The following is a 72,089-nucleotide window of genomic DNA, read 5'->3' on the forward strand; positions in this document are numbered from 1 at the left end:
AGTTTCAGGGGTGAAAACACAGAAAACATGCAAGATATATAATAATTCAATCATAGCATGCTAACCCTATAGAAGTTGGCTTAGAGAAGAAAATATTTGCCTACTGACTTAGGTACAGACCCAATAGCTAATTAGAATATGGTCACTGAGTCTCACGCAATGGATTCTCAATGCCGTATTAGCCGACTCCAAATGCTAATGGGGGCATGATATGGCAAGTGTCTTGGGAGAGTTACTATCTCTCTTGCACAAAGATTATCCCCCTTTCAGAGGTGAACTGGGTAGCTTCTATCTTATAATTCTTAGTCAAGAATTTCCTTTGAAGTTACCCCTTGAAGTCATGCAAGCATGATTGAGGCCTATAGCCTGACAAAGTACCGAAACAAGTTGTAGTCATGTAAATGTGATTGAGACCATGAGGCCCTACAAAATGCTCGATATGAGAGATCTCAAAGAGAAAAATCAAATAATCCCATCCTCTAAGACTTTAATCACCAGAGGCCTATTTATTATAGTGAGTTGGAATGCTCAGGTTCAGCTATACTCACTTGGGTCGTTCTCACAGGGTGATTACTTTTTCCCACTATGACAGGGCTGCTAAAGGTACACAAATCTCAAAACTTATAAAAAATCTTCGAGGCTCTAGATTTCTAATTGTCTATGAAAAATAAGAGCATACTATCCTACCTCTCAGATTTTTCTGAAAACATAAAAGACATATTTTTTCTTTAACTAGATAGCAATTTAAGTGCCTAAAAATTAATTTAAAGAATACACGATGTTTGGTTAATTCTCTTTAGGCAACCTGCAAAACTGACGCATCATTAGTCATGTTGTTTTTTTATTTTTTGATAGGCGTATGTTTGATTGATAAATTATTTGTCAAGTGGACCTGCAAACATTAAAAGCCCAAAATTAGTTGCCAAAATAACATAAAAAAAATCATCAAAAGAAAATTCTAGCATGCAAACTATTTTGGTTGACAATTTTGATAGTACTTCACTCTGTCATTTATAAATTTTAAATAAGAGCTAATTAAGAAAATATCTTTGGTGGAAATGTGGCCAACTTGATCTTATAGAACATATTAAAATTTTGTTTAGATCCAACAGTTCAATAAAAAGTTATGCCCTCTGAACAGAGACCGTTTTTGACTGTCACAAAAGAATAAGTAAAATGATAGTACTACACTCTGTCATTCCTAACTTTCAAACCAAACTTATTAGGAAAATCTCTTTGGTGAAACTGTAGAAAACATGGTTTTCAACAACATATCAAAAATTGGTTGAGATCCAACGGTTCAATAAAAAGTTATTCCTTCCAAACAGAGACCATTTTTGACTGTCACAGAAGAACAAGCAAAAAGAAAGATTTTTATTTGCAAATTTAACACATGTTTATTATTTATAAAAAATAAACATTAAATTTGTTCAAGAAACATTAGAAATCTTGTAGTCGTGGCTTTGAGCCCCACGGTGGGTGCCAAAAATGTGGTGCGTGAAAAGTGGACCTGTATCTGTATCTGGAATACACAACACTTCAATTAAGTCATTAGATGCATGGTTAGTAAAGCAATAATCAATGAATAATAAACCATTACAAAATGACCCATTGCCTTCTAGTAGATGTGAGTTTAGATTTCTCTCAGATTGCTAAGCTATCCACTGACTAGAAAACAACTAAATGAAGGATATTTAAATCTATATGATCAAGAATATGAGCTAAATGGATGTAAGATTAATCTAACATGATTTGAGAAATATATGAATATTTAAGCTAAATGATTTAAGCAATATGAAATAACTAATATGCAATATCTCAATGCAAATTCTCAATGAACCTAGAGCAAAAATAGCATAATAACAATATATTCTCCAGGATTTTTGAATGAGAGATGAGAGCCTGAATTTATAGAAAATTCAGAAAGAAACCAACGACTGAGATCAAATGATGATGAGCGGTCAAGATTTTCCAAGAGGAAGCACAGTCCAGGTGAATTGATGTGATTGGATGCTTTTCTCAGTTTTAAAGGAAATTGAACTAAAATTAAGATAAAATCAAGAAAAAACTGATTTATTCTCTATTTCATTCAATTTTAATATTTAATTGTTTTAATTGCTTTCTTTGAGAATATTTATCAATTTTTAATTTGTTTTTTTCAAGATTATCTTCAATTGATTTCTTTTCTCAAATTTTAATTCTTTTGATGTCAATTAATTCCTTTTTTGATTTGTTTCCTTTTTTGAAGATTTATGGCAATTTTTATTTATTTTTTAAATTAATTCCTCTTTTTTGATTATTTAATGGCAAATTGATTTATTTAATTAAATATGCAAAAGATATCTAATTAAAATAAATAAGATAATTGTTTTAAATGATTTATTTCGAATGATCAGTTAATTAAATAAATATTTAATTAATATTAGTTGATTAATTTTGCCATGTGACATTTAATGATTAAAGAAATTGGTTGTGTGCTCAAGATTTATTTAATTGCCTTTGGTTAGGACCTTGGTGATGTTATCGAGATTAGGGGTTCATGGTTTAGATGACCATTTTTAGGATATTACAATGATCAAAATAGGTAACTAGGTCATCCTTTACTGATCTTCTACATGCTTCCTTCACATGCTTCAATTACCGAAACACACACCTCAATTACTGAATCAAAACAAGGGTCTACCGGACCCATAAGCACAAATTCCAAACATAATAGCTTCCAAGTACAAGATACAGACGCCATATATTCTAGACACATAGGATCCATACATCCTAATGCAATACAAACATTTGGATGGAAATTCAACTAACACAACTGATATAGGAACTAGATACAAACCATGATAAGCAAAACACAAGATTCTAAAGAAGGGGATCTTTTGAAAATAACTCCAGTAGGTTATACATACTTAGTTGCTTAGTAAATGTCACTTCTTTGTTTACTGTCTATTCATCATAACTACTCTACTCAATATGCTACACTCAGTTCAATTGGATCACTGGGTTTGACATTACTGACAATAATTACAACATTCACACAAATATATCAATCTCCCCCTTTGTCATTGATGGAAAAACATCTCAAAAAGAATAATCTCGAAAACATGTTTGCATGTATATCTGCATATACATCTCTCTTACTCATATGACTCATATCTCACCACTTCTCCATTTAATCTTTCTCCCCATTTCTTCATTTACCTTTCTCCCCAATTCTTCATTTACCTTTCTCCCCCTTTGACATCAAGGGAAAATAGTTCTTTTAATGAAAAAGGAAAAAAATGCATTAAATCAACAAAAAGAATGTCAAAAAGTTATATCAAAAATAAATTCCTTAACTGCTCTTCTGAAAACCCTTCTTATATTTCCTTTTAAGCTCAAAAAGGAGAACCTTTCAAGAATGCACAGCTAGTTTGATGCTAATAGATAAAGTTTGGCTTTCAACCAACACATCAATAGCATGAGATAAACTATATGGAGTAGTGATGAAAATAGGGCAGACAATTGAGGGAGGGGGTGAATCAATTATCACCAAATTTTACAGTAACTTACTTTAATCTCTGATATGATAATTAATAGTGAAAGCATAAATCAACAACACAACATGAACACACATAACACCAAGATTTTTGACATGGAAAACCCGTTTAAGGGAAAAAACATCGTGGGAACCAACCCACAATATGATGATACCCTGTTAGAAGTATATGAAATATTGCAATGGGGAATGCATGTGCATTTAGGCACACTGCCTAGAGCTCACTGCTCAAAAACAACAAAGGGCTACAACCCTAGAAAGACTCATTGTCTTACAGACACATTCGGATTACATTCGGAAGATCATGAACTGAGAAAATACCATCTCCTCATGCCTAGTTATAGTTCTGGTTAAGCACATATAACTTCTTATTCTCACACTTCTACTCTGCCTTTGAAAGATCAATACATTATTCACACATACACTCATCCATGGCATCACACACTCAATTACAAAGATATTACATTTATTTATACATGATATCAACCTTGGATCAATATCATCAAGATTGGCTCAACACATATCACCTAATTACATAAATATGACCATACATGCTACAATATCACATGTGGACCAAAATAATGTCATCTAAGACATAGCATGGACCTAAATCACCACCTTGAATATGAAACACCTCCAAGAATTATATCTTGGACATTTGCAACATGCTACAATCATCATGTAGGCCAAGAACATGAAGAACACCATTGGATCAAGGAAAATCATCAATAACACACTCACCAAGCAATGCAGACCACCAATAGGAAAATAAAACAATCTAGAAACATCCACAATCATCATGAATTACCACAACAATATCCACACAACCTCAAATTACTAGAATCATCGTTATCATCATACCAAACTTCAAGAACATTAACTGAACTGAATGTTAACCTAGAAAAATCACTTGTGAAGCTCCAAACCATGAACTACTTGAATTTAGGACACACATCAATGTCCCAAATATAATCTCTCAATTCACACAACAAGATATTACAATGTAGAGCAATGCATATCAAAATACTAAACACCTGCAATACTGAACAACAGAAAAACTAGCCTCAACATAGATACTAATAGCTCACTCAAATCTTCATGGGGACCTTTGGTACTTGCACTGAATCAACTAGAGATATCACTCTAAAAATCCTTTAATCCGCAAACACTAATCATCAATATACATCATGAACCAACTAACTGAACTTCACTGCATCACTGCACCCGCCAGAGAAAATATATTGACATCAATGACAACACATTTCTCAAGCACACAAAGATATCTCATAAGCACATATTTTTAACACACATTCAAAAATATCCAACAATCTCCCCCTTTTGATATTGAAGACAACATTTCATGTGAAAAACAATCAATGTCAAAGAAAAGGAAAATCTCTACCCCCAAATCTCTTATCTCTTATAATACTCTCTCCCCCTAAACTCTACATAGTTTTTCACATGACTCTCTCTCCCTCTTTGAAATCAATGAAAAAGGTACATATTTGCAAACATAGAATCTCACAAATATGAACATCTGACTACTCCCCCTGAGTAGCAGCCTCCACTCATCAATCTGGATCATAAGATATGACTATGAAATGCATCGAACTAATGCATACTAATGCACCTTAGTTCTAATCAGGAGGGGAAATCACTTCTAACTTCTCCTTGAGGTACTCAAAAGTATCCTCAAGTAAAGGCTTTGTGAAAATATCTATAATCTGGTCATTTGTGGATACATATTCCAACCTGATTTCTTTCTCATTTACCTTCTCTCTCAAAAAATGAAACTTGATAGACATATGCTTAGTCTTTGAATGCAACACCGGATTCTTATAAATGCTAATAGCACTTGAATTATCATGGTAAATAGAAATAGTCTCATCATAGGCAATTCTAATATCCTTCAACATATGCTTCATCTAAACAACCTGAGTACAATTGTTAGCAACAATAATATATTCTACCTCTAAATAGTAGATAAAGAAATGGAATGTTGCTTCTTACTCAACCATGAAACCAATCTCTTACCCAAGAAAAATTCACCATCACTAATACTCTCCTGGTCATCAATATCTCCTACCCATTTAGCATTACTAAAGGCACTCAAAGTAAAATCATTATTCTTAGGATACCATAAACCAAAATCAGCAATTCCTTTCATATATCTAAAAATTCTTTTAACAACAACATGAGATTCCTTAGGATCAGCTTGAAATATAACAACAAGACAAACAACATTCATGATATCTGGTCAAGTCTGAGTCAAATATAGCAATCCACCAATCATAGATCCATATCTGGTCTGATTTTCTTTAGGGGAATCATCATCCTTAGTCAATTGACATCTGGTCACCATAGGATTTCCAACTGGCTTTGAATCTTCTAATCCAAACTTCTTCAACAATTATTTCACATACTTTGACTCAGATATGAAGATACCTTTATATAACTGAGTAATTTGCAATCCTAGAAAGAATTTCATCTAACCAATCATAGACATCTCAAATTCATTCTGCATTTCATCAGCAAACTTCTTGCACAAACTATCATTCCCTCCAAAAATAATATCATCAACAAAAACTTCAACAATCAAAATGTTATCATTATCAATCTTAAAATACAGATTACTATCAAAAATGCCTTTGTTGAATCCTAGCTTCACCGGATACTTATCCAATCTCGCATACCAAACCCTAGGGTCTTGCTTCAATCCATACAAAGCTTTGTTCAGTCGGCACACCATATCCTTTTCATCAGTCAATTGCAATACATCTAGTTGCTCTATGTGTACTTCTTCTTCTAATTTGCCATTAAGAAAGGCTAACTTGACATCCATCTGATATACCTTGAAATCCCTATAAGTAGCATAAGAAAGAAATAATCTAACACCTTCAATTCTTTCCATCGAAGCAAAAGTCTCCTCAAAATCAATTCCTTCCATCTGAGAATATCCTTTACAAACAAGTATTTCTTTATTCCTAACAACTTCACCTTCCTTATTAAATTTATTTCGGAAGACCCATTTAGTTCCAATTAAATTTTTGTCTTTTGGTCTGGGTACCATAATCCATGTATTATTCTTTTCAATCAGATTCAATTCTTCTTCCATCTCTCTCATCCAATGTTCATCTTTACATGCTTCACTCACATCCTTAGGTTCAATAATAGAAATCAAACAATACTCAACTTGATCTTATGCAATTCTTCTCCTAGTCTAAACATCTATATTTTTATCTCCTGTAATCTGATTTTCTGAATGATTTAATCTTACATACGTCCAAGTCTTATCATTTTCTTGAATTTCAGAGTCTTGACCTTTTTCTTCAGCAGTTGCACTAGCTCTTTCACCTTGACTTTTTGAGTTCACCGAAACAATATGAACTTGGTTCTGGATTTGAACTTTCTTTCCTTTATCATAACTATCATTCTGATCATCTGAATCATATCTAGAGGATTTGAGCTGATACTCATTACCTTCATCAACTTTGACATTATCACTCTCAACTATCTTTCTCAATCTCTTATTATAGGACCGATAGGCCTTTCTTTTAGTAGAATAACCAAGAAATGTTCCTTCATCACATCTAGCATCAAACTTCCCTAAATCTTCATCCCTTTTGATATAACATTTACTTCCAAAATTTTTGAAATATCTTACAGTAGGAGTATGACTAAACCATAACTCATAAGGAGTCTTACTAGTATCTCTTTTGATATGCACCCAGTTAAGAGTGTAAATAGTAGTATTCACAGCTTCTATCCAATAAACATGTGGAACATTTCCTTCAATCATCATTGTCATATCAGCTTCCTAAATGGTTCTATTATTCCTTTCCACTACTCCATTTTGCTAAGGGGTTCTTGGAGCAAATAACTGTCTCTGTATCCCATGCTCTTCACAAAATGTATTGAACTTACTGGAGATGAATTATCCACCTCTGTCAGATCTCAAACACTTTATCTTCAATCCCATCTCTATCTCAACCATAGATTTGAAAATCTTGAACTTCTCCAATGCTTCATACTTTTCCCTTAAGAAAGTAACCCACATCATCCTTGAATAATCATCAATCAACAACATGAAATATCTGTCTCCTTACAAAATTATAACTCTAGAGGAATCACACAAATCAATATGGACAAGAACCAATAGTCCATTAGAAAAATGCTTCTTACTTTTGAAAGAAACTCTGGTTTACTTCCCTGATTGACATTCTTTGCATATAGATTCATTAGGCTTCATCAATTTATAAAGATCTCTTACTACCTAAGTAGAACTTATCTTAATCATGCTATCAAAATTCACATGACACATCCTTCTATGCCATAACCAACTATCATCAATCTGAGAAATCAAACAACTTTTACCAGCAGCATTCAAGTGAAAGATATCACCTTTTGTCTTTGTACCGGATGCAATTTCATTTTTGGAGGTACTCAAGATTCTACACTTCTCATTATTGAATTGAAGATCATATCCCTTGTCAACCATCTATCCAACACTCAAAAGATTATGCTTTAGGCCTTCTACATATAAGACATCATCAATATTGTGCTTACCATCAAGAGAAATAGAACCTCTACCATTAGTTATACCAAGTTTGTTATCACCAAACCTAACAACACCACCATCATACTTTTCCAAGCTCACAAAATATTTATTATCACTTGTCATATGATGAGAGCATATCTACTATCAATCACCCATTCATAGTTCTCTTCAACTTGTGCAGCCGAAGCTCCTTCCTCATTAATGCAACTAGTAGAATTAGTAGGTATTGGATTATCTTTCTTGATAGCTATAAACACCAATTCATTATCACTTGAATTTCCTTTATCAGATTCATCATATGTCACACCTTCATCAACAAGATAATAACATAACTCTTTCCAGACATCTTGAAGCAAAATGTCCTATCTTACTGCATGAAAAATATTTAAGAGGCAACTTTCCTTCATTGTTACTGTCTCTCTTAGGTAATCTCCTAGAAATCAATGCTTCAAGATCCCCAAGCTCTCACTCTTCTTATTCAATTTCCTTCATCTCTTTCTCATATCTTGATATCATCCTTGAAGAACTTTCACTCGGATCAAATGTTTGCTTCTCCCTTCCAGAAATAGTGGCTTTGAATGCAAATTCTACCTTAGGAAGACAACTACAAAATTCACTCAGTTCAAAGGTTGTTAGCTTTCTAATCAACATATCTTTGGTCATATCAGTCATGGTCTGAATCTCCTCAATAGTATCAACTTTATGTTTGTAGGATGTAGGTAAGGATCTAAGCACTTTAGTAACTATCTCTGATTCTTCCAAATTTCCACTGGCACATTTGATATTGCACACAAGTTCACTCACCTTTTGCATAAAATAAGTAATGTTCTCATCTTCACCTATTCTCAACATCTCATACTCTCCTTTTAGGATTTTGAACTTAGCAATCTTCACAAAGTTGTCTCCTTCATATAGGTTTTCCAACTTCTTCCAAATCTCATGAGCAGTCTGCAATTCCATCACATTTGTCATTTTAGAATCAGTCAAAATGCTCAACAATGCTTCTTTAGCCCTGATATTATATTCAACTTCCTTAATCTCATCTAGAGTTGAAGGACCATTTGCAGGAATAGTATATTTGTCTCTTGTAACTTTCCAATAATCTTCACCAGTGCATTTCAAATGATACTCCATCTAATTCTTCCAAAGATAATAATTAGTTCCATCAAATCTTGGACTCTCCTTCTTGTAAGTCACCATCCTGGATTACCTCAAGCTATTAAACATCTCTGGACGAACCCACTCTGATACCAATTGAGAGGGGGGGTGAATCAGTTGTCACCAAATTTTATAGCAACTTACTTTAATATCTGATATGATAATTAACAATGAAAGAATAAATCAACAACACAACATGAACACACATAACACCAATATTTTTGATGTGGAAAACCTGGTTAAGGGAAAAAAAATGGTGGGAACCTACCCACAATATGATGATACCCTATTAGAAGTATATGAAATATTGCAATGGGGAATGCACATGCATTCAAGCACACTACCTAGAGCTCACTGCTAAAAAACAAAAAAGGACTACAACCCTTGAAAGACTCACTATCTTACAAACACATTCAGATCTTACACTCGAAAGATCATGAACTGAGAAAATAACATCTCCTCATGCCTGGATACAACTCCAGTGAAGCACATATAACTTCTTCTTTTCACACTTCTTTTCCGCCTCCAAAATATCAATACATTATTCACACATACACTCATCCATGGCATCGTACACTCAATTACAAATATATTACATTTATTTATACATGACATCAACCTTGGATCAATATCATCAAGGTTGGCTCAACACATATTACCTAATTACAAAATTATGACCATACACGCTACAATATCATGTGGAAAAAAAAAATGTCGACTAAGATATAGCATGGACCTAAATTACCACCTCAAATATGAAACACCTCCAGTAATTATCTCGGACATCCGCAACACGCTACAATCATCATGTTGGCCAAGAACACCACCGGAGCAAGGAAAATCATCAATAACGTGCTCACTAATCAAGGTGGACCACCAACACAAATAGCACATAATCTAGAAACATCCAAAAGCATCATGAATTACCACAATAACATCCCTACCAACTTAAATTACTAGAATCATCGTTATCATCATACCGAACTTCAAGAACATTAACTAAATTGACTGTCAACTTGCAAAAATTACTTGTGGAGCTCCAAACCATGAACCACTTGAATTGAGGACACACATCAATATCCTAAACATAATCTCTATCTCTACACATCATGATATTATAATGCAGAGGAATGCATATCAAAATCCTGAACACCAACAATACTAAACAACAAGAAAAATTGGCCTCAACACAAATTCTCATAACACTCAAATCTTCATGCAGACCTCTAACACTTTCACTAAATCAACTAGAGATATCACTCTACAAACCCTTTAATCCAGACACTGATCATCAATATATAGCATGTAGCGCCCACCAATAAACCCCAAGGAAACTTACTACAACTAGGTCCAAAAGAGTGGAATAAATTTTGTTTTGTTTACTAATAAGGTTACATCTACTCAAACTAGACACTAAGTTAATGTTTTAGTTTAATGGTTTGAATACAATGGTAATTGTTTATTTGTTTCTCCCTATATAATATTACTGACGCAGGTGGAGACATTACAAGGTTTCAACGTTTCCCCAAGGTATTGATGTCACTACTAATTCCTACGTCATTATGGTTTATGGTCAGTCTATTTAGTTCACCATTATCATATTTGTTCATTCCTATGATTCTAATGATTTATCCTTATCATGGAGCATGTCTATAAATTCATGTATGCAATTTAACCTATATCGTATGATTCATATAATATGCTACTATTTCTGTCCATTATTCAATGCATCTACCAAGGCATGCTCATTAACCTACATATGCAATTCTACATGCTCATAATGACATTTACGCAACATTAGTTTTATGGCAGGCATAACACAATTGTATAGATTCTCATTTAGCATCTAATGATGTTTATTTACTAAGCTCCATAATATTTTTCAGCATTAGTGTTGATCTAGTTTTCAAGCATCTAACTACATTCTCATGAATCTTGTATTTCACATGCTTTACCAATGAAAGTATAAGCTCTTCATTTAATGCCATTGTTCATGTGATTGGTCTCATAAATATGTACAATCATCTTCTTAGTTTACTTCCATATTCATATAAAAATATTGGAAGTGCAATCATTAATTCAATCTATTGCTAAGAAATATCATGAAAAGGAGTAATAACATCCATTTTTCATTATATCCACATATCTACTATTTAGCATTTTACTACCACATAAAGAATAGTATTGCTGATTTAACTAATTCACAAGATACATTTCAATCCCAATTACTAACCTATCACATAAGTTAAGCATGACAATTCATTCATGTTCTATAAGTTTAAATTAAAGAAATATGAATGATTAACAATTAATAAGACACTACTATCAAAGGTATATCATTTTCTTCTTTCTTTCTGCTTACATTCGATTAACTTATACCATTACCTCTATTTAAATGTACCATCTAAAGTAACTCATGAATACTTATAGGTTGTTTTACATAGTATTGCAATCGTGAGTATTCACTCACTTCTTATACAACATTTTTAGATTATTACATGCTTTGATTTTATTCACCATAAGATGTACAAAACATGAATCTGCTCCAAGGTTCAAGTCAACATGGAGAAAGACTCCAAGTCCACGTACGAAGACGGCACCAAAGAAGAGGGAAAAAACCCAATGGCAAAAATTTCCAACCACCCAACCAATGTGGAAGCTACAAGGAACCACCCCCCAAGCTAGGAGATTAAAAGAATACAAAAATAAGCAAGGACTCACATGTATGAGGGAGTGTCATCACACACCAGCCAAGAACAAGGCACTAGCCTATGGCATGCAGAGCCATCTCAACCTTGAGAGAGAGACCAAGGGAGATTAGCTTACCATCTCCAAGGTCTTCCCATGCTCAACCTAAAACAACCTCCCTAGGATTGAGTCATGAGGCACTGATGAGTTTTTATCTAACTACCCATACCCATTCATTAATTAGTTATCACTTGTTTATAATATGGTAAACTTCTTTATGCCCAAAAGGTCTAGACTTCACGCATCCTTACAAGGAACCTCATGAAAGTCTATCTCTCATGACCCCCAAGTGTCATAGAGGAGCCCACTCCCTCTACATGGATCCGAAAACAATAAAATAAGAGGTTCTTACATAAGTAAAAATCTAAAACAAGCACCAACCATGTCATATCATGACACACACACATACCCCAAGGATTAAACAACAATACATGTGAAAACACGAGCCTCTTAACTAAAGAAATACTACTAACTCATGATACTACTGCTCTTAAACATTTCAAAATCACGAGGTCTTCACACTCGCTACCACAAAATCAGCAGTGAGGTTATCTTCTCCCCATGGCAACATCATCACAAAGGCATGTCAAATGGGGAAGTAAATCTCATGAAATGCAAATAAAAGCAAAACTCACATTAACCATTGGTCAAAAAGAAAATGACACAAATGGCCTTGGAATGCAAAACACAAACTTAAAAGATTCTAATTGGGAAAGGTGGACTCAATGTTCAATCCACATTTACAATGTCATACACATGTGTATAAGTATAAGTTGTACGATATCTATTATGAATTAATATTATCCAATACATAACAACAATAACAATAAAGCCATCAAATTAACGGTGTGTTACAATAATACTGTTATTAATGTCAATCAAATAACTCTAGTTTATTGGACTTATCCGATTATTTTAATGTACAAATGATTTTGTCCAATTAAAATCATTAAATTAATATATATATATATATATATATATATATATATATATATATATATATATATATATATATATATATATATATATTATATTTCTGTAGTTTCCTAAAACCAAATTAAATAAGATAATTTACATTTTAAATAAAACAAATTTAAAAATTAAATAAAATATAATTAAAAATTCACAATTTAGATTTAGCTAAAACTAAATAAAATTTATTTAAATTAAAATAAAATGAAATATATTTATTTTAAAAAATTTTGTTTTATGTATTTAACATGCATTTTTTTTTCTTATTCTTTTATGAGAGTCAAATACCATCCCAGAAGAAAGGGAATAATGTGTAATTGCACTGTTGGATCGTTATGAAATTTGGATAAGTTGTTTTAAACCCAATTATCGACATTCTCATAGAACGATGTTCGTAATATTGTCTGGTGTGAAATTTATTAGCAACAGAGTGTTGATCTAGGAAAAAACAACAGTGTGGACAGCAAGTTTGCAAGTTTGATTCAATTTTTTTTCTAATCCATACTTTTGATTAAAATTCTATTTTATGTCATGCAATCTCAGAGCACAAATAACAGCAGAATTGGGAAAAGAAATGGGGTTTCAACATCAACCCAAACTGGAGAAATAGAGTCCCAATTCCAAAATTTTCTCAGCTAGGAGGAGCAGCAAAGGTTTGGTAAATTTTAGTTTTAAAATAAGAAAGTTTATTGTTGTTTTCTTTCAGATCAACAAGAAATTTCTTTTCCCAAATTGAGAATTTAAATGAAAGTAATACCTAGCAAATAAAAAATAACAACAACAAATCTTGCAACCAATCCTATGGAAAAGAAAATCAGATTTTTTAACCCATTGATTGCAATCAAAATTGGACATTTAAAGGGGAAGAAGCAGAGATTTTTCTCCCTAAATTTCATCTTCAACTCATAAGGAAAAGAGAGAACAAGGGAGAAATAAAACCCTACCTCTTATTGGAGACAATTGGTGAGGAGAGAAGTTGGGTAGCAACAATTCACCACGCAAATTTCTACAGCTCTCCAAATCTCCCCCAATTTCCTAGCAATCATTCTCCTTCCAAAACCACCAAAAATTTTCGAAGACAAGTGTAGAGACTGAATAATCCCCCAAATAAAAACCCTATCTCTCTTTTTTCAAGAGAGAATGAAAATATAATAGAATATTGAAAATTGTTTTATCTCATTTTTATGGGATATATATATATATATATATATATATATATATATATATATATATATATACATATATATATATATATATATATATATATACATATGTATATGTCTATATATGTATGTATATGTCTATATATGTATGTATATGTTTATATGTATGTATATATATACATATGTATACATATGTATATATATGTATATACATATGTATATACATACATACATATATACATACATATATACATACATATATACATATACATACATATATATATACATATACATATACATATATATACATATACATATATATACATATATATATATATACATATATATATATATACATATATATATATACATATATATATATACATATATATATACATATATATATATATATATATACATGTATATATATATGTATATATATATATATATATGTATATATATACTGATTTAGAATCAGACAACTAATTTTCATTACATAATTGACTCCTCAATTTTCCAATTGGATAAAGTCAAATCCAATATTAAATAAATAATGTAATTAAGTAATCAAGGCACATGAATAATTAAAAATTAAAATCACTAAATGACGATAAAGTCAATATGCGAAAATAAGAAATAATTAAAAATCGCTAAATTTTATTAATTTTAGGATCACAAAATTACTAATGAGGTCATATCTAGTATCAGACAAACACTCAACACAGTCAAACAAATGTCAGAATTTAAATACAATAAATAATATTAAATCAGTCACTTCTCAAGCAACTTAAATAAAATAACAGAATGATCAACCAACCATGCCACATATACTCACAAGCCATGACAACGATGGTGACATGGCGAACTTGCCAAGAGTGATAACAAGGACTTGACACCAAACCTAGACCTAGTGTGCAGTAAGGGAACCAACGACATCTCTGAACCACATATTGCCATTGGGAAGAGGCACGCTCTCACCTGTCAAGCCAGGGGAGCTCGCACCCAGTTGTCCAAGAGGAATGAATGCCTTAGTACCTACAACCCTGCAACCACAAAACGATACATTTGCATATATATATATGTGTGTGTGTGTGTGTGTGTGTGTGTGTGTGTGTGTGTGTACATACATAACAAGGAAGTGGAGGAATGTCCCAACAACACATCCTACTCAAAATGACTGATGTGACATTGATTCCCCCATGCATACAATCCAACAATAGTCTACAATGAACAATTTCATCTTACATAAATAAAAAATAGGGTTAGTATGTCCATCTCATCATAAGCAATAATTAGTAAAATCTATCTATCCACACATCGACAAGACACAAATACATGTAGCAATGAAACATCATCATGATATCTAATCACATAAAATAGTAACGAAGCATGAGCACCAATCTATAGTATCCAAAACCATGAAACTTACAATATCTATTGATGATCATCAATGAAGCACATCTAAAAGCCAAAATACATCTATGCGTCATGTGAATCCAACAAGTCTACAAAATCCATCACAAAATAAATGTCTAATTGAGTCTATAAAAATGGAATAAGAGTATGCTCAAGTGTGGGCATTACATTCTCCCCCCCTTTGCTTTGGCTTACTCGTGGAAGCCTGAGAACAAGTAGGGGTACAACTCTCTCATCTGACCTGCATCCTCCCAAGTGGATGATGTCTCATCATTTGGGTCCCATTGGACCCTTACTCACTCTATCCCCAATCCTCTGAGGGACATCTCTCTGCGTTGAAGAATGTGCACAGGCTCTAAAGAAAGTTGTCCATCCTCAACCGGTAAGGCATTCCAATGAAGAACATAAGATATGTCAGGATGGTATAATCTCAAAACTGATACATGAAATACATCATGGATGTGGAACAAGCTAGGCAGAAATGTAAGGTGATAAGCTATAGGACCAATCCTCTCCAAAAACCTCAAATGGTCCCATAAATCAAGGTGCCAACTTAGAGCCTTTTCCATAACGGATCAGAATCTTTCGTGGGCGAACTTGCAAGAATACCCTGTCACTAACTAAGAACTGTCTATCTACCCTATGTGCATTTGCATATTTCTTCTGCCTATCCTATGCAACTGTCATATGCTCTTTAATACAAACAACATGCTCCTCCATATCCTATAGCATCTCTGAACCAATATGCACCCTATCCTCTAATCTGTCCCAACTAAGGGGACTGTGACAAGGTCTCCCATATAAAGCTTGGTAGGGGGAAATGCCAATGGAGCTATGGTACCCATTATTATAAGAAAACTCCACTAAGTATAGGAAATCCTCCCATTTGGACTGCTGATTCATAACATACATCCTCAACATATCCTCTAAAATCTGATTCACCCGCTCTGTTTGACCATCCATCTCTGGATGATATGTTGTGCTGTAATTCAACTCATCCCCATGTCATGCAACAAAGCTGTCCAAAATGCTAAAGTAAAAACAAGATCCTTGTCTAATATGATCTTACATGGGATACCATTAGCCTGACTACATCTCTGACAAAAATTTGTGCAACTATGGATGTTGTGTATGAGGATCTAATTGGTGAAAAATATGCAACCTTGGTCAACCGGTCATCAGTGACCATAATGTCATCATGTCTATGAGATGAAATAGGCAATCTAACTACAAAATACATGGAAATGATGTCCCATTTCCACTCCAGAACTGTATGAGACTGCAAAAATCCTGTCAAATGTCGATGCTCTACCTTAACCCGCTGACACTCAAGACAACATGCAACAAAATAAGCTATATCTCTCTTCATACTTGCCTTAAAATAAAGTTGTCTCAAGTCTGCATGCATCTTCTTGACACCAAGATGTGCCAAGTAAGGTGCACGATGAGCCTCTATCATGATCAACTTCCGAAGTCCATCGATGGTGGAATATAGATGCATCCCAAATACCTCAAAATAACATCTTTATCCACTGAATAACCTATTTACCTTCTCTCCAAGGCTCTACCCGATGCTAACTCTGAACTAACCTCCCGGTACCATGCATCTGCAGGTAATGTGGTAAGTATGCTTCTCCTCAAATCCACCTCCAAAGTCATTGCTAATATCTCATGTCTCCTACGGCTCAATGCATCTACCACTACATTCTCCTTACCCTATATGAACTTCACCTCAAACTCATACTCACACAAGAACTCTATCCAACGTCTCGGTCTGGCATTCAAATTCGGCTGCGTGAATATGTACCGCAAACTACAGTGATCCGTGTGCAGCTCAAACTGATGCCCTGACAGATAATGTCTCCAACGAACCAATACATGAACTACTGTCACTAATTCGAGAGTGTGAGTGGGGTATTTCAACTCATGATCCTTGACTTTTTGTGACTCATAAGCTATCACTCTGCCATTCAGCATCAATACTGCTCCTAATCCCTCTAGTGAAGCATCAGTATAAACCACAAAATCACCCAATGGATCTGGAACTGAAAGTATCAGTGCACTATTTAACTTCTCCTTGAGAGTCCTGAAGGTTCTCTCATAGCGATCTGACTAGATAAAATTTTTCCCTTTCCTCTGAAGGGAAGTAATCGGGTGAGCAATCCGTGAAAAATATTGCACAAATCTACGGTAATAACCAGCCAATCCCATTAAGTTGTGCACCTCACTCATATTAGTGGTTGCTAGCCAATCTATTATCACCTGAATCTTTGAGGGATCGATTGCGATACCCTCTCCTGAAATAACAAGGCCTAAGTATCCAACCTTTGTCTGGAAAAAGTCACACTTCGCCAAATTGGCATATAGTTGATTCCCCCTAAGACACTGCAAGACCTGTCTAACATGATCCTCATGCTCCTCCACTAATCTGGAATAAATCAAAATATCATCCAAGAAGACTAGTACAAACCATTCCAAATAGGTCTTGAACACACCATTCATTAAGCTCATGAAAATTGATGGTGCATTCATAAGACCAAATGGCACAACTGTAAACTCATAAAGTCCATATCTGGTACGAAATGTTGTATGGTGTATATATGCCTCATGGATCCTCAAATGGTGATATTCGAACTTGAGGTTAATTTTAGAAAAGAACTTTGCATCCTTAATCTGATCAAATAAATCATCTATATGAGGCAAAGGATACTGGTTCTTCACCCTAACCTTATTCAGTTGTCTATAGTCAATGCACAATCTAAGAGAGCCATCCTTCTTCACAAACAACATCAGCCAACCCCATGGGGATACACTAGGATGGATAAACCCCTTTTCCAACAACTCCTGAAGCTGCACTCTCAACTCGCCCAAATTTTGGGTGATCATCCTATAAGGAGCCCTAGAGATAGGCTCAGCTCCTAGCACTAGATCAATTTTGAAATCTATGTCTCGCTGTGGGAGCATACTTGGAATATCACTAGGGAAAACATCTACAAACTCTTGAAGGATAGGATGTTGCTATAAAAACTCCTTTGTACTAACCTCCTCATCTATATCCCTCAACCTGACTACAAATAACTGACAACCCATCCATGCACACCTCTTCATCTACATGGTGGAAATCATGTGAAGAGAAATAGGTCTCTGAATGCCTACAATCTCCACACTCCTTCCGCTATCATCTACACACTGCACCCTCTTACTCTTGCAATCTACTTATGCCTGATGTGATCGCAACCAATCCATACCAAGAACTACGTCATAAGATCCCTAGGGCATGATAAGCAAATCCACTGAGGTATGAAGGTCTCCCAAAACTAGAGGACAACTAAGCACAAGGGAATCCACCACTACCTTGGACCTCGTAGCTAGCTCTACCTACCACCTATAGTCCTTCTTTGTCATAGCAAGCCCGCATCTCTTTACCAAATAAGGGGTAATAAAATATTCTGAAGCTCTTGAATCAAAGAAAATAGAGCAAGGAATACCACCTATCACACCTAATGTTTCAACCATGGTGGCGTGGTGCTCAGCCTGGTGGTTATCAACCGCGCGAGCACTCTGTGACTCCTACTTGAATCTCCCACAATAGGCTCTGTTGGAGCTTCTCTTTGCTGAGCTGAAGTCAGTGATGTGCACTGAGGATAATGAATAGCTATATGGCCCTTCTATCCACAAGAAAAACATCCTCTCCTATCCCGAACTCTACTCCCGGAAGTAGCACTCGAGTGCCAGAAACTGCCTATGCTAGAGGTTGGCTATGAACTCTAAGTTGGTTGTGTAGGAGCAGGTCTCCTATAACGTTGTTGACGGTTGTGGCTCCTATCAGCCAAGAATCTAGTCCCTCTCGCAAAAATCTGACCCTGTGTCTACTTTTTCTTGAATCGCTGGCTACTACGAAAATAGGAAGGGTGGCTTTTGGCCACATCTGTAGAATCATATAACAAAAACAAATCTTGCAACCAATCCTATGGAAAACAATATCATATTTTTTAACCCATTGATTGCAATCAAAACTAGACATTTAAAGGTGAAGAAGCAGATATTTTTCTCCCTAAATTTCATCTTTAGCTCATAAGGAAAAGAGAGAACAAGGGAGAAATAAAAACCTACCTCTTATATGAGACAATTGGTGAGGAGAGAAGTTGGGTAGAAACCATTCACCACACAAATTTCTACAACTCTCCAAATCTCCTCCAATTTCCCAGCAATCATCCTCCTTCCAAAACCACCAAAATTTCCCAAAGATAAGAGTAGAGAATGAATAATCCCCCCCCAAAAAAACCCTGGCTCTCTTTTTCAAGAGAGAATGAAAATAGAATAGAATATTCAAAATCGTTTTATCTCATTTTTTATGGGATTATTAAATATATATATATATATATATATATATATATATATATATATATATATATATATATATATATATTCTCTTGAAATAGAAGACTGGGCATTTAAAAATTTAATAAGATATAACAAGCAAAATATTATAATATATTCCTCTCTTTTTTTTTTGTCATTCCAATTACGTTATTTTATATATATATATATATATATGTATATATATACATGTATAGATATATGTATATATGTATATATACATATACATGTATATATATACATGTATATATGTACATGTATATGTATACATGTATATGTATATATATACATGTATATGTATAGAATCAGACTACTAAATTTCATTATATAATTGACTCCTCAATTTTCCAACTGGATAAAGTCAAATGCGATATTAAATAAATAATGTAATTAAGTAATAAAGGCAAGCGAATAATTATAAATTAAAATCGCTAAATGACCATAAAGTCAATAACGCGAAAATAGCAAATAATTAAAAATCGCTAAATTTTATTGATTTTAGGATCACAAAATTACTAATGAGGTCATATCTAGTATCAGGAAAACACTCAACACAATCAAACAAATGTTGGAATTTAAATACACTAAATAATAATAAATCAATCACTTCTCAAGCAACTCAAATAAAATAACTAAAAGATCAACCAACAATGCCACATATACTCACAAGTCATGATGACGATGATGACATGACGAATTTGCCAAGACTCATAACAAGGACTTGATGCCAAACCTAGACCAAGAGTGCGGGAAGGGAACCGACGCCATATCCGAACCACATATTTCCATTGGGAAGAGGCATGCTTGCACTTGTCAAGCCAGGGGAGCTCGCACCCGGTTGTCTGGGAGGAATGAATGCCTTAGTACCTGGAACCCTACAACCTAAAAATGATACATTTGCATATATATATATATATATATATATATATATATATATATATACATATATATATATATATGTATGTATATGTGTATATATATATATAGCCACATTCCTCCACTTGCTTGTTATGTATGTACATATATATATATACATATACATATATATGTGTATATACACATATACATATATACATATATATATATACATATATATGTGTATATACACACATATATATACATATATATATATATGTGTGTGTGTGTGTGTATATACACATATATATATGTATATGTATATATATATATATATGTACATACATAACAAGCAAGTGGAGGAATGTGGCAATGACACATCGTAAGCAATAATTAGTAAAAGCTATATATTTACACATCGACAAGACATAAATACATGTAGCAATGAAACATTATCATGATATCTAATCACATAAAATCATAACGAAGCATGAGCACAAATCCATAATATCCAAAACCATGAAAAATACAATATCTATCGATGATCATCAATGATATATATATATATATATATATATGTACATACACAACAAGCAAGTGGAGGAATGTGGCAACGACACATCGTAAGCAATAATTAGTAAAAGCTAGATATTTACACATCGACAAGACATAAATACATGTAGCAATGAAACATAATCATGATATCTAATCACATAAAATCGTAATGAAGCATGAGCACAATCCATAATATCCAAAACCATGAAACATACAACATCTATCGATGATCATCAATGAAGCACATTTAAAAGTTGTTGGCAAGAGTTTGCCTATATCCTAGGTTTTGTCGTCATCTTAAAATTTTTGTGTTCTAGTTCATGTCATGATCAAGGTTCATTTTGGGCAAGTTAGTTCTATGGTAATTTGTATCCTCATCTTTAAATGTAAGGTTGGCAGTTTGTAAAATGTGTACCTTATTAAACTTATGTGAACCTATTTGAACTAGCATAAACTTCCTTGTACTTTTTGTTTTTGTTCAAGTCGGTTATTTCTCCTTTCTTTTCAATATAGTCAGGATTCTTTCTTGATAAATACATAAACATGCTTGAACATGTGTGAATTGACATGAACCTTTGTGTTCAATGGGTTCATGGGGTTCAATAAGGAAATGTTATGATTCATTTTGAATGCCCAAGACTCTTCTTTCAAAGACAAAAGCTGGTGCTGACTCTTTCAAGGCACATGATTGGATGTTTGTAATCATGGAAAGTTAAGTTAATGACATGTGTCAAAACAGTTGCAATGAGTGGAATGAGTGAGGTGATGAAAGTTAAGAGATTGCATTTAATGCTTGTCATATCAAAATCTTTGGCATGTGTGAGGTAGATTTGTTTCTCAATAAATTTAAATTTGATATATGCCACCATTACAAGCAATGATTTTACCAACAACTTAGTCATTTTTTGATAAGGCGCTAGAGCTCGCGAGCTGGCGAGAGGTAAACTTTTTCTGCAAGCATAGGGATTTCAAGAATTTGTTGACACAAGGTGAGTTCAGTTCTTCTGTTTTCCTATTGGCTTTTACTTCTAGTTTTTTCCTTCTTGAGGAATTGTATTTTAATGGCTGAGTTAGTGAAACTGAAGTCTGCATTTCATTTATCCAGAAATGTTGCTATTCTAGAATGTGTGCATCCTAAATCCAGTGACACTGCCCTAAGAAATTTTGACATGGGCGACCTCTTAGAGAGGTTTAAAAGTCAAATGTCAGAACCATTCATGACTGAGATAGCAAATAGTAGTTTGGTGGAAGTTGCAGCCTTTCCTTTAGCGATCATTTGTTCAGAATTGGTGATGGAATGCATCAATAGGTTTGATATTAGACACCAGTGCATAAGGAAAGATGTTGGTTAGGTCTTGTTAATAGTGAACTGAGAAACAATCATCTCAGTATTTAGAATTCTTGAGAGGGATGCATACTCTGAATTTATCCCTTCTCTCTATTACAAGATTTCATGAGAAGGCAAACAAGCATAGAAATGTTATTGATAGAAGTTGGTTGATTAACCCTCAGAGAGGTAGTTCTCTCTTACCAAAATCCTTGAATAGAGATCATGTGAAACTCTACATTAGGGATTTGATAGTTTTATTGTATAAGGTTAAGGGAGTGGTTGATTCTTATCTATTCATGGAATGGATGTATCATTTCATCCAAGTCATCTTAGAAGGAGCCTGCTACATTTATTGGGGAGAGGTTATTGCAAAAGAACTCCAAGATCAATTGAAACAAGCGTGGTTCAGGGATAAGGATTTCTACATGTCTTCATATCTTATATATTGTGTGGCATGCACAAAAGAATGGTAAGGAGTACCTCAAGCCCCACTGTTTGAAGGAATTTGGGTTTTTGAATTCTATCCCTATTTTCAGAGTGAAAAGGCTTTGGAAAACTATAGGCGAGTTCATGATGTTTTTACTGGAAGAATGTTTGCTGAATTGATAGGAAATATGGAAAGAAGGATTTCTGAAGAGGCTCAACAATTAATCAGAGTATACAGGAGCTACTATATTCAATATCCCCACTTCACTTAACTTTGGGTGGGTGGTTTTGAGGAGGAACCCATGAAATCACCTCAGTATGCTTTTGATTGTTTTGTGCTAGCAGAGATTTGTAGGCAATTGGCCCATGTGATTAAAAAGTGTGCAGATTTAAGTGATCATGAAGCCCTCTTTCCCCTTGAATTAGGTTCTTTTTCTTGCAAGTCATTTGCAGATGCAGCCAATGTTGGGGTTGATTTAAATAATTTCAATTTTGGTTTCTATCAAGCTAGAAATGGTTTTGATAATAAACTCTTTGTTGTTCAGACCTTTAAATTAGGAAAAAGTTATGCTCCTACCCATTTGGAAGATTTTTGGGAGGATTGTGAAGATGAGTTTGAAATTAAGGTAAGAGACTATAGCAAATTGAGGATTCAATAGATTATTGATTGGAAGTTGGAGGTGAATGTTGAGGGGGTTACAGATCATGACAAAGACATCCTTGATCCTAAATTTCATAGAATCAAATCAAATCCTTTAGACGAGATAAGTTGGTTTGAGTATGAAAAGGATGACATCGATGTCAGGGAAATAACTATGATTCAAATAACTGGCATTGGCTTTCTAGATTGAGATGATTGGATGCTCAGAGTTTAGAATCACAAACGATTAAACATGTTGTTTTTAGGGCTCCTGATGCTAACATTTCTGAAAATATTTGCCTTGTAGGAATAGAAACAAAAACAAAGAAATCTTGTCACCATAAGAAACCCACCTCTACAGCTAAAGAGGCTATCAAATCACTTGTTTCTATTCATGTTACTAGATCAAGGGCCAAAACTGGTATGAGCAAACTGTAGGTCACAGAACACTTTATTTATCTAGACCCGAGCGAATAAGGTGAGAAGGATAAGTTTATAGAAGAAAGTAACTTGTCGAAGATGGATCACTTAGAGGATAATATTGATCTAGATTTTTCTGAAAAACCTTGACACTTCTCTTGGTTTTAAAGAAGAGACTCAGGAGAAGTCTTTAATCCTAAAGGATTATGTTGTTAGTTTTCCCCAATGGCTAGTGTCTTCTATAAACAAAAGGAAAAATATTGTTCCTATCTCTTTGCCAATTGGCGATGTTGTAAGTAAGTATGTGATGAAAACACCTCAACCAAAAAGGGAAAAGATAGTGACAAGGTTAGCGATTGATGATAAAATAGGTAAATGGATGGTGGAGGTTACAAAGCCAAAGGTTGATGGAGAAGCATCTGCGCTTTTTGCCGATAGTTACCATGTGGAGAAAGTAGAGCTTGGAGTTGCTGACAGGGATATAGATAACCATCACTTGCAAGTTTCAGCAAAATGCATGCTAACCCGATCGCAAAAGGATGAGAAGGATAAGAAGAAGCTGAAACAAACAATCAGAGTGCTAGCAGATAACATTGATGCGATCAGCGGTGTATCTTCTTCTCCTAAGCCATTAGCTCAAGATTCCCAATATTTTGACCCCACATCACCTGCTAGTCAAAGGTTATTGAGTCAAATCCAAAGGGGAAAGGCCATCACAACTATTTTTGATGATTGGGTGAATGGAGTCATTAATGACGGTTGCAAATTTATTCGAGAATCCAGAAAAGTGTTTGATGAAACCTCACTATTAATAGAAGACATTCAGTAATAGGTTAAAATATGGGAGAGTGAAGAAACCAAATAGATGTCTGCCTCTTTACAAATTTATGAAATTCAAAGTTATGGAGTGGCTAAGTTTCTGACTGAAAAATCACTTAAAGCAATTGATGAATTACTCCTGTTCACTGGTAAGCGCAATATTGATTGGAGGAATGTAACACTCAAGACAAGATGTGTGGAATTCATCAAGTGGAAGAAAGAATTAAAGGGAATATGTCAGAATTTGGCAACTAAATTAAGACATATTCATACCACTTATGTCTGGGGCGATGGCCAAGTAGAAAAGACCATGAATGTGGTTGTAAAACTTTTATGTGATGCTATGAATGAAGTTAAGAAGAATGCAACACCCATGACAATTGATTTCACAAAGGTTGCCAGAGTTGAAGCTATATTATACATTTACGTAGATCAATTACCTAACTACGTGGATAAAATCAAGAAGACCCAGCTAGAGATAGAGGCATGGAAATAGAGGATGACATTTGTTAAAATTCCCAGTGTTCCATCTTTACAGGAGTTCATCGCGGCATACAAGGAATGGAAGGTGGTGCTGAATGTGAATGTCAAGGATGGTGCAACTAAAAGATCCCCAATGCCTAGTTAGGATTTGTTTTCGTTTCTGAGGATGTGTCCTCTTTTATCTTGCTCAAAAGACTTTCTATTATTTTACAATTATATTTTCAAACTGTTTATGTTGGTAATTCTTTACCACAAAAATTACTCAATAAGGGTAAAAAGAAAAAATTGATGTTATTTAACAAAGGTTTTGAAACTGAAATGAGGCTCGGATTTTTGGAGAAATCCAGAAGGTTTTGGGTTTATTAATGTTTTTTGTATGTTTCTTTCAGAAAGATAATCATGTTGAATCATTATTTATCCTTGAATGAATGAAAAAAATAGATATTGGCTGAAAGACTTGAATCTATGTGTTCAATATTGAGAATATGCCTCTTTGTGGGTTTAATTATCACTGAAACATATCTATTTATGTGAATGATTTATCTGAGAAAGAACATTATCTAGCAATATTGATTTGTCAATTCCTTGTTTATGTTCAGTCTGAAATCTGTGAAACTGTGTTTTCATGATCAACGAAAATATTTACGTATGTTATGTTCATTGCATGTTTATAAATGAATGTATTGCCTTATTGCTTTCTGGTTAAAAGTGGGCACAAATTTATATTGAATAATTCATTGAATATTATATAAGGGATCTGTACCTGTTTTAAAAATCAGAGGGAAAAGAACAACTGTGTTTTTCCCAATTTGTTAGTTTACAATTGTGACTTTGTGAGGGCATGGAGTTTAATTGAATAAAAAACAAAGAAGCATAATATGTTAACTAACAAAAGCCAAAATATATCTTTGTATCATGTGAATCCAACAAGTCTACAAAATCTATCACACAAAATAAATGTCTAATCGAGTCTATCAAAATGGAATAAGAGTCTGCTCAAGTGTGAGCATTACATCCTCGCCCCCTTTGCTTAGGCTTACTCGTAGAAACTTGAAAACAAGTAGGGGTACAACTCTCTCATCCAACCTGCAACCTCCCAAGTGACTGTTGTCTCATCATTTGGGTCCCACTGGACCCTTACCTTCTCTATCCCCCATCCTCTAAGGGATATCTCTCTGCATTGAAGAATCTGCATGGGCTCTAAAGAAAGCTACCTATGCTCAAGTTGTAAGGTATTCCAATCAAGAACATGAGATATGTCAGGATGGTATAATCTCAAAACTGATACATGAAATACATCATGGATGTGGGAAAAGCTAGGTGGAAATGCAAGGTGATAAGCTACAGGACCAATCCCCTCCAAAACCTCAAATGGTCTAACAAATTGAAGTGCCAACTTAGAGTGTTTTCCATAACGGATCAGGCTCTTTCATGGGCAAACTCGCAAGAAAACCCTATCACCAATTGAGAACTATCTATCTACCCTATGAGCATCTGCATATTTCTTCTCCCTGTCCTGTGTAGTTGTCATATTCTCTTTAATACAAGCAACCTGCTCCTCCATATCCTGTAACATCTTTGAACCAATATGCACCCTGTCCTCTAATCTGTCCCAACTAAGGGGAGTGAGACATGGTCTCCCATATAAATCCTAGTAGGGGGACATGCTAATGGAGCTATGGTACCTATTATTATAACCAAACTTCACTAAGTATAGGTAATCCTCCCATTGGGATTGTTGATCCATAACATACATCCTCAAAATATCCTCTAAAACCTGATTCACTCGCTCTATCTGACCATCCGTCTCTGGGTGAGATGTTGTGTTGTAATTGAACTAATTCCCCATGCCATGCAACAAAGTTTTCCAAAAGGCTAAAGTAAAAATAGGATCCCTATTTGATATGATCTTACGTGGGATACCATTAGCCTAACTACATCTCTGACAAAAATTTGTGCAACTGTGGATGTTTTGTATGAGGATCTAATTAGTGAAAAATGTGCAACCTTGGTCAACCGATCAATGGTGACCATAATGGCATCATGTCTACAACAGGAAATAGGAAATCCGACTAGAAAATCCATGGAAATAATGTCCCATTTCCACTCTGAAACTGTATGAGACTACAATAATCCTGCAAAATGTCTATGCTCTGCCTTCACCCCCTGACACTCAAGGAAACATGCAACAAAATACGCTATATCTCTCCTCATACCTGCCCAGAAATAAAGTTGTCTCAAGTCTGCGTGCATCTTCTTGACACCAGGATGTGCCAAGTAAGGTGCACGATGAGCCTCTATCATTATCAACTTCTGAAGTCCATTGGATGGTGGAACATAGGTGTGTCCCCTCTAACTCAAAATACCATCTTTATCCACTAAATAACCTTTGGTACCTACTCTCCAAGGTTCTACCCGATGCTAAGTCTAAACTAATCTCTAGGTACCAAGCATCTGCGGGTAATGTTTTAAGTAGGTGACTCCTCAAATCCACCTCCAAAGTCACCGCTGATATCTCATGTCTCCTACAGCTCAGTGCATCTTCCACTACATTCTCCTTACCCTGTATGAACTTCACCTCAAAGTCATACTCACATAAGAACTCATCCAACGTCTTTGTCTGGCATTCAAATTTGATTGTGTGAATATGTACTGAAAACTACGGTGATCCGTGTGCAGCTCGAACCGATGCCCTAATAGACAATGTCTGCAACAAACCAATGCATGAACTACTACCACTAAGTCAAGATCCTGAGTGGGGTAGTTCAACTCATGATCCTTGAATTTTTGTGACTCATAAGCTATCACTCTACCCTTCTGCATCAATACTTCTCCTAATCCCTCTAGTGAAGAATCAGTACAAACCACAAAATCACCCAATCAATCTGGAACTACAAGTATCGGTGCACTAGTCAACTTCTCCTTGAGAGTCCTGAAGGTTGTCTCACAGCAATCTAACTAGATAAACTTCTTCCCTTTCCTCTGAAGGGAAGTAATGGGGTGAGCAATCCATGAAAAATCCTGCACAAATCTACGGTAATAAACCTCCAATCCCATAAAGTTGCGCACTTCACTCACATTAGTGGGTGTTGTCAAATCTACTATCACCTGAATCTTTGAGGGATCAACTGTAATACCCTCTCCTGAAATAACATGGCCTAAGTATCCGACCTCTATCTAGAAAAATTCACACTTCACCAAATTGGCATATAGTTGATTCTCCCTAAGACACTGCAAGACTTGTCTAACATGATCCTCATGCTCCTCCACTGATCTAGATTAAATCAAAATATCATCCAAGAAGACCAATAAAAAACCATTCCAAATAGGTCCTGAACACACCATTCATCAAGCTCATGAAAACTGATGACACATTTGTAAGACCAAATGGTACAACTATAAACTCATCATGTCCATATCTGGTACAAAATGTTGTACAGTGTATATCTGCCTCATGGATCCTCAACTGGTGATATCTGGACTTGAGGTTGATTTTATAAAAGACCTTTACATCCTTAATCTGATCAAATAAACCATCTATTTGAGGCAAAGGATATCGGTTCTTCACCATCACCTTATTCAATTGTCTATAGTCAATGCAAAATCTGAGAGAGCCATCCTTCTTCTTCACAAACAACACCAACGCACCTGATGGGGATACACTAGGATAAATAAACCCCTTTTCTAGCAACTTCTCAAGTTGCACTCTCAACTCACCCATGTCCTAGGTGGTCATCCTGTAAGGAGCCCTAGAGATAGGCTCAACTCCTAGTACTAGATCAATTCTGAAATCTATGTCTCACTGTGGGGGCATACCTGGAATCCTAGTAGGGAAAACATCTGCAAACTCCTAAAGGATAAGATGTTGTTGTAATAACTCCTCTATACTAACCTCCTCATCTACATCCCTCAACATGATTGCAAATAACTGACAATCCTTTCGTGCACACCTCTTCATCTACATGACGGAAATCATGTGAAGAGAAATAGGTCTTTTAATGCCTATAATCTCCAAACTCCTTTTGTATCATCTATACACTGTACCCTCTTACTCCTATAATCAACTTGTGCCTGATGCGATCCCAACCAATCCATACCAAGAACTATGTCATAAGATCCCAAGGGCATGATATGCAAATCCACTAAGGTATGAAGGTCTCCCAAAACTAGAGGACAACTAAGCACAAGGGAATACACAACTTCCTTGGACCCCATAGCTATCTCTACTAGCCACCTATCATCCTTCTTTATAGTAGAAAGCTCACATCTCTTTAGAAAATAAGGGGTAATAAAAGAGTTTGAAGTTCCTAAATCAAATAAAATAGAGCAAGGAATACCACCTATCACACCTGATGTCTCAACCATGGTGGCCTAGTGCTCAGCCTGGCAGTTATCAACCATCATGAACAGTCTGTGAATCTTGTCTAAATCTCCCATAGTGGGCTCTACTGGAGCTACTCTCTACTGACCTAAATTTTGTTATGTGTGTTGAGGAAAATGAACGACTATATGGCCCTGTTGTCCATCTCCTATCTGGAACTCTACTCCTAGAAGTAGCACTCGGCTACTGGACACTGCCTCTACTGGAGGCTGGCTGTGAACTATGAGCAAGTTGTGTGGGAGTGGGTCTCCTATAATGGTGCTGATGGCTGTGTCTCCTATCAACCAGGAATCTAGTCCCTCTCGCAAAACTTTGACCCTATGTCTACTTCCTCTTGAACTACTGGCTACTGCGGAAAGAGGAAGGGTGGCTTGTGGCCACATCTGTAGACTACTATTGAGAACCTCTAACAGTTGTACCTATAATTGGGGCACTAGCTACTTGTCTTCCTATAGTACACCCTGCACTCAAGGAGTAATTCTCCTTGGCGATCCTCACCTTCCTTGTCATGACCTGTAAATTCTTAGGTTCATGCATGCGAACCTCTCTACAAATATAATCCCTGAGACCCCACACAAAGTATTGCACAAGCATAGTCTCATCTACCACTATCTCAGCATATTGTTTGAGCTTGAAGAATCTCCACTCATACTCATCAACTGACATATTGCCCTGTCTCAGATTATGGAACTCATCTGCCTTATGATGTCTCCATTGTTCTGACATTAATCTAGCTCAGAATTGCTCTAGGAACAACTCCCAAATAACTGTGGTAATATCTAACCCTAGCTTCCTCTCCTCTATAAGCCACCAAGTGAAAGCGAAGTCATGTAGGTGCATGATGGTACACCTGGCCTTGGAGTTGTTGCTATATGGGTGCATAGAAAAACACTGACTTAGATCTAATAACCATGTCTCAGCCTCCATCCCTGTGCCTAAACCATCAAAAGTGGGAGGGCGAGCTCTCAATAAATCCCTCATGTGGCTAGCTACGACCTCCTCTTGATCAATCTCAACTCTCCTCCTTGAAGGGGAGCATGAGCTCTCTCTCTCCTAGTGCCCTGACTAGTGAGACTCCTCCTGCCTAACCTCACCCTCTCTAACCTCATCTTGTCTTGGCCCTAAGTGACCAAGAAGCTCTTGTAACCCTACAACCAACTGAGGTATTGCATCGCCACCAGGCTACTCCTGGTGTAGCTCATTGTGATGTGACCTCTCTGAAATCTTAGGGTGAGGACTCTCACAAGGCCCCATGTGACCTCCAGGACCACAACCATGTCTCAGCTCACGTTCTCTACGCCTAGTATGCATCCTAGCTGGAAAAAGAAAGGAAAGACTATAAGCCACTAAACTAGGAGTTACAATAGGTAATCAATAGAGACAAGGTCACTGGCTATCATCTAGCTAGCATAATGGGCTCACACATAACCAGAGTACCTAGTGTAGAGCCCATAACTCATAAGCTATGCTCTGATACCAATGTGTAGTGGCCACTAGCAAACACTAGGGAAACTTACTACATCTAGGTTCAAAAGAGGAATAATTTATTTTTTTGTTTACTAATAAGGTTACATATACTCAAACTAGACACTAAGTTATTTTTTTAGTTCAATGGTTTGAATACAATGCTAAGTGTTTTCCTGTTGCTCCCTATATAATATTATTGATGTGGGTGAAGACATTACAAGGTTTCAACATTTCCCCAGGGTATATTCCTATGTCATCATGGTTTATGGTCAGTCTATTTAGTTCACCATTATAATATTTGTTTATTCCTGTGATTATAATGATTTATCCTTATCATGGAGCACGTCTATAAATTCATGTATGCAATTTAACCTATATCATATGCTTCACATAATACACTACTATTGCTGTCCATTATTCAATGCATCTACCAAGGCATGGTCATTAACCTACATATACAATTCTACATTTTCATAATGACATTTATGCAACAATAGTTTTATGGCAGCCATAAAACAATTGTACAAATTCTCATTTAGCATCTAATGATGTTTATTTACTAAGTTCCATAATAGTTTTCAGCCTTAGTGTTGATCTAGTTTTCAAGCATCTAACTACATTCTCACGAATCTTGTATTTCACATGCTTTACCAATGAAAGTATAAGTTCTTCATTTAATGCCATTGTTCATGTCATTGATCTCATAAATATGTGCAATCATCTACTTAGGTTACTTCCATATTCATATGAAAATATTGGAAGTGAAAGCATTAATTCAATCTATTGCTAAGAAATATCATGAAAATGAGTAATAACATCCATTTTTCATTATATCCACATATCTACTATTAACATTTAACTACCACATAAAGAATCATATTTCTGATTTAACTAATTTTCTAGATACATTTCAATCCCAATTACTAACCTGTCACATAAGTTATGCATGACAATTTATTCATGTTCTATAAGTTTAAATTAAAGAAATATGCATGATTAACAATTAATAAGACACTACTAGCAAAGGTATATCATTTTCTTCTTTCTTTCTTCTTACATTCAATTAACTCATACCATTACCTCTATTTGAATGTACCATCTAAATTAACTCATGAATACTTATAGGTTGTTTTACATAGTATTGCAATCATGAGTATTCACTTACTTTTTATACATTATTTTTTGATTATTACATAAGATGTACAAAACATGAATCTGCTCCAAAGTTTAAGTCAACATGGAGAAAGGCTCCAAGTGTTGGCATATGTGTAGAGTTTGATGACATAATGGGATTGTATGTTGGCATTGATGTCAATATGCTGAAGTATGAACCAGTATATTGAAGTAAGCAAATTGGCAAGTGAACCGGTATGATGGTATGAACTGGTATATGCAAAAAGTGAACCGCTATGTTGGAGTGTGAACCAGTATATGCAAAGTTGTGAACCGATATATGCAAAGTTTGTATCGCGGTTTCATTTGATATGACTATCGGTTGGTAGTCTCAGCTTCAGGGTTTTCGGTTGGTGCATTCCAAGTCTATGAGATTCAACCAACGACATCCTGTGATGAGTTAGCATTAAAATGAAGATTAGATCATGTTACCACGTCAGCCTTGTGCGCATGATGAATCTCCTTGACGATATTGCATGAAGAAGATTGATTATATCTACCTCAGAAATGTGCAAAATCTTAGTAAATGGTGGAGAATGCGTGATGGGTTATCAACTTCCAGAACCAGTGAAGTACGGACAATGGAGAACGTCTTGAGATTTGTTCAAGATTGCTTTACCCTATGAAATGTGTTTAAATGGCTAGGATTGGACCTACTATATTGTTAACCTAGATGCTTAGGGTTTTAGGTTTTGGCCATTGACCTAATTGTTGTCTATAAGGTTGATGATGATTTTCATTTGAAGTTGTTGGCAAATGAATGTATCTGAGGTGATTATTGCCAGACCAAAGGAGTAAGCATAGATTTGCAGAGTGTGATTGCAAAGGAAAAGGAACTGAAGTGGATCTGCCTTGGCATTGATTGCTGTTATCAAATCAGTGTATTACCTATTGACTTCTAACCATTTCAGCAGTTGGAAAATCCCTTTATTGGGTAGCTTTAAGAGGCTATTTGTAAATCCTTTAACAAGGTGACTCAAAATCATTGAATTCTTCAAATCCTCTCGCAAGGTAACCTTTAATAGGGTTTTAACCTCTAACCGGGTATTTAGCCATCCCTTAACTAGGTGATTCCTAGCAGGATTAGTTCCTAGTAGAACCTGTTGTAAAGTATTTAACTGGACTAGGCTCCTAATAGAGTGAACTTCAGAAGAGTTCCAGAACAACTTGTGGGAATTCATCCCCACCGTGGTTTTTCCCAGTTGGGTTTCCATGTGAAAAAACAATGTGTTATGTGTGATGCTTTTTCATGTGATGTTTTAGTGTTTTCTATTAAGCGGTAATGCAAGTTGACCCAATGGTCATTGTATTTCTGATATATTACTTGCTTAAGCATATGGGTGAAGTTGAGATGAGATGTTAGGACTAGAGAAGATCTAGATGTTACCAGTTTATGTCTTTTACAATCATACTGTGTTTTACCGGTAGTGCCTTGATTTAGATTGGTGATATTGTTTACCAGTTAGTGCAATCTTTGTAGTTTAAGTTGTTTAAGGAATTTTTATCTATACTGATTCACCCCCCCTCTCAATATCTATTGGGTATTTATTGTTCATCATTATTCATCAATTGGTATTAGAGCATCCTCCAGGTCCTCTATGTTATAAGCTTAACCACTTGAGGAAAAGATCGTATTTTAATGCTGAAGAGGGAAGGTCCTAAGTTCAACAGAGATAACCTTAAGATATGGAAGGACAGAGTGAAGATCTACATTAAAACCATGGGTGCTCAACACTGGAACTATGCTGCGAATACTTATGTTGTCCCTACTGGTACTCTCACCTATGATCAAAGAAGAGAAATTCAGGAGAATGGGCAAGTCATGGAAGCTCTTATCAGCAGTCTATCTGATATTGAGTTTATAGATGTTCAAGAAAAAGACAATCCCAAATATGTATGGGATACTCTAGGGACTATCTATGGCGGTGATGAGCAAGTGAAGCAAGCTAAGGAAGAAAACCTTAGGGGAAAATTTGAAGACATGTGGATGGTTGAAGGAGAGACCATTCAACAATATGGGATAAGAATTAAAAATGTTGTAGGAGACATCAAGAGTGCAGGAGGTACAATGGATGATTCCACCATTGTTAGCAAAGTTTTGAGATCCCTATTACCGGTCTATGCAATAAGGGTTGCCGCTATTCAGAAGTTGAGATCTATTGACAAGACAAAGGTATCCCTTGACTCCATCATTGCTAAGTTGACTGCATATGAGCTAAAAATTTATGATGGCAGTTTTCAAAAGACTGAATCAGCCTTCAGAGCATCTGCTGCACTATCTAGAAAGGGAATAGATGTTGGTACGAGTTGTGAACTCAGACAAAGAAGGGATATGGATGATAAGGAGATCTTGATGGAGTTTGAAGCTCTTCTTGCCAAGAGACTTCCTAAGGGAACTGGAAAATGCAGAGGTAAGATCTCGTTGAAATGTTTTTCTTGCGATAGGATAGGATAGATTGTTGTCAACTATCCCAACAATGATAATAAGGACAAATCAAAGAAGTTTAAAAATTTCAAAGGAGGAAGTAGGAGAAATTGTCTTGTTGCAGTCGATGAAGGTGTCACTGATGATGAGTCAGAAGATGAAGAAAGTGAAGACATAGTGTTTGTAGTCCTTAAAGAAGATGTGTCAGACAAGAAGGCTCTTGTCTCCCACTTTGATAATTCTAATGAGTGGATTATTTATAGTGGATGTTCTCACCACATGAATGGTGACTGGAGAAAGTTTCTGTCTCTGGAAGAGTACGATGGAGGTGTAGTCCGATTTGGTAATGATGCACCATGTATGGTAAAAGGCAAAGGGTCCATCTCTCTAAATGGAAAAAGAAGTGCTGATAATGTGTATTGGGTAGAAGGTCTCAGGCACAACCTTTTGAGTGTTGCCTAGCTGAATGATCAAGGACTCACTCTGGAATTCAAAGATGGAGTGTGCAAAATAAAAGGAAAGAGTGGTGAACTGATGGCCACCGATATGTAGACTAAAGGTAACTTATTTTAGTTAAATACAAATATCAATCAATGTCTAATGGCTAATTTTGATAACAGTTGGATATGGCATAGGAGACTCTGCCATGTAAATTTTGATAATATTTTCAAGGCAGTTAGAGGATTGCTTGTGTTGAACAAACCGGAGAATCCTTTGTGCAGAGAATGTCAACTGGGGAAAATGCCTTCCTCAACTTTCAAAGGTAAATCTTTCACAGCAGATAATTTACTTGATCTTGTGCACATTGATTTGTGTGGTCCTATGAAAACTAGGAGTGTTTAGGGAGATAGGTACTTTATGATTCTTACTGATGATTGCTCAAGAATGATGTGGGTCACATTCTTAAAAGACAAGTTTGAAGCTTTTGGAAAGTTTAAAGCCTTTAGACCACTAGTTGAAAACGAAAGCGGTAAGAGGATTAAATACCTTAGTGGTGCAGGAGAACCCTTATAAGGTCTTCCTCCATTTGATTTTGTTGGGATTTTGCTTCTTTAAGAAGCCATGTAAATGTAATAAGAGCCAAGAGCTCATTGGTCTTGTTTAGGTCCTAGTTTAGGTCCTAGGTTCACAAGTCTAGGTTGAGTTTTCTTTTGGAGTAGAGGGTATGTGTGCCCATTGATGAGTTTGGGGTCCTTTTAGCATGGTTGTGTTCATAGGATAGCCCAATATAGGCCTAAAAGTCAAGAAAAACAACATTGTAAAAGTTCCTCAAAAGTTGCATGACAACTTTTCAAAGTTGTCGTGCAACTTTTCCACCTAATAGGTCATAACCTTAGCTTGGCATGGAGAACCCTAACCTTGGTACACAAAATAAGACAAAGACATTATATACTATTCCAAACCCTAAAATGAGGGGTTGGATGTCAGATTGTACAGCCAAAGGACAAAGACCTTGACAGTGACTGTGTTTTTTTAGTTGCCAGTCGACACAAATGGAGAAATGAAGGATTGTTAATGGATTGTTCTGGAACTTAAATTGTATTGGGAGTCTTGTTTAGTGTTGACACATTCATTTTGAGCACTTAGATTAAGTTTTTTTTCCAAGTTTTGGTGTGTTTGTAAATACTTTACAAATTTCTTCTTTACTATCTAGTTTTGGAATGTTTTATGTAAATGGGTTGACAACTCCTATCCTCATTGTGGAAACACCCTAAAATCATTGGGAATAGGAGTGTAGACATTTTATAGTATCTCAGAGGAAGTAGGGCCCTTGAAGATGCAGGAAATCCTTTCAAAGAGCCACTCCTAGGCAAGACTAGACTGTGCCCGGCTAGGAAGGGTTAAGGATGCAGAGGTCCGTGAGAGCAAGGAAGGACAAGAAGGGAGGAAACCTTTGGAGGAGTTGTAGAGGGATGTGTGGATCACCATTGGTGAGAAGGAGGAGCTTCAACCAATCTAGCAAAGGTGGTGAAGATAGCAAACCATCACTGTGACCCTAGCAGGCCTAAAAACCCTCATAAAAACCCTAAAAAAACCCCTAAATTCACCTAGGGTAGTGTACGGACACTTGGAGGCCCAAAACTAGGAAAATATTTGAGCCTTTGCCAAATTAATGGTAGTCCCTTTGGGAAGTTTCACAATTTTGGGCATCATTTGCAAGAGGGAGCCCTAAAAGTCTGGAATGGAGGCCTAATTGGGCACATTCCTTGTAGCCCTATTTTGTAGGAAAGAAGAAAAATAGTGAGATCGGTAACAAATAGGAAGGTCAAAACATCTTGGGGTCATGTGAATGGATGGAGAACTATGTAAAAGACCTATCCTATCCTTGCTAGGACCTGAGAAGGTGTAGGAAGAGATAAACCCTTATTAGCCTATGTGAGGGTTTTTGAAGCTTGTGAGTAGGTTAGACCTTACGAGAAGCATCACATGTTGTTGGTGGGTGGACTGGGAAAGGTCAAGGGCTTCCATAAGCAAGGGAAGTCCTAGAGACCCTAGGGTGTGGTTGGAACACCTGGTGATCCAAGGAGAGGATCAAAGAGCATAGACTAGGCTAGTCTATCTCATACCCATTCCCATCAGATTGGTATCAGATCCTAGTTAAAGATTTGGTGGACAATGCATGTCTCTATATTCTGGTGAATTAGTAGGGGAGAACATAATGGTCACTAATGCAGAGCTAGCTAGGGAGGTAGAAGAACAAAAGGAGAAAAATAGACTCCTTGAAGATGCTATGAGTGAGATAAGGAACAAATTGCAAGAAGTGGTTGATCAGAGAGCACAAGAACTCTGGGGTGTGGACACTAGTGACAGAGGCAAGAAAGCTATTGATCTAGATGACATCATACCTGAACTAGACCCCTTAATCAATAAAGAACCTTTTGTAGAGGCCATCAAGGCTTTGAATACAAAAGCTTTTGAAGGATTGCCACATTTCAGTGGAAGGATGGACATTGACACTGTCATGGAATGGATTGAGGGTATGGAGAACCACTTTGAGTGTGAAGGTGTGATAGAAGCTCAAAAGGTTAAGGTTGCCAAATAAAGACTAAGGGGGGCAGCCTTGACATGGTGGAAGTACTTGAAAGAGGAGAGAATTAGCATGGGAAAGCTACCTATTGTAAATTGGAAGGCCATGGTGAGTAAGATCAAGGAGAACTACTTGCCAGAGGATTATGAAGTCCAACTTCATAAGAAGAGATAGGGATTGAAGCAAAAAGACCTTGATGTGGCCTCCTACACAAAGGAGTTTAAAAAGCTTTGTCTTAGATCCAAAGTCCAAGAAGAGGAATCTATCAAGGTGGCTAGGTATCTAAGTGGCCTAAAGTGGAACATCCAAGAGGAGATAAGCCTATGGACTCCTACCACTATCCAAAAGTGTCATCAACTTGCTGCTAAGGTGGAAGATAGGAACAAAAGGAAGGGAGACTCCAACAACAGGGGTAGAGGTAGAGGTAGAGATCAAATGAATCACCAAGGTGGTTACCAAAGCAAGGCAAGTGAGCAAAGGAATCAAGGAGTGTCCAAGTTGACTGAGCATAACAATGAAACCACTCTTACAAGAGGTCGTTCTCAAGGAAGAGGTGCACAAGGGGGCCCAAATAGGAGTAGAGGTACCGGCAGGGGTAATTCCTACTTTGCAACCATGAAATGCTACAATTGTGGTCAATTGGGACACCCAGCCTATAGATGCCCTGACGAGCCTACCTCATCAAATAGTGGAAAGAGGGCTGCTTATGCCCATGAAGACACATCAAGAAGCAAAACACCTAAGGTGGACCAAATTGAATTAGAGATTAGAGAAAATCTGATGTTCAATAGAGTCTTGATAAGACAGCCGGTTAAGGATGAACCTAAGCATAGGAGAGCATTGTTTAGGGTGAGATGCAAAATTCTTGGTAAGGTTTGCAAGGTGATAGTTGATTCAGGGTCAACTGATAACATCATATCAGATGAGGTAGCCAAGAAGTTGAAACTCACAAAGATACCCCACACTAGCCCTTACAAGGTGACATGGTTGTATCAAGGATAGAGTGTGCTCGTCAATGAACAGAGTTGGGTAGAGTTCTGTATTGGAGGTTACAAGGATAAGATCCTTTGTGATGTGTTACCCATGGATGCTTGTCATCTATTGCTAGGTAGACCCTAGAAATTTGATAGGTAGATGATCTATGATGGAGAGGAGAACTCCATTTCCTTCAAGAAGGACAACAAAACCTATAAGATTCAGTCTCTGATAGAGAATGATGAGGGAACCTCAAGAACACCTAGTGTCTTACTTAATACTGGTAAAGAGTTCTTACACCTACTACATGAAGAGGAGATAGTGGGATGTGCCATCTTTGTGAAGCCAAAGGAGGAGGAAGATATGTTTCAAATAAAGGTACCTAAGGAGGTAAAACAAATGTTGCAAGAGTATAAAGACATAGTGAGTGATGGAGCACCTGCAAGACTTCCACCAAGAAGGGCTATAAGTCATCAAATAGACTTTGTTCCTGATGCATCCCTACCCAATAAAATAGCATATAAGCTCACACTTGATCAAAACAAGGAGGTGGTAAGGCAAGTGCAGGAGTTGTTGGATCAAGGACTGATCAAGAAGAGCATCAGCCCATGTGCAGTCCCAATAGTACTAGCAACAAAGAAGGGAGGCAAGTGGAGACTTTGCACTGATTCAAGGGCAATCAATAGGATCACCATAAGGTAGAGATTTCCTATTCCTATAATAGAGGATTTGATGGACTGTTTAGGAGGTGCCATGTATTTTACTAAGTTGGACCTTAAAAGTGGTTATCATCATATTAGGATTAAGGAGGGTGATGAGTGGAAGACTACTTTTAAGACCACAGAAGGGTTGTAGAAATGGCTTGTGATGCCATTTGGACTTACCAATTCCCCAAGCACCTTCATGAGGTTGATGAATGAGGTGTTGAAGGACTTCACGGGCAGATTTGTGGTGGTGTACCTAGATGACATACTCATCTATAGCAGAACCAAAGAGGAGCACCTAGAACATTCGAGGTTAGTCCTAGAGAGGTTGCATGAAGAGAAGTTGGCAATCAACTTAGAGAAGTGTGACTTTTTGAAGCAAGAGTTAGTCTACTTGGGGTTTGTGGTGTCTAAGGGAACCTTGAAGATGGATCCAAGCAAAGTGGAGGCAATCTTGAATTGGCCTGCCCCTAAAACAGGGACTGAAGTTAGGAGTTTCCATGGTTTAGCCCAATTCTATAGAAAGTTTGTGAGGAATTTCAGTGGCATATGTGCACCTGTAATTGACACCATAAAAGGAGGCCTTAAAACTAAGTTCAAATGGATTGAAGAACTTGATGAAGCATTCCAATTATTGAAGCAAGAAGTAGCCACAAAACCCATCCTACTCTTACCTACTTTTGACAAGCTATTCATATTAGAATGTGATGCAAGTGGAATTGCAGTAGGGGGTGTATTGAGTCAAGAGGGAAGGCTTGTGGCATTTTTCAGTGAGAAGCTTAATGAGGCAAAGAAGAGGTATTTAGCATATGATCTAGAGTTGTATGCACTAGTTCAGTCTCTCAAGAAGTGGAGGCATTATCTACTCCCAAAAGAATTTGTGGTGTTCACTGATAACCAGGCTTTGAGTTACATTAACACCCAAGAGAAGCTTAGCAATAGACATTTGAAGTGGATGGAGTACCTCCAATCCTTTACCTTTACCATCAAGCATAAAAAGGGGCAGCTTAACAAGGTGGTAGATGCTTTAAGCTGGAAGTTATGACTGTCCAAGAATTACAATTGCAGAGCATAGGGATAGAAGGTTTCAAGGATCTCTATGAAGAAGATGAGGACTTCTCATCAACCTAAAAGGCTTGCAAGGAGTTTGAGAATCATGTTCATGGAGAGTATGCAAATTACACTCTTCAAAATGGTCTCTTGTTCAAAGGTAATCAGTTATGTGTGCCTAGAGGATCCATGAGAGAAAATCTCATACAAGAGAAACACAACAGAAGTCTAAGTGGACACTTTAGAATCAATAAAACTTTGGATCTAGTACAGAGGTACTACCATTGGCCTAGGTTGCCAAGGGATGTGAGAAGGTATGTGGAGAAATGTGGTGTGTGTCAAAGGGCAAAAGGAGGATGAAGCAATGCAGGCCTCTATCAGCCATTACCGATCCCAAATAGGCCTTGGGAGTGTGTGACCATGGACTTTGTGGTAGGACTCCCCAAGACAAAAATAGGTATGGATAGCATCTATGTGGTGGTAGATAGATTTTATAAGATGAGCCATTTTATTCCATGTAGAACTACTCATGATACTAGTTATAATGCACATCTCTTCTTTAAGGAGATTGTAAGGATTCATGGACTCCCCTTAAGTATTGTTTCAGATAGGGATAGCAAGTTCATGGGCCATTTTTGGCAAACCTTATGGAGAAGACTAGGGACTAATTTATCATTTAGCTCAGCTTACCATCCACAAACTGATGGTCAAACTGAAGTCATTAACAGGGTGTTAGGCAACTTGTTGAGGTGTCTAACCAAGGAGTATGGGGAGACTTGGGAACTAGTTATTCCATAAGCTAAGTATGCCTAAAATGATAGTGTAAATAGGACCACTGGAAGGAGTCCTTTTGAGGTTGTCTATGGCAGACATCCAAGAGGGGTGTGTGAACTAAGAGAACTTGGTTCCATGGAGATGAAGAGTGGGCAAGTAGAGGACTTCACTCAAACCATCAAGGAAGTCCAAGAACAGGTCAAGAGAGCCATCCTAGAGTCTACTCAAAAATTGAAAGCTAAAGTGGATGAAAAAAGGAGAGAGGTTCAATTCAAAGTGGGCGACTATGTGATGGTCCATCTAAGTAAAGCTAGAATGCAAAGTGGCAAGCCTACTAAGCTACAAATGAAGAGGGTAGGACCTTGTAGAATTCTGTCTAAAAATGGTGATAGCACCTACAAGGTGGATCTTCCTTTAGATTTGGCTATATCACCAGTCTTCAATGTTGCTGATCTGATATTATATAAAGGTGAAATATCAGGGCAAATTGAGAATCAAGCCAAGGTGCTGCAAGACTTGGATGTGAATGCCTTACCTCAAGTAAAGTAGCCCATAGCAGAGGAGATCTTGGAGACAAGGGTGAAGAAGTCTACTAGACACCAAGTCTACATGGAACACTTGGTGAAGTGGGCAGGTCAACCTGAGTCTGAAGCCACTTGGGTTGAAGAGGACAGGTTCAAGAAACTTGGTATTGACCAAGCTCTCATCTCTCCCCTAGTTCCTTAATTATATGCAGAGGGGGAGTATGGTGTAGGAGAACCCTTATAAGGTCTTCCTCCATTTGATTTTGTTGGGATTTTGCTTCTTTAAGAAGCCATGTAAATGTAATAAGAGCCAAGAGCTCATTGGTCTTGTTTAGGTCCTAGTTTAGGTCCTAGGTTCACATGTCTAGGTCGAGTTTTCTTTTGGAGTAGAGGGTATGTGTGCCCATTGATTATTTTGGGGTCCTTTTAGCATGGTTGTGTCCATAGGATAGCCCAATGTAGGCCTAAAATTCAAGAAAAGCAACATTGCAAAAGTTGCTCAAAAGTTGCAAAAAGTTGCATGACAACTTTTCAAAGTTGTCATGCAACTTTTCCACCTAATAGGCCATAACCTTAGCTTGGGATGGAGAACCCTGACCTTGGCACAAAAACCAAGGCAAAGACATTATATACTATTGCGAACCCTAAAATGAGGGGTTGGATGTTAGATTGTACGGCCAAAGGACAAAGACCTTGACTGTGACTGTGTTTTTTTGGTTGCCAGTGGGCACAAATGGAGCAATGAAGGATTGTTAATGGATTGTTCTGGAACTTAAATTGTATTGTGAGTCTTTTTTAGTGTTGACACATTCATTTTGAGCACTTAGATTAAGTTTTTTTTCCAATTTTTGGTGTGTTTGTAAATACTTTGCAAATTTCTTCTTTACTGTCCAGTTTTGGACTGTTTTATGTAAATGGGTTGACAACTCCTATTCGCATTATGGAAACACCATGAAACCATGAATAATAGGGGTGAAGACCCTATAAAATATCTCAGAGGAAGCAAGGCCCTTGAATATGTAGGAAAGCCTTTCAAAGAGCCACTCCTAGGTGAGACTAGACTGTGCCTGGCTAGGAAGGGTTAAGGTTGCAGAGGTCCGTGAGAGCAAGGAAGGACAAGAAGGGAGGCACCCTTTGGAAGAGTTGTAGAGGGATTTTTGGAGCACCATTCGTGAGAAGGAGGAGCTTCCACCAATCCAGACAAGGTGGTCAATATAGAAAACCATCACTGTGACCCTGGCAGGCCTAAAAACCCTCATAAAAACCCTAAAAAAACCCCTAAATTCACCTAGGGTAGTGTACAGACACTTGGAGGCCCAAAAATAGGAAAATATTGGAGCCTTTGCCAAATGAATGGCAGTCCCTTTGGGAATTTTCACAAGTTTGAGCATCGTTTGCAGGAGGGATCCTAAAAGTCTGGAATGGAGGCCTAATTAGGCACATTCCTTGTAGCCCTAGTTTGTAGGAAAGAAACAAAATAGTGAGATCGGTAACAAATAGGAAGGTCAAAACCTCTTGGGGGCACATGAATGGATGGATAAATATGTCAAAGACCTATCCTATCCTTTCTAGGACCTGAGAAGGTGTAGGAAGAGATAAACCCTTATTAGCCTATGTGAGGGTTTTTGAAGCTTGTGAGTAGGTGAGACCTTAGGAGAAGCATCAAATGTTGTTGGTGGCTAGATTAGGAAAGGCCAAGGGGTTCCACAAGAAAGGGAAGTCCTAGAGACCCTAGGGTGCAGTTGGAACACCTGGTGATCCAAGGAGAGGATCAAAGAGCATAGACTAGGCTAGTCTATCCCATACCCATCCCCATCACTTAGAACCGACCAAGGAGGTGAGTTCACTTCTGGTGAATTCAATAAGTACTATGAAGAGAATGGCATCAAGAGGCAACTATCTACCCCCCGAAATCCACACTAGAATGGCCTAGCAGAAAGGAACAACCAGACTATAGTTGAAGCTGCCAGAATGATGTTGATTCAAGGGAAGGTTGCTCACACTTTTTGGAGAGAAGTGGTGAGCACTGTAGTCTACACTATGAACTGGGTACTCATCAAGAAAGGTAAGGATAAAAATCCTTATGATTATTGGACTGGTAAGACTCCAGTAGTAAGCTACTTTAGAGTGTTTGGTAGAAAATGTTATATCAAGAGAAGTGAATACTAGAGAAAGTTTGATGTAAAATGTGACGAGGGAATATTCCTAGGGTATTCCACCAAGAGAAAAGATCTCAAGTGTTTTAACAATAGGACTCAGAGAATTATTGAAAGTATCAATGTTAGAGTTGATGAAACCTCTGAGAAACCTCAGGAAACCAGTAGCGAGCGAGCGGTAGATGAATCGGATGTAACCTTCTTGGAATCAGTTGCAAAACAACCAAGTACAAGTAACAATGATCCTACACCAGTAGATGTTGATGTAGATGAAGATGAAGATGAGGATGAAGAGGAAAAGGAAGAGGAATCAGTTAAGATCATTCCTAGGTATGTAAAGCTGCATCATGATCCAAAGCATATCATAGGGGATAAGAATGTAGGAATACTTACAAGAAGAATGGTCAGACAGAATTCTTGCATGATTTTGGAATTTGAGCCCAAAACATTTAAAGAGGCACACAAAGATGAAGATTGGATTAAGTCTATGGAAGAGGAACTTGACCAAATAGAAAAGAATGGTACATGGTCTTTGGTACCAGGACCTGAGCAAAAAAATGTTATTGGCACCAAATGGGTTTTTAGAAACAAGCTGAATGAAGATGACATAGTGGCAAGAAACAAAGAAATATTTGTATGTAAGGGATATGCTCAAGAAGAAGGAGAAGAGTATGGAGAAACCTTTTCTCCAGTAGCTAGATTGGAATGAGTTCGAATGCTACTTGCATATGAAGCCTTCAAGGGATTCAAAGTGTATCAGATGGATGTAAAATCTGCATTCTTGAATGGAATACTTGAAGAAGAAGTATTTAAAGAGCAACCAGATGGGTTTGCCCTATTAGAAGACAATGATATGGTGTGTAGCCAAATTAAAATTATGTTGTTTGAGAAAACCAAATTAAATATATAATTAAAACCAACTTAATATTTATCACTGTTATATATATATTTATTATATTTTTGTTGTTTGAGAAAACCAAATTAAATGATAATTTACATTTTAAATAAAACACATTTAACAATTAAATAAAATATAATTAAAAATTAACAATTTAGATTTAACTAAAACTAAATAAAATTTATTTAAATTAAAATAAAATAAAAATGCATTTATTTTTATTTTTTTTAAATTATGTATTTAACACGCATTTTTTTCTTATTCTTTTATGACAGTCAAATACCATCCCAGAAGAAAGGGCATTGCTAGGACCCAGGAAGGACAACTGAGAGGGAGGGGGCGAATCGGTTGTGAACCAACTGTTAGTAAATTAAAACCCAAAACCAATTAATCCAACTTGAAACTTAGTGCTAGAAAAACAAACATTAACGTCGGTAAAGTAGATTAACTGTTATAGCAATACCAGTATAACTTAATGCATGAAACAGAAAGAGAAACAACATCCACAACACATGACACAGAGATTTTGACATGGACACCCTATAAGGGGAAAAACCACAGTGGGAAACCTTACCCAGAAGCAGATGATACTACTGTAGATAGTAAGTGAATACAAATGGGGTCTGCACATGCAGTAAGGCCAACCGCCTAGAGCTCACTGCTCAATCACAAAATAGGAGTCACGCTAACTACAATTGGATGGTTAAATCTAATAACAATGTACTGCTTCAATAAAGCATTTGCAATGCTAGATTCAGTACTAGTTTCAGCTCTGAATATGAGTGTCAAACACCTTTATAACCTTCCTTCAACCTTCAGATAATGTTTGTGTGATTCACACAAGGATCTACTTATTTTTACTCTTCAATATTCCCACACACTCATGTTGTATCCCCTTCCAATCTACAATAAGATCTTACAATCATTTATACAAAACCTAAGACCAAAAGTTAAGGTCAGCTCACTAAAGATTTTAATATTAAATCAATTTACAAATAAGTCTTGATGCAATACAACATGTCGGCTCAATACAATTACATATTATCCAATCAATAAATCATTTCCAAAACATGTCGTGCTCATCTTGAATAGATATCATGTACCGGTCCATAACCTAGACCTATGTGCCGGTAAAGGCAAATCTGTCAACCCGATTAGACCAATAATCAAAACACCAAATCCAACATCCAATCCATGTCTTCGACATAACAAAATGATCTCCAGATGATAACAAGTCATCATTGCTACTGATGAACATATACTGGTGACTGTGCACAAGCCACTAACCATGCCGAAACCAAAATATGTCAGTTCAACAACAAATCAATATAACCATAGTGCCAAATCAACAATGTAGACCTCCAAGAAGATAAGTGTTGACATCAATGACAAAACCAATGCAACATATGATGAAGTTATCCATAATACCAACAATCTCCCCCTTTGGCATCGATGGCAACACTAGATGGAAAAACATCTAAGTGCCAAAAATAGAATGCCAAAAACCAACAATCTCCCAAAATAGATCAATACAAAGTTCTATGCCAAAACAAAAACCATATAACCAAAATACATCTCTCCCCAAAGTACAAAGTTTTTCCATAGATATCTCTCCCCCTTTGACATCAAATGCCAAAGTAGTTTAAGAATCAAAATCAAAACTTAACATACAACTAACTACTCCCCTTGAGTAGTGGCTCTCTTTCATCAAATCCGGAAAAAGATTTTTCTGTTAGTCCTTGCCAGTTTGATGTCAATCTCCATTATTCAAGTCTTTGTCAGTGGGGAAATTACCCCAAGATGCTCTCTGAGATGCTCAAATGTTTCCTTAGGCAAAGGCTTTGTAAAAATATCTATAATCTTCTCTTTAGTATTCACATAAACCAATCTCACTTCATTTGCTTCAACATTCTCTTTCAAAAAATTATACTTAATAGAAAAATGCTTTGTCTTAAAGTGAAATACCAGATTCTTTGATATATCAATTGCTGTTGAATTGTCACAATAAATAATTACCGGTTCTTTGTATTTTACCTTTATATCCTTCAACATTTGTTTGGTCCATAATACTTGAGTACAATTAGTTGTTGCTGCAACATATTCTGATTCTGTTGTAGATAATGATGTACAAGTATGCTTCTTTTTTATCCATGAAATTAATCTTCTGCCAAGAAAGAATGCATCACCAGTGGTACTCTTTCTGTTATCTATATCTCCTTCCCAATTAGCATCTTTGTATGCACATAATTCAAAATTTTCATCCTTAGGATACCATAAACCAAGATTTGTTGTGCCTTGTAGGTACTAGAAAATCCTTTTTACTGTCGATTCATGATTTTCTTTAGGATTTCTTTGAAATGTAGATACAATATACACTGCATTCATTATATCAAGTCTGGTTTGTGTCAAATATAGTAAGTCTCCAATCATAGATTTGTACCTTGTCAGATTAATAGGATTTGAATCATCCTTCAATGTCAATTTATCGGTTGTAGTCATAGGAGTGCTTATCGGTTTGGAGTTTTCCATACCAAATTTCTTCAAAAGTTCCTTCAAGTATTATGTTTGACATATTAATATACCTCTATCTATTTGTGAAATCTGCAAACCTAGAAACAAATTTATCTCTCCAATCATAGACATTTCAAATTATTTTTGCATTTGGTTAGCAAAGTCTTTACATAACTCTTATTCACCTCCAAAAATGATATCATCCACAAATACTTCAATAAACAAAATATCATCATTGGTAACTATTTAATACAAATTGTTGTCAGCATTACCTTTTGTCTATCCAAGCTTTAAAAGATATTTATCCAATCTAGCATACCAAGCTCTTGGAGCTTGCTTCAATCCATATAAAGCTTTCCTTAACCTGCAAACCATATCCTTATCATCTATCAAAGAAAATCCATCAGGTTGTTCAATGTAAACTTCCTCCTCAAGATCTCCATTCAAAAATGCACATTTTACATCCATCTGATAAACTTTATAGTTCTTATGAGCTGGAAATGCAAGAAACAGTCTAACTGCCTCAATTCTGGCTACCGGTGCAAAGGTTTCATTATAATCAATTCCTTCTTTCTGTGAATAACCTTAACAAACTAATCTTGCTTTGTTTCTAATTACTTCACCATCCTCGTTAAGTTTATTTCTATATACCCATTTAGTTCCAATTACATTTTTGTCTTTAGGTCGGGGAACTAATGTCCAAGTATTGTTCTTTTCAATTTGTTATAATTCATCTTCCGTTGCTTTTATCCAATGTTTATCTTGACGTGCTTCAACAATTGATCTTGGTTCAACTTGAGAAATTAAACATACCTCTTCATTTGCCAATCTTCCTCTAGTCATAACACCTTGATTTTTATTTCCAATTATCTGATTCTCTAAATGATTCAATCTTACATACCTAGGTTTATTTTGATTTACATTCACATGTTGTTATTCTTTAGTCACAATTGAGTGCTCTGATAGAAGTTGTTAGGAACTGACAAGGACAACTGAGAGGGGGGGGATGAATCAGTTGTGAACCAATTGTTAATAAATTACAACCCAAAACCAATTAATCCACCTTTAAACTTAGTGTCGGTAATGTTGGCATTATAACAGACAATAAGAGATTGTTGGCATTTCAATAAGGATATTGAGAAGGTTGTTGATGATTATGGATATAACTGATTAAGGATGTTTACTGTCTTAATATTATTATTTTGTCATTGATGTCAAGAAATTGATTTTCTAATTCAGTATGATGTTGCCATATCTTAAGAAGTATGATTTGATGAGTATAAATATGTCGGTAAAAGACACAAAAAGAATATGATGAATAAAGGGAAGAAATAAGTTATTCAATGGGCAACTATTACCGAGTTAGACAATGATGAGATCATGATGTTTAGATTGTTTTGATATCCTACATATATTGTTGATTGTAAGGTTAATACTATACTATGTTACCAAGCAAAGAACCTAGTCGGTAAACCCTAAGGAACCTAGTTGGTAAGCCCTAAGGTTATCACTATCGGTTAATGAAGATGGAATGTCTACCGAGTGAAGTTTAGTATTTACTGAGTTGCAACCGAGCTGTAACAGAATGCATTAAATGATTAAAAGTGTTATTTAATGAAGGAAGTTGATGAGTTGGAATTGATTAAATGATTGGTATGTCGTGCATGAAGTTTGTTAAAGAATCTATGGCAAAGGAAAATTGGCAGGAAGATCTACAATGCAGATTGAACCGCAATACCTTAGCACAAGCTCCAAGAAATGTATGCAACTTCCAAGGTGAGGTAAAACATTTTTAGATCAAAGGATACATTGAACCTAGTCAAGTTTGAATATCTAATGGCTATGATTGATCATGGGAAATGTGATCAGGAGATTAAGCAGTTAGCAAATTGTTTATAAATAAGGAATTGTTTATAAATAAGGAATTGTTGATAAACAATGCATGCGGGCAAGCGTAAGCACAAGGATGCTACATAGTGATTACCAAGCACGGAAGCTTGAAGACCTGTTTGAATAATAGAGCATAGAGCCCAGCAGAGGAACAAGATAAGTCCTATGACTAGATTGTATTGAGCAAATAAGAATCTACTTTAGCATTTTAGATGTGAAGTTGCAAATAGATTTTTATTACTGTTATTTTGTAAAGTGGCAGAAAATCTCTTAACCGAGTGGACTTAACAGTCTTATTTGTAAAACCTTCTAGCAAGGTGACATTCTGATTGAGTGTTTGAAATCCTTTAACAAGGTCACTTCTAACAAGGTGAAGATACTAACAGATCTGAGGGAAATCCCTTAACCGGGTCACATCTAGCAATGTGTTTGTAATCTTTAACATGATTTGCTTTTAACCGAGCATACTCTAGAAGAGTATATTTCTTAGTGGGTCCAAAATCCCACAGTGGTTTTTCCCTATTTGGGTTTCCACGTTAAATCTTGTGTTATGAGTGTTATGATGTTTATATGCTTATGAGTTTGCATGTTTAGCAGTTTTGGCTATATAGCTAAAGTATATGTTACCGAGGTTGAATCTATTATTTTATGGAAGATTAAGTTTGTATGATTCACCCCCCTTCATCTTATTAGCTTGGCATCTGTACTTACATTAAGTATCAGAACTATAAATTGGTATCAGAGCTTTGGACTCCAGAAGAAAAAGTTTAAAGGTACTTGAGGAAAAGATCCAAAGATGTATAAGAGGGATGCACCAAAGCTGAACAAGTCAAGTTTCTCTACATGGCAGAAAAGAATGAAGCTGCACCTATCAAGAATTGGAGAATATGTTGTATATTATCTGGAGAATGATTTCATCACACCTAGCACCTATCCATTGACAATGGAAGAGATAAAGGCAAAGCAAGAACATATTCAAGCAATGATTGAAATAACATATGCATTGACCGACTTAGAGTTTAATGATCTAGAAGGTTGCAATGATGCCAAGGTAATGTGGGACAAGCTCATATCTATGTATGGCTGTGATGAACATGTTCAAAAAGCAAAAGTGGATAGTCTAAGAGGACAACTTGAATCCACTCTAGAAAAGGATGTCACAAGTAAGTTATTGAGAATCCTTCTACGTGCTTATGCAATCCGAGTCTCTGCAATCAATGAATTGAGGTCTATACCCAATATGCCAGTTTCTTTGGATACTACTATTGGTAAGCTACATGCATTTGAGTTAAGTAATTTTGATAACAGTGGGTCTTCGGTAAATAAAGTTGAATCTGCATTCAGTTCTTTTCATCTTGGTGAATCTAATGATTACAATGATAGAAAGTATAATTATTCTAAAGGAGATCACAGTGGAGCAAGTGAAAGATTTCATAAGAACATGGAAGAGGTACACAAACTGTATGAGGAAATTAGAAAGCAAGAAGAGTTTGAAGCATTATTAGCCAGAAGGTTACTGAGAGGCAAAGGTAAGTATAAAGGAAAACTACCTTTGAAATGTTTCAATTGTGATAAGATAGGACATATGGCTTCTAACTATCTTGACAAATATTCTACTGAAAAGAGAGATTGCCGAGATGACAGACAGAAAAATAATCAATACAGAGGATACCAATACTTCAGAAGAAGAGATAGAAAGTCATGCCTAATAGCAGATGAGGAATCAATTGATGATAAATCAGATGAAACTGATATAGAGGAAGTAGTTTATGTGGCTATCAAAGATGGATCAGATGAAGAAAGGCATGAAGAAAAAGCTTTAATATCTCATATAAATACTAATGATTCTTCGATCATAGATAGTGGATGCTCACATCACATGATAGGTGATAAACACAACTTTGTTATATTAGAAGATTATGATGGAGGTTATGTAAGATTTGGTAATGATGCACCATGTTTGGTAAAAGGTAAAGGATCCATAACACTTCTTGACAATGCTAAATGTGATGATGTTTATTATGTTGAAGGTTTGAAATATAATTTGTTGAGTGTAGCACAGTTAAACAACATAGGTTACCAAATAGAATTTCAGAAAGGAATTGTAAAAGTTCATGACAAGCATGGAAAGTTAGTTGCTACTTGGACACAAAGAAAAGGTAACACATTTCATCTTGACTCAACTCAGAATAAGTGTGTGTATGCAAAGATAGATGATACCTGGTTATGGCATAAAAGGTATTGTCATGTAAATTTTGATAATCTGATCAAAATAAGCAAGAAGAACCGTGTAAGAGGTCTACCAAGTTTGGAAAAACCTGAGAATGCTATGTGTCGAGGATGCCAAATGCCAAATGGGTAAAATGACAAGATCAAGCTTTACGAGTAAGTCCTACACTTCTAAGGGAATTTTAGATCTTGTGCACACTGATCTTTGTGGTCATATGAAAGTTCAAAGTTATTATGGTGATAAATATTTCATATTATTTGTGGATTATTATTCAAGGATGATGTCAATTATGTTTTTAAAAGAAAAATTAGAAGCTTTTCAAACGTTTAAATGGTACAAGGCAAGAGTTGAAAATGAAATAGGAAGATAATTGAAATGTCTTAGATCAGACAAAGGAGGAGAGTTCACATCTAATGAATTCAACTTATTCTGCAATGATCATGGTATAAAAAGACAAGTCTCTGCACCGAGAACTCCACAACAAAATGGGATAGTTGAGAGAAGAAAAAATCTATTGTGGATTGTGCCAGAACCCTGATGATTGAAAAGAAAGTGCCACAAACATTTTGGAGAGAAGCAATAAGCACAATAGTTTACACCCTGAACTGAGTACAACTGAAGAAAGGAACTTTGAAGACACCATATAAAATCTGGTATGACAAGAAACCTAATGTAAGTTACTTCAAAATATTTGGAAGTAGATGCTATGTACACAAAGATGATAGAAATGGAAAGTTTGATTAGAAAACTGAAGAAGGAACATTTCTAGGTTACTCTTCTAGAAGTAAAGCATTTAAATGTCTAATCAAATCATCTAACAAAATAGTAGAAAGTGCAAATGTGAAAATTGATGAATTTGCAGAAAGAAATGATGAAGGAAACTCCAAAGAACTAGAAGATTATGAAGAATTTGTCTATGTTCAACCCACAAGTCCTACCGAGAGAGTTACTAAAGAAAATAAAGAGGATACTCAGTTACCGGGTGATGAAAAAGATCATACAGAGCCTACTGAGCCTGTATTAGCCAAGTATGTTAGAAGACATCATGCATCAAGTCAAATTATAGGAGATAAAGATGATCTAGTGATGACAAGGAACAAACTGAGACAGAACACATGTTTGATATCTGAATTTGAATCTAGAATAGTGAAAGAGGCATTTAACAGTGAAGATGGGATAAATGCTATGATAGAAGAGATTGATCAAATCAAGAAGAATGACACATGGACACTGGTACCAAGACCGAAGGACAAAAATGTAATCGGTACAAAGTGGATTTTTAGAAACAAGCTGAATGAAAAAGGCGAAGTCATTCGAAATAAAGCAAGACTAGTTTGCAAAGGTTATGCTCAAGAAGAGGGAATTGATTATGGTGAGACTTTTGCACTTGTGGCAAGACTTGAAGGAGTAAGAACATTGTTGGTATATGTTGCTTTCAAAAATTTCAAGGTATATCAAATGGATGTCAAATCTGCATTTCTGAATGGTATATTAGAAAAAGAAGTTTTTATTGAACAACCTGAAGGATTTGTTGAAGACAAGAATAAAGATCAGGTATGTAAATTGAACAAAGCTTTATATGGTCTGAAACAAGCACCTAGAGCATGGTATGAAAGATTGCACTCTTATTTGATCAAGATTGGTTTTATAAGAACAAGTGAAAACAACAATATGTACATGAAGAATAATGAAAATGGAATACTGATCTCAACCATATTTGTTGATGATATTATCTTTTGTGGAAATGACTCTTTATGCAAGAACTTTGGAAATGAAATGAGCAAATAATTTGAGATGTCATTAATTAGTGAGGTAAAGTACTTTATAGGTTTACAGATACTACAAATGAAAGATGAGATTTTTAATACTCAATCCAAGTACAAAATGGAAATCTTGAAGAAATTTGGAATGGAGGACTCAAAACTAGTAAGGACTACCAACTGTAAATTATCAAAGAATGATGAATCTACATCTGTTGATGAGACACTTTACCGATCCATGATTGGAAAGCTAGAATATGTTGTTCACAGCAAGCCAGACATAGCACATGCAGTAGGTATAGTTGCAATATTTTCTGCAGATCCCAAGGAAACACACATGATAGCAATCAAGAGAATTTTTAGATACTTGAAAGGTACTAAGGATTATGGCTTAGTATATCAGAAAGGAAATGACTTTGATTTAAAAGTCTATACTAATGTTGATTGGGTAGGCAACATTGATGACAGAAAAAGCACAAGTGGAGGAGCTTTCTTTTTAGGAGAAAGACTAGTGAGTTGGCTTAGCAAGAAACAAGGATGTGTTTCATAGTCAATAGCAGAAGCTAAATATGTTGCTGCAGCATTGAATTGTACCAATATAGCATGGATCAAACAACTGTTGGAAGGCATAAATGAGCAAGTTACCAAGCCAGTAACTATATTCTGTGACAATACTAGTGCCATTAACATTTCAAAGAATCCTATTATGCACTCTAAGACAAAGCATATCTCTATCAAGTATCATTATTTTAGAGAAGAAGCTCTAGAGAAGAAAGTGGTGTTGGAGTATGTTAGCACAAAGGAACAAATAGCAGATATCTTCACCAAGCCACTACCAAGGGACACTTTTGAGTATCTCAAAAGCAAGTTAGGGGTCCTACCCCTATCTTCTACTCACTGACAGAGTTCGGTGAAAGCATCAATTCAATGAATCTACAGAATATTATGTGTGGATTGATGCTTATTTACACACTTTAGGATGTTTTCTAAAGGTGTGTAGGAAACAAATACAGGGAATAAGAATTGAAGACAAAATGCTCTGACCGAGACTAAGTTGACACATAACAACAAGGAATTCACTTCTCAGTGGAAGAAATCATGTTTTAGTTTTTTACTTTTTGGCATTGTTGTCAAAGGGGGAGAAGACTATTGTATGGGGGAGAATACTGATGACAAGGGGAGAGAATTTCAGAATCTCACAGCAATCCGAAACAATTGGTTTTGCCATCAATGCCAAAGGGGGAGATTGTTGGCATTATAACAGACAATAAGAGATTGTTGGCATTTGAATAAGGATATTGAGAAGGTTGTTGATGATTATGGATATAACTGATTAAGGATGTTTACTGTCTTAATATTATTATTTTGTCATTGATGTCAAGAAATTGATTTTCTAATTCAGTATGATGTTGCCATATCTTAAGAAGTATGATTTTATGAGTATAAAGATGTCGGTAAAAGACATAGAAAGAATGTGATGAATAAAGGGGAGAAATAAGTTATTCAATGGGTAACTATTACCGAGTTAGACAATGATGAGATCATGATGTTTAGATTGTTTTGATATCCTACATATGTTGTTGATTGTAAAGTTAATACTATACTATGTTACCAAGCAAAGAACCTAGTCGGTAAACCCTAAGGAACCTAATTGGTAAACCCTAAGGTTATCGCTATCGGTTAATGAAGGCGGAATGTCTACCGAGTGAAGTTTAGTATTTACCGAGTTGCAACTAAGCTGTAACAGAATGCATTAAATGATTAAAAGCATTATTTAATGAAGGAAGCTGATGAGCTGGAATTGATTAAATGATTGGTATGCCGTGCATGAAGTTTGTTAAAGAATCTATGACAAAGGAAAATTGGTAGGAAGATCTATAGCACAGATTGAACCGCAATACGTTAGCACAAGTTCCAAGAAATGTATGCAAGTTCCAAGGCAGGGTAAAACATTTTCAGATCGAAGGATACATTGAACCTAGTCAAGTTTGAAGATCTGATGGCTATGATTGATCATGGGAAATGTGATCAAGGAGATTAAGTGGTTAGCAAATTCTTTATAAATAAGTAACTGTTGATAAACAATGTATGCGGGCAAGTGTAAGCACAGGGATTCTACATAGTGATTACCAACCGCAGAAGCTTGAAGACTTGTTTGAATAACAGAGTATAGAGCCCAGTAGAGGAACAAGATAAGTCCTATGACTAGATTGTATTGAGCAAATAAGATTCTACTTTAGCATTTTAGATGTGAAGTTGGAGATAGATTTTTATTACTGTTATTTTGTAAAGTGACAGAAAATCTCTTAACCGAGTGGACTTAGCAATCTTATTTATAAAACCCTCTAGCAAGGTGACATTCTGATTGAGTGTTTGAAATCCTTTAACAAGGTCACTTCTAACAAGGTGAAGATCCTAATAGATCTGAGGGAAATCCCTTAACCGGGTCACATCTAGCAATGTGTTTGTAATCTTTAACAGGATTTGCTTGTAACCGAGCATACTCTAGAAGAGTATATTTCTTAGTGGGTCCAAAATCCTACAATGGTTTTTCCCTATTTGGGTTTCTACGTTAAATCTGGTGTTATGAGTGTTATGATGTTTATATGCTTATGAGTTTGCATGTTTAGCAGTTTTGGCTATATAGCTGAAGTATATGTTACTGAGGTTGAATCTATTGTTTTTATGGAAGATTAAGTTTGTATGATTTACCCCCCCCCCCCCCATCATCTTATTAGCTTGGTATTTGTACTTACATTAAGTATCAGAACTATCAGGTAAAACAAACATTAATGTCGGTAAAGTAGATTAACTATTATAGCAGTACCGGTAGAACTTAATGCATGAAACAAAAAGAGAAACAATATCCACAACACATGACACAAATATTTTGACGTGGAAACCCTGTAAGGAGAAAAACCATGGTGGGAAACATTACCCACAATCAGATGATACTACTACTATTGGAGTTGAGAAAATACAACACCACAAGAGCCCAAATGATCTCTGCAAGATAAAAAACCTATTACAATGAGAAGCAAGGAAGCAAATCACAAAAGAAACAAATACACAGAAAATATGCTCAAAAGGAGAGAGCTCAGTATTCACAAAAATGTGTAAAGTAATAATGCTTCTCTTACAATGAAAAGAATGAACTTAACCTTTAATAGGTCAAGAAACCCTAAAAAGGAAAACATAGGTGCACATAATACTTAATAAAAGAATTAATTATTATGCGAACTTAAATAATTAAACAAATATTATTTAATTAATCAAGTAAATACCCGAATACTCTAACACCGCAGATACTAAGTGAATACAAATGGTGTCTGCACATGCAGAAAGGCCAACCGCCAAGAGCTCACTGCTCAATCACAAAATAGGAGTCATACTCACTACAGTTGGATGGTTAAATCCAATAACAATGTACTACTTCAATAAAGCATCTGCAATGCTGGATTCAGGACAGGTTTAAGCTCTAAACATGAGTGCCAAACACCTTCATAACCTTCCTTCAACCTTCAGATAATGTTTGTGTGATTTGCACAAGGATCTTCTTATTTTTGCTCTTCAATATTCGCACACATTGATACCATATCCCCTTCTGATCTTCAATAAGATCTTAAAATCATTTATACAAAACCTAAGACCAAATGTTAAAGTCAGCTCACTAAAGATATTATAATTAAATCAATTTACAAATAAGTCTTGATGTGATACAACATGTTGGCTCAATACAATTACACATTATCCAATCAATAAACCATTTCCAAAACATGTCGCATTGATCTGGAATAGATATCATGTACCGGTCCATAACCTAGACCTATCTGTCAGTAAAGGCAAATCTATCAAACCAATTAGACCAATAAGAAAAAAACCAAATCCAAACATCCAGTCCATGTCTTCGACATAACCAAATGATCTCCAGATGATAACAAGTCATCATTGTTTCCGGTGAACCATATATCCTACTGGTGAACATATAACGATGACTATGCACAATCCACTAACCATGCCAGAACCACAATATGTCAGTTCAACAATAAACCAATATAACCATAGTGCCAAATCAACAATGTAGACCTCCAAGAAGATAAGTGTTGACATCAATGACAAAACCAATGCAACATATGACGAAGTCATCCATAATACCAACAATAACTTGTAATTGCACTATTGGATCATTATGAACTTTGGATATGTTGTTGTTAACCCATTATCTACATTCTCACTGGAGCAATGTTCGTAATAGTATCCAATCTGAAATTTATTAGCAACAGAGTGTTGATCTAGGAAAAAAAACAATGTGGACAGCAGGTTTGCAAGTTTGATTCAATTTTTTTCTAATCCATACATTTGATTAAAAATCTATTTTATGTCATACAATCTCAGAGCCCAAATAACAAAAGAATTGGGAAAATAAATGGGGTTTCAACATCAACCCAAAATGGAGAAATGGAGTCCCAATTCCAAAATTTTCTCAGCTTGGAGGAGCGGAAAGGGTTTGGTAAATTTTAGTTTTAAAATTAGAAAGTTTATTGTTGTTTTCTTTCCAAATCAACAAGAAATATCTTTTCCTAAATTGAGAATTTAAATGAAAGTAATACCCAGCAAATAAAAGATAACAACAACAAATCTTGCAACCAATCCTATGGAAAACAAAATCAGATTTTTTAACCCATTGATTGCAATCAAAATTGGACATTTAAAGGGGAAGAAGCAACAATTTTTCTCCCTAAATTTCATCTTCAGCTCATAAGGAAAAGAGAGGACAAGGGAGAAAAAAAACCCTACCTCTTATTGAAGACAATTGATGAGGAGAGAAGTTGGGCAGCAACAATTCACCACACAAATTTTAACAGCTATCCAAATCTCCTCCAATTTCCCAGCAATCATCCTCCTTCCAAAACCACCAAAAGTTCCCAAAGACAAGTGTAGATAATGAATAATCCCCCAAAATAAAAACCGTAGCTCTCTTTTTCAAGAGAGAATAAGATTAGAATAGAATATTGAAAATTGTTTTATCTCATTTTCATGGGATTATTATATGTATATATGTATATATATATTTTTTATATCTATTCTCTCAAAATAGAAGACTGGGCATTTAAAAATGTAATAAGATATAACAAGCAAAATATTATAATCTATTCCTCTTTTTTTTTGTCATTCTAGTTATGTTATTTTAAATTTATATATATATATGCTGCTTTAGAATCAGACAACTAATTTTCATTACATAATTGACTCCTCAATTTGCCAACTGGATAAAGTCAAATCCAATATTAAATAAATAATGTAATTAAGTAATCAAGACAAGTGAATAATTAAAAATTAAAATCGTTAAATGACCATAAAGTCAATATGTGAAAATAGAAAATAATTAAAAATCACTAAATTTTATTAATTTTAGGATTGCAAAATTACTAATGAGGTCGTATCTAGTATCAGGAAAACACTCAACACAATCAAACAAATGTTGGAATTTAAATACACTAAATAATAATAAATTAGTCACTTCTCAAGCAACTCAAATAAAATAACTGAATGATCAACCAACCATGCCACATATACTCACAAGTCATGACGATGATGGTGACATGGCGAACTTGCCAGGACTGATAACAAGGACTCGACGCCAAACCTAGACCTAGAGTGCGGGAAAGAAACCAACGACATCTCTAAACCACATATTTCCATTGGAAAGAGGCATGCTCGTACCTATCAAGCCAGGGGAACTCGTACCCGGTTTCCTGGGAGGAATGAATGCCTTAGTACCTACAACCACAAAATGATGCATGTGCATATATGTGTGTGTGTGTGTGTGTGTGTGTGTGTGTGTGTGCATACATAACAAGAAAGTGGAGGAATGTCACAATGGGAGATCTTGCTCAAAATGAGGGATGTGACGTTGATTCCCCCATGCATACAGTCCAACAATATTCTACAATAAACAAATTCATCTTACATAAATCAAAACCAGGGTTAGTATGTCCATCTCATCATAAGCAATAATCAGTAAAATCTATCTATCCAAACATCGACAAGACATAGATACATGTAGCAATGAAACATCATCATGATATCTAATAACATAAAATTGTAACGAAGCATGAGCACAAATCCATAATATCCAAAACCACGAAACATACAATATCTATCGATGATCATCAATGAAGCACATCTAAAAGCCAAAATACATACATGCATCATGTGAATCCAACAACTCTACCAAATCCATCACACAAAATAAATGTCTAATCGAGTCTATCAAAATGGAATAAGAGTCTGCTCAAGTGTGGGCATTACACAACATGAAACAACTAACTAAACTTCACTACATCAATGCACTCGACAGAGAAAATATGTTGACATCAATGACAACACATTTCTCAAGCACACAAAGATATCTCATAAGCACATATTTGCAGCACACATCCAACAATATCCAACAAGTAGATGGATTATGCTCATACTCAACTACATCATCAAGCAATACTAAGAAGTGTTGCAGTTTAGCCTCAACAATCTCTTTAACTTTCTAGAAAATGATCACATAATATTCCTTCTTCCTTTGCAAAAATAATAGCTTAGGTTGCAGGGAATTTACTTTCCTCCTTTCCTCACCATCTTCATCATTCAAAAAATCAAATGACTTATCAATAGAATTCAATTCTTCTTCAACAAATTCAAGTTTTTCTTTGAGCTTCACCATAGAAGTTGGCCATTGTAGACAATATCTGTAAACTATTTTGGAACTACTAATACAACCTCTCATTTCATTTATGCATTCAGATAGAGTTCTCTATGCAACATTGCATTTCTCCATCATATTCTGCATATCATTTTCTTCTTCTTCTTAATCATCTTTCTCTTACTTTGCAACCTCTAATTCTTCTTTAGCCACAAGGGATTGAATTATCTATCTCAATTATATTTCCCTATTTTAGTTCTTTCTTCTTCTTCTCAGGTTCCAGAGAACCATAAAACATAGTCTCCTTCAGCATCCTCTTTTCGAAGGCCATACTCTCCATAGCAAAACTGATAGCAGGGGATACCTGACCAATACACCACATGTCCTAAAATAACTTAAAATTAAACTTCACATGCTTCTTCTCTCTTTTCCAAACCAATTAGATATTGATAGATTTGTCTAGCAACTAGGACTTGAAATTAGTGCAACATGCAAGAAACGATCAAAACTGGAAGGGATAACATTGATCTTTTGTCATTTTGATGTTCTCTAACAACTATTTTTTTAGTCATTCACACAAATTGAATACTGCATCTTCCATAGAAATCATGTGCATAACGTACACAATAGTAGCTGAAGTAGTGTTGGCAAGGGACACTATTTTGAAAGAGATAAGTGCTTTAGGATTGTTTAGGGGTTATCATTGATGGCAACTCAAATCAGAAGCATCATCTGGTATATGTAGAATCACTCTACCAGAAGTTCAAAGTCTATTTTTCTTAAGTTTGGAAGGTGGAATGTAGTATTTGGCAGAGTATGAGCACATTGAGTAGAACTCAAATTTTGGGTGCTCATTTTTGTTTGTGGTGGAAGAGGTAGTTGATTTGTTTATTGGAATTTCTTATTCTTCAATCCCAGTCTTTGGTATTGATTCTCATGCAAGATTAATGATCCGGTATCCGGTATTTCAAGAAGAACATGGTTATTTGGGTTATTTGTGGTGTAGTGTGTTATGCAGAGTCTTTGGGATGATTTTGTTGATTGGTGTTATGTTTGAGGTTGTTTTTTTGACTTATGTGAAGCATATAATCACTTTGTCTTGGTCCACATGTATATTTTTAATTGGATTGAGCCAACTTCTTATTACATGTTTCATGTTTTGTAAACGTTTTTGAGATAACATGTTGGAGGCCTAATCAATTAGTGCAGATATATAAGACCGATCCTTATGAGCATTTTGGGGATCTATTTAAGTGTGCGAAGATTGTATGAGCGTGTGTGCATAATTTCATGTATGCTATCTTTGGATTTATGTTTCAGTGTATGACTGAGAATAGCAGAATAGAGCAGTGTGCTAAAACAGTGGAAGAAAGATACTTGTGCTTAACTGAAACTACATTTTGTCATTTTTAGATACTATTCATTAGTTCAGACATTTAAGTTGTCATGTGTAATCATTTGTAGGACGGTGAGTCCTTTGGGGGGTTGTAGCCCTCTCTTGTAATTGAGTAATGAGCTCTAGGCAATATGCCTGAATGCATGTGCATTCCCCTTGTAATATTATTATACTCCTGATCACAATATTTTAATATTGTGGGTCTCAATCTCACTATGGTTTTTCCCTTTCCAGGTTTCCATGTAAAAATTTTGGTGTTATGTTTGTGTGCTTGATTGTGTTTAGTTTTTGCACTTTACTTTTGATCATTTGCATCTGGTGGCTTAAGAATCAATTTAAGAAAGTTATAAATTGTAAAACATTGATTCACCCCCATCTCAATTTTTATTGATTCCAACAATTGGTATCAGAGCCTAGTTCCTTCAAGGAAGCCTAACAACTTGACGAAGATTCGAGAGAGTGAATCAATGGACTCTAATTTATAGAAACAACTAACTATGGCACTTGAAGATCCAGGCGCAACAAGAAAAGAAGTAAATAGCCTGAGAAGAAATCTAATTGATGTTGAAGACTTCATTGAATCTTTGAAGGAAAAAGTGAACACATATAGAGAAAAGAGAAAGGAGCTTATGGACAAACTGAAGGAGAAAGAAGACCAAATCATTGATAACCAAGCCTTAAAAGACAAGACAAATGAATGTGAAAAGCTTGCTAGAGATAATCTAGTCCTGAAGAATGAAATTAAATCCATGGTGATGAAGCTGACTAAGGAGATTGAAGACAAAAAGAAGAATGAGGAAAGTTTGACTCAGTCATAGAAGGATAGATCTGATGAATGTTGCAAACTGAATCATGAAAATGACCTGTTAATGCTTGAATTGACTACATTCCAAGAATAATGAGAAAGAGCTTGAAAGGCATATCATAATTCTGAGAGATGAACATACCACTGCTAATGAGTACAAGGAAAAAAGCATTGCTAGCTCAGCTATGCTAGATGAGATGCTACGAAGTCAGAAGAATAAAGGTGATATGGGAGGACTTGGATATGAGAAAGGAGAAAGCTTTGGATCTAGTCAAAGTAATGCTAAACCTCAAAAGAACAAGAGATATTTGGTAAGACAACCTAATTCTTATAAATTCAAGGGTAAATGCTTTGTTTGCAATAAACTTGGTCATATGGCAAGTCAATGTAGAAATGGGGCAAATCAGAATAATTCATCATTCTCCAGACAATGTATATGGTCATAAGTCAATTGAATGCAGAAGTATGGTAAATAGGAGAAATATGAGATGCTATGCTTGTGGAAGATTTGGACATATTACTAATCAATGTAGGACAAGAGGAAATCAAGGTAAGTATAGGCCTAACAAAGAAACAATGGTGTTTCCTATGATTGCAATGAATTCAGTCATATTACAAAATTCTACAGAAGCAAGAATGTCAACAAGAATGCCCCAATAGATAAGAATAAGTTAGATGATAAGGGAAAAGCAAAGGTTGAATTGATCAAAGAGATACAAGAAGAAATGGTTCAAAAAGGGTGTTTCAGATGCAGTGAATGAGTCTACATTTGATTTTGGTGCTAGAATCTCATCCAGTAACTAAGGCATTTGGCCTTAGGGTGAAGCTTTTCATGCAGATTCCTAAAGAGCCCCTGTTTGAGATCTATAACTAGCTATGGAAGGTTGCAAATGATTGTGAATTATTGTTCAGTCAATCCTGAGGGATCTCCGAAAGACTTCATGTCGATTTGAGACTCTAGAATAGTATTCATGAGATACAAGGTGTCTGAAAGAGTTAGGGTTGAACATTTATTATACCTAAAAGTTAGGTATGCAACGGATAAAAAGGTGATTTAACTTTCATATCTCACATTGTGTTCAAAGCAAAAGAGAAGGAGAGCTTGGCGAAGACGTTTGTGCAGTGAACCTTGAGTTTGAAGAGATTCGGCGAAGATTTATTACATCTAGTTGAAGACTAAAAGGTATTATTCAGAGTTTGATAACCTTCTCTATTTATAACCTAAAATTTGACAATGGTATCATCTGGTGTGGTGAATCCATTGGTTGTTGACATAGCAGATAGGGAAAGGCCAAATTTTAAGAAACACCTATATAAATCGATGGAAGATGATCCAAAAGGGGTGATGCAGAGATTCTTGGAGTTGATCCTATTCACCTTCTTGTATTTCTTGTTTTACTCAACCCACTAAAATTTGGAATGCTAGGTTAGGGTCTGTAAATATGTTTAGAGTAGGGTGTGTGATTTTGCAGACCTTTTTGGTGGAGTTACATTGATACCCTAGGCTCACAGCTAGGAGTTGGTGAGTCTAGGACAACAAAAGATGTGCGATTACAGAGCACATATGGATTGTTAGGAAAAAAGTTGAAGCATGTTTGAAGACTCCTGTGAGTGCCCTTAAAGAATCCATGATCATTTTTGGAAGATGTTCTTGGTGCAGGAGCACCTAGGACTTAGGATTAGAGATTTTTCTAATTTTGGCTTGTACTAACCCTAGCCAAGTTAGGTATTGAATAAGAACTCTAGGAGGGTCCAAGAGTGAGTGTGATGAGTAAAATGTAGGCCTAGATTGAGTTAGTTCTTCTTAGGTTTACATTTTGTGCCTAGGTAGTGGTTTGAGTAAGTAATTGACCTTCTTGATGGTCAAAAGTGTCAAAACTTGGTATAGGAATTAGGGAGGGTTAAAATATTATTAGAAATTATTTAAGAGTCATGAGTAATGACTTAGAATAGGTCTCATAGGTTGAGAAGTAAAAAGGTGAAAAAGATGCAAAATTGCAAAAAGTTGTCCTGACAACTTTTGTCCTAAATTTCTTAGCGATGGAGTTAGGGATTCCTCAATGTCCTAGAATGCCTCCACACATGGGGAAGACTATAAAAACCTTCTCTTTCATGGTTACCAAGGTTGGAGTAATATTTTTATAAGATCAACAATCTGAAACTACTCATTTTCGGACTGCTTATCATCATTTTGGCTTATTTTGCTCATATTGTGTATACAAATGGATTGAATCAATTGATCCAGTAATGGATTGAGTTTGTTTGGTGTGTTTCAGAGTTTTTAGTTTCATTTCAAGATTTTTAGTTAGGTTGTATTAGTGTTTTCTTGGTTTGGTTTGCAAACTGCCAGTTTTGGCTTGTAAATAGCTTTTTTGTGTAAAATGGTTGCCCCATGAATTCCTTCTGTGATAGCATCACAACCTATTGGAAAATGGAAGGAAACCACTTGTACAGTGTACATATGTAGGGACAAGTTCTGGAGATGGAGTTTGATATGATTGTCACCTTGTTCTAGGTGAGTCTAGGAGCAACCCGACTAGAGGAGACAGGGTGAATTTGGTGTGCAAAGTGCAGGGGTGAATTCCAAACCACAATCTAATCTTTTGGAGGGGTCCATGAAGTTATTATAGAGTTTCCCATGCAATGGGAAGCCTTAACAAGACCATTTGTTACCAAACACAAACTTGACCAGTCACTGTCACTTGGAAGGCCTAGAAACCCTTCAAAACCCTCATTTTGGGTTTAGGTAATTGTACGGTGGGATAAGGAACAAAAACCACAAAAATCACTTGAGGTTAGGTGTAAATTTGAAGAAAATCCAAACTTGTTGTAGAGTCTTTTGGACCATTTTCTCTCAAGCCCTAGAAAACCGGATTTTGGAGGCCTAATAAGGGTAATTCCTTGTAGCCCTTTCCTAGGCAAAATATTGAAATCGGTAAGAAATCTAATGGTTGAAAACCTCAAAAGGACCCAAAAGGTATTCAAAACATGTTAGAAGCCACCTCCACACCTCTGCATCAACTCACAATAGTAGGAGGTCAAATTGACAAGTTGAAGCCAAGACAACCATAATGAGCACATGGGAAGCATTGTCAATTGGTAGGGTTCCTAGTGAAAACACTTGAAGAAAACACCTTGAAATTGACAAGAAGAAAGCCCTAGAAGAGATTGAGAAGGAATTGGAAGTCTTAGAGCATATCTAGGCCTAGAGAGTTGGTGGAATTGAGCAACACCAGCTAGGTGAAGTGTGAGCAAGCTAGGTGAACCCCCATCAAATTGGTATCAGAGCCTATAATATTTGGGGTAGGTGAGTAGATGTCCTCAGTGGAATCTATAGGAGACAAAAACATGGTGAGAAATGCAGAGCTAGCAAAGAAAGTGGATGATCAGGAGGAAGAGAATACACTCCTAAAGGAGAAGTTGATTGAATTGGAGAGCAAGCTTGGTGAGATTGAAACCAAGGTAGGTGAAGTGTTGGTAAAGGTTGAAGGAGAAGAAGGGAAGGGTAAAGAAGTGTCAGAGATTGAAAAAGTGCTTGAACCTAACCCTATCCTAGAACAAGAACCTTTCCTTAAGGCATTGAAGGCCTTAAGTGGTAAATCACTAGAAGGATTGCCATTGTTCATTGGTAAGAATGAGGCAGAAGTGGTCCTAGAATGGATAGAAGGCATGGAGAACCATTTTGAATGTGAAGGCATAACTGAAGCCCAAAGAGTCGAGGTAGCCAAGTCAAGAATGAGAGGAGATACTCTCACATGGTGGAAATTTGTGTAATATGAGAGATATAAAATGGGAAAAGCACCCATCTTTTCTTGGAAAGGGATGTTAGTCAAAATAAAATAAGTCTATCTCCTTGATGACTATGAAGTGCAAATTCATAGGAAGAGACAAAAATTAAGACAAAAAGACCTTGATGTCAATGATGAATAGTAAATACTCAATAGATACTAAGAGGGGGGGGTGAATCAGTATAGACAAAAACTTCTTTAACTACTTAAAATGCAAGGACTGCATTAACTGGTAAACAACATCACCGATCTAGATCAAGGCATTATCGGTAGAACATAGTATGACTGTAACAGACATAAACCGATAACATATAGATCATCTCACAACCTAATATCTCATCTCAACTTCACCCATATGCTTAAGCAAGTAATACATCAGAAATACAATGACCATTGGATCAGCTTGCATTACCACTTAACAGAAAACACTAAAACATCACATGAAAAAGCATCACATACAACACATTGATTTTTCACGTGGAAAACCAACTGGGAAAAACCATGGTGGGGATGAATACCCACAAGTTTTTATTGAACTCTTCTGAAGTCCGCTCTGTTACGAGCCTAGTCTGGTTAAAGACTTTACAATAGTTTCTGCTAGGAACAGATCCTACTAGGGATCACCCGATTAAGGGATGGCTAAATACCTGGTTAAAGGTTAGAACCTTCTTAAAGGTTACCTCACAAGAGGATTTGGAGAACTCAATGATTTTGAGTCACCCTGTTAAAGGATTTACAAAAAGCCTGTTAAAGCTACCCGGTAAAAGGATTTTCCAACTGCTGAAATGGTTAGAAGTCAATAGGTAATACATTGATCTGATAACAACACTCAAAGCCAAGGTAGATCCACTTGAGTTCCTTTACATCTGCAATCACACTCTGCAAATCTCTACTCACTGCACTAGTCTAGAAAGAATCAAGTATCTCTTCACTTGGATACACACATAACATTTGCCAACAACTTCACAATGTAAATCATCATCAACCTTATAGACAACAATTAGGTCAGTAGCCAAAACCTAAAACACTAAGCATCTAGGTTAACAATACAATCGGTCCAATCATGACCATTTAATCACATTACATAGAGTAAAAAAATCTTGAACAAATCTCAAAACATTCTCCATCGTCCGTTCTTCACCACTTATGGAAGCTGATAACCCATCATGCGCTCTCCACCGTTTGCTAAGATTTTGCACATTCCCGAGGTAGATAGAATCAATCATCTTCATGCAAGATCCTCAAGGAGATTCTTCACATGCACAAAGCTAACATGGAAACACGATCTAATCCATTTCATTGCTAACTCGTCATAGGCTATCGTTGGTTGAATCACACAAACTTGGAATGCATCAACTGGAAACCTTGAAGCTGAGACTACCAACTGATAGTCATAACAAATGAAACCTCGATACAAACTTTACATATATCGGTTTACATTCCAACATACCGGTTCACCTTCTACATATACCACTTCATTCCATCATACCGGTTCACACTTCATCATACCGCTTCACTTGTACCATCATACCAGTTCACTTACCAGATCGCTTGCTTCAATATACTGGTTCATACATCATCATATTGACATCAATGACAACATGCAATACTATCATGTCATCATACTCTGCACATATGCCAACAATCTCCCCCTTTGGCATTGATGACAATATACAAAGATATCTCACCACTTCACATCTTCTCCCCAATCTCTTCCATATTATATGTCTTCAATACTGTAGATATCATTTTTGCTTCACATCTTCTCCCCCTTTGACAACAATACCAAAGTGGAGGCATAAACATCCATGATCTACTATGTTGCTCCCCCTAAGGAGTAGCATCCTTCAGCACATCAATCTTAAAAATATTTGTCAATGCAATACCCAACTAATGTGGAGCACATACCTTTAGTTCACCTCTTGAAGGGGAAGCACCCCTAATTCACCTCTTAAATAAATAAATGTAGCCTTCGGTAGAGGCTTAGTGAATATGTCTGCTAATTGCTCTTTACATGTTCCAATACAACCTCTTTGTTCTCAACTTTCTCCCTCAAGAAATGATACTTGAGCTCGAAGTGCTTGGTTCTAGCATGCAATACCGGATTCTTGGAAATATTAATTGCACTTGTATTGTCACAAAATATACTTACCGGTTCAAATACAAGGACTTTGAAACCCTTTAATACATGCTTCATCAAAATTGCCTGAGTGTAGTTCATAAATGCTGCTACATATTTTGCTTCTGCTGTGGACTGAGAGATACAACTCTACTTTTTGCTCATCCATGAGACTAGTCTACCACCAAGAAAGAATGCACCACCGGTTGTGCTCTTTCGGTGGTCCACATTACCAGCCCAATCAGCATTAGTAAACACTTTGAGATTAAAATCATTACTGTATGGATACCACAATCCATAATCTATAGTTCCCTTCAGATATCTAAGAATCCGCTTGATTGCTACCAAGTGGGATTCTCTTGGACTTTTCTGAAAACATGCAACAATGCCCACTGCATGTGCTATGTCTAGTCTGCTATGTACTACTTAGTGCAACTTACCAGTCATTGACCAGTAATCCTTCTCATTCGCCAACACTGAGTCATCTTCTTTTGACAATTTACAACCGGTCATCATTGGTGTACCAACCGGTTTGCTATCTTCCATGCCAAAGGTCTTCAACACCTCTTTGACATACTTGGACTGAGTGATAAAGATACCATCTTTCATTTGTTAAATCTATAGTCCATTGAAGAACTTAATATCTCTGATTAGTGACATCTCAAATTCCTTCTTCATCTCATCTACAAACACATGGCTCAACTTGTCATCTCCACTAAAAATTATATCATCAACAAACACTTCACAGATCAGAATTTGATCTCCTTCTAACTTCAAATAGATATTTCTATCTTCACTTGTTCTTTCAAATCCAATCTTCACAAGATGGGAGTGTAAGCATTCATACCATTCTCTAGGAGCTTGCTTCAATCCATACAAGGCTTTATGTAGCCTATAGACCATATCATTATCTTCTAATAGGGCAAACCCATCTGGTTGCTCTATATACACTTCCTCTTCAAGTATTCCATTCAAAAATGTAGATTTCACATCCATCTGATACACTTTGAATCCTTTGAAGGCTGCAAATGCAAGTATCATTTGAACACCTTCTAATATAGCTACTGGAGCAAAGGTTTCTCCATAGTCTTCTCCTTCTTCTTGAGCATATCCCTTACATACCAATCTTTCTTTGTTTCTTACCACAGTGCCATCTTCACTTAGCTTGTTTCTAGAGACCCATTTGGTGCCAATAACATTTTTATGCTCAGGTCTGGGTACCAAAGACCATCTACCATTCTTTTCTATCTAGTCAAGTTCCTCTTCCATAGCCTTAATCCAATCTTCATCTTTGTGTGCCTCTTTAAACATTTTAGGCTCAAATTTAGAAATCATGCAAGAATTGTCTCTGACCTTTCTTCTTGTTAGTATTCCTGCATCCTTATCCCTTATGATCTACTTTGGATCATGATGCAGCTTTACATACCTAGGAATGGTCTTGGCTGATTTCCCTTGCTTTTCCTCTTCATCCTCATCTTCATCTTCATCTACATCAGCATCTACTAGTGTAGGAGCACTGTTACTTGTACTTGGTTATTTTGCAACCGGTTCCTAGAAGGTTACATCCAGTTCATTTACCGCTTTCTCACTATCAATTTCCTCAAGTTTCTCAGTGGTTTCATCAACTCTAACATTGATAATTTCAACAATTCTCTGAGTCCTATTGTTAAAACACTTGAGAGCTTTTCTCTTGGTGGATTACCCTAGGAATATTCCCTCCACATTTTGCATCAACCTTGCTCTGGTATTCACTTCTCTTGATATAACACTTGCTACCAAACACTCTAAAGTAGCTTACTACTGGAGTTTTACCAGTCCAATACTCATAAGGAGTTTTATCCCTACCTTTCTTGATGAGTACCCAGTTCATAGTGTAGACTGCGGTGCTCACCGTTTCTCTCCAAAAAGTGTGAGCAACCTTCCCTTGAATCAGCATCGTTCTAGCTACTTCAACTACAGTCTGGTTGTTCCTTTCTGCTAGGTCATTCTGTTGTGGAGTCTGGGGGCTAGACAGTTGTCTCTTGATGTCATTCTCTTCATAGTACTTATTTAATTTGCCAAAAGTGAACTCACCTCCTTTATCAGTTCTAAGGCATTTAATCCTCTTACCGCTTTCCTTTTCAACTAGTGCTCTAAAGGCTTTAAACTTTCCAAAAGCTTCAGACTTGTCTTTCAAGAATGTGACCCACATTCTTCTTGAGCAATCATCAGTAAGAATCATAAAGTACCTATCTCCCTTAACACTCCTAGTTTTTCATAGGACTACACAAATCAGTATGCACAAGGTCAAGTAAATTATCTGTTGTGAAAGATTTACCTTTGAAGGTTGAGGACGACACATTCCCTAGCTGACATTCTCTACACAAAGGATTCTTTGGTTTGTTCAGCATAGACAATCCTCTAACTGCCTTGATCTTACTAGCCTTCAGAATGTTATCAAAATTTACATGGCAGAGTCTTCTATGCCATATCCAATTGTCATCAAACTTAGCCATTAGACATTGACTGATATTTGTATTCAATTGAAATAAGTTACCTTTGGTCTACATACCAATGGCCATCAATTCATCACTCTTTCCTTTTATTTTGCACACTCCATCTTTGAATTCTAGAGTAATTTCTTTATCATTTAGCTGGGCAACACTCAAAAGGTTATGCCCGAGACCTTCTACCCAATACACATTGTCGGCACTGATTTTTCCATTTAGAGAGATTGACCCTTTACCTTTTACCATACATGGTGCATTATTACCAAATTAGACTACACCTCCATCATACTCTTCTTGTCTAACACATATTCCTTAATGGCTACAAACACTATGTCTTCGCTTTCTTCATCTTCTGATTCATCATCAGTGACACCTTCATCAACTACAACAAGACGTTTTCTCTTATTTCCTCCGTTGAACTTTTTGAACTTCTCTGGTTTGTCCTTATTATCACTATTGGGATAGTTTACAGTAATGTGCCCTATCCTATTACAAGAAAAACATTTCAAAGGGAGCTTACCTCTGTATTTTCTAGTTCCTTAGGAAGTCTCTTGGAAAGAAGAGCTTCAAACTCCATCAGGATCTCCTCATCATCCATATCCCTGCTTTGTCTAGGCTCACAACTAGTACTAACCTCTTTTCCCTTTCTAGATAGTGTAGCAGATACTCTAAAGGCTGAATCAGTCTTCTGAACACTACCATCATAACTATTTAGCTCATATGTGATCAACTTAGCAATGATAGAATCAAGGGATACCTTTGTCTTATCAATAGATCTCAACTCCTAAATAGTGACAACCCTTATTGCATAGACCAGTAATAAGTTTCTCAAAACTTTGCTAACAATGGTGGAATCATCCATTGTACCTCTTGCACTCTTGATGTCTCCAACAATAGTTTTAATTCTTATCCCATATTGTTGAATGGTCTCTCCTTCAACCATCCACATGTCTTCAAAATTTCCTCTAAGGCTTTCTTCCTTAGCTTGCTTCACATGCTCATCACCGCCATAGATAGACTCCAGAGTATCCCATACATCTTTGGGATTGTCTTTATCCTGAACATATATAAACTGAACATCAGATAGACTATTGATAAGAACTTCCATGACTTGCCCATTCTCTTGAATTTCTCTTCTTTGATCATCACTGAGAGTACCGGTAGGGACAACGTAAGTATTCTCAACATAGTTCCAGTGTTGAGCACCCATGCTTTTAATGTATATCTTCATTCTGTCCTTCCATATCTTAAAGTTATCTTAGTTAAAATTAGGACCTTCCCTCTTCATCATTAGAATAGGATCTTTTCCTCAAGCGGTTAAGATTATAACACAGAGAACCTAGAGGACCACTCCAATACCAATTGATGAATAATTATGAATAGTAAAT

Source organism: Cryptomeria japonica, chromosome 10 (genome assembly GCF_030272615.1).
Source record: "Cryptomeria japonica chromosome 10, Sugi_1.0, whole genome shotgun sequence".
Taxonomy (NCBI): domain Eukaryota; kingdom Viridiplantae; phylum Streptophyta; class Pinopsida; order Cupressales; family Cupressaceae; genus Cryptomeria; species Cryptomeria japonica.